This window comes from Bufo gargarizans, unplaced genomic scaffold, assembly GCF_014858855.1.
Source record: "Bufo gargarizans isolate SCDJY-AF-19 unplaced genomic scaffold, ASM1485885v1 original_scaffold_1647_pilon, whole genome shotgun sequence".
NCBI lineage: Eukaryota > Metazoa > Chordata > Amphibia > Anura > Bufonidae > Bufo > Bufo gargarizans.
Genome location: NW_025334453.1, coordinates 7,203 through 79,291, shown reverse-complemented (window position 1 = coordinate 79,291; position 72,089 = coordinate 7,203). Strand labels below are relative to the sequence as shown.

Genomic DNA, 72,089 nt, shown 5'->3' with positions numbered 1-72,089 from the left:
CAGGGAGAGTCAGGAATCAATCAGGGAGAGTCTGAAATCAATCAATCAGGGAGAGTCAGGAATCAATGAGGGAGAGTCAGGAATCAATCAGGGATATTCAGGAATCATTCAGCGAGAGTCAGGAATCAATCAGGGAGAGTCTGAAATCAATCAATCAGGGAGAGTCTGAAATCAATCAGGGAGAGTCTGAAATCAATCAATCAGGGAGAGTCACAAATCAATCAATCAGGGAGAGTCTGAAATCAATCAATCAGGAAGAGTCAAGAATCAATAAGGAAGAGTCAGAAATCAATCAATCAGGGAGAGTAAGAAATCAATCAGGGAGAGTCAGAAATCATCAGAGAGAGTCAGGAATCAATCAGGGAGAGTCAGGAATCAATCAGGGAGAGTCTGAAATCAATCAATCAGGGAGAGTCAGGAATCAATCAGGGATATTCAGTAATCAATCAGGGAGAGTCAGGAATCAATCAGGGATATTCAGGAATCAATCAGGCACAGTCAGAAATCAATTAATCTTGCATTCTTCTGCCAGGGAGAGTGAAGGGAAAGGCTAGAATTACAAAGAAGGAGAGTTGTGTGTAGATTAGGGACAGGCAGGGAAAGCTGTCAGCTATGGCGCCCTTTTGTTCACAGTGCATTTGTGACACAAAATGCATTTAGTAAAATTCGATGTCACAAAATACCATTATGTGCGACAAAATGACGGAAAATCATTTTGTGTCGCAAATTAAGTCTGTGTGACAAAACCATTTCTGTGTCACATTATGAATTATGTGTCAAAAATAACATTCTGTGCAACAAAAAGATTCTGTAAAGACAAAATGCATTCTGTGATTAGTACTCTCACTAGTGGGGTACCTCAGGGGACAGTACTGGAGGGGTCACCGTCACTAGTGGGCAGTGGTGGATTACGTTTGGGTCGGCAGCCCCGGGCCCAGCACCGACCCAAACGCCCACATACTGCGGTAGGGCACGGGAGCGCATAGCTCCCTGTCCCGTTGCCGATCACCGCCATAGGCTTCAGGTCTAGTAGGCCTGAGGCCTATGCGGTAGTGAAATCCCGGCGCAGGCGTGCGTGATGACGCAGCACTGTGACGTGTGCACGTCTGCCTCATCCCGCCTTCCTCTGCGAGCAAGTGCCTGGCCCTGGACATAGGTGAGCATTTAGCTTTTCATTTTTTTTATTTTTATTTATTTAATGTGCCTACTTTGGGGGACATGTGGGGGGGGCACACAGGAGGACATATTAGGGAAGAGACATTGAGTATTTGGGGGGAGAATGTGGGGCCAAATTATTATGGGAGGGAATAATATGTGGGGACAAATTACTATGTGGGGGCAAATTATTATGGGAGGAACTACTATGTAGGGGCAAATTACTATATGGGGCTGTGTGGGGCCAAATTATTATAGGAGGGACTACTATGTGGGGGCAAATTACTATGTGGGGGCAAATAATTATGGGAGGGACTACTATGTGGGGGCAAATTACTATATGGGGCAGTGTGGGGGCAAATTACTATGTGGGGGCGAATTATTATGGGAGGGACTACTATGTGGGGGCAAATTACTATATGGGGCAGTGTGGGGGCAAATTACTATGTGGGGGCAGTGTGGGATAATTGCTATGTGGGGGCAGTGTGGGGAAAATTCTATGTGGGGACAGTGTGGGGAAATTGCTATGTGGGGGCAGTGTGGGGAAATTGCTATGTGGGGACAGTGTGGGGAAATTGCGATGTGGGGACAGTGTGGGGAAATTGCTATGTGGGGGCAAATTACTATGTGGGGGAAATTGCTATGTGGGGGCAGTGTGGTGGAAATTACTATGTGGGGGCAGTGTGGGGCAAATTACTATGTAGGGGAAATTACTGTGTGGGGGCAAATTACTATGGGGGAATACTATATGGGGCAGTGTGGTTGGAATTACTATATGGGGGGCCTTTCTATTGGGGAGGCACTGTAGGGGCCATTCTATTATTTCTGGGGACACTTTACAGGGATTATTGCCTGGGGCACATTATAGGGTGGTATTATTACTCAGGGCACTCTAGGGGACATTATAGCTGCTGTGGACACTATAGGAACATTTGGGGTAATTTATCAGACTGGTGTACAGCAGAACTGGCTTAGTCGCCCATAGCAGCCAATCAGATTCAGCCTTTCATATTTGGCAGCTCTTTTGGAAATCCAGTTCTACTTTACACCAGTTTGATAAATGACTCCAATTATGTCTATTAGGGTCACAATTTTTTCAGCAGTATAGTACCTGGGGCATTGGGGGGCACCACGGGCACAGTATTGGGGGTGGCAGCAGGATGACACTGTGGGGACACCAGGATGGGGGGGTTGATGGAAAAATTTAGAAATCTAACGTGTCTGTGTTACAAACTCTGTAGAGACGATGACCTGCTGCTTAGCTTCAGGACCGAGGCTAGGTGTTCAGCCTCGTTCCCAGGGCGGCTTAGCTAGCTGGGAGGCTCCCTGCTCCTAGGTCTGCCTTGAGCGCCGAGCTGATCACTCGGTGCTCGACTTGTCTGTCTGTCGGTCATGTGACGCTGGCCACGTCACATGACCCTCAGACCCCACTATATATACAGGCGGCCTGCTGGCCACAGGTTGCCTGTTAATTCTAGGTTCCTGGCTATTTGTTGGACTACTGAATACTCACCTGATCCTGTTCCCTGACGAACAGGGCCAGGGGTGACGGTGGAGCGCAGTGGTCACTATCCTCCCCCCTGTGTGTAGTGTACGTGACCGTCACAGACGAGATGTGGCTGAAAGAATTTGCCATGGGTCAAATGGAGGAGAAGAGGAAAGAGAAGGTCTACATGACAGGAGATGTCACTGGATGTAAGAGGTATGTGGTGCTGTGTTCTCCTCCATGTCTTTTTTTATTATAATTATATGTATTTTTAATTTGGCGACCAAATTGTTCAGTTTAGGACCCAATTTGGGGTATTTTTTCCAGTCTGAAGATGTCATATGGCCTAGGAAGAGACTGTGGCGCTCATACAAAAAAACTAACTAAACCAAAATGGAGGGAGGGGCCCAAGTTGGCTAGACGGCCCTGAGCATATCATGCACCTAATCCACCCCTGCTAGTGGGGTACCTCAGGGGTCAGTACTGGAGGGGTCACTGTCACTAGTGGGGTACCTCAGGGGTCAGTACTGGAGGGGTCACTGTCACTAGTGGGGTACCTCAGGGGTCAGTACTGGAGGGGTCACTGTCACTAGTGGGGTACCTCAGGGGTCAGTATTGGGCCCTATTCTCTTCAATATATTCATGAATGATCTTGTAGAAGGCTTGCATAGTAAAGTATCAAATTTGCAGATGACACTAAACTGTGTAAAGTGATTAACACAGAAGAGGACAGTATACTGTATATATACTACAGAGGACAGTATACTGTATATATACTACAGAGGACAGTATACTGTATATACACTACAGAGGACAGTATATACACTACAGATGACATTATACTGTATATATACTACAGAGGACAGTATACTGTATATACACTACAGAGGACAGTATACTGTATATATACTACAGAGGACAGTATACTGTATATATACTACAGAGGACAGTATACTGTATATATACACTACAGAGGACAGTATACTGTATATATACTACAGAGGACATTATACTGTATATATACTACAGAGGACAGTATACTGTATATATACTACAGAGGACAGTATACTGTATATACACTACAGAGGACAATATACTGTGTATATACTACAGAAGACAGTATACTGTATATATACTACAGAGGACAGTATACTGTGTATATACTACAGAAGACAGTATACTGTGTATATACTACAGAGGACAGTATACTGTGTATATACTACAGAGGACAGTATACTGTATATATACTACAGAGGACAGTATACTGTATATATACACTACAGAGGACAGTATACTGCATATATATACTACAGAGGACAGTATACTGTATATACACTACAGAGGACAATATACTGTGTATATACTACAGAGGACAGTATACTGTGTATATACTACAGAGGACAGTATACTGTATATATACTACAGAGGACAGTATACTGTATATATACTACAGAGGACAGTATACTGTATATATACTACAGAAGACAGTATACTGTATATATACTACAGAGGACAGTATACTGTATATATACTACAGAGGACAGTATACTGTGTATATACTACAGAAGACAGTATACTGTGTATATACTACAGAGGACAGTATACTGTGTATATACTACAGAAGACAGTATACTGTATATATACTACAGAGGACAGTGTACTGTACATATATACTACAGAGGGCAATATACTGTGCATATATATATATATATATATATATATATATACACAGTACAGACCAAAAGTTTGGACACCTTCTCATTCAAATATTTTTCTTTATTTTCATGACTATGAAAATTGTAGATTCACACTGAAGGCATCAAAACTATGAATTATCACATGTGGAATTATATACATAACAAAAAAGTGTGAAACAACTGAAAATATGTCATATTCTAGGTTCTTCAAAGTGGCCACCTTTTTCTTTGATTACTGCTTTGCACACTCTTGGCATTCTCTTGATGAGCTCCAAGAGGTAGTCACCTGAAATGGTCTTCCAACAGTCTTGAAGGAGTTCCCAGAGATGCTTAGCACTTGTTGGCCCTTTTGCCTTCACTCTGCGGTCCAGCTCACCCCAAACCATCTCGATTGGGTTCAGGTCCGGTGACTGTGGAGGCCAGGTCATCTGGCGCAGCACCCTATCACTCTCCTTCATGGTCAAATAGCCCTTACACAGCCTGGAGGTGTGTTTGGGGTCATTGTCCTGTTGAAAAATAAATGATGGTCCAACTAAACGCAAACCGGATGGAATAGCCGCTGCAAGATGCTGTGGTAGTCATGCTGGTTCAGTATGCCTTCAAATTTTAATAAATCCCCAACAGTGTCACCAGCAAAGCACCCCCCACACCATCACACCTCCTCCTCCATGCTTCACGGTGGGAACCAGGCACGTAGAGTCCATCCGTTCACCTTTTCTGCGTTGCACAAAGACACGGTGGTTGGAACCAAAGATCTCAAATTTGGACTCATCAGACCAAAGCACAGATTTCCACTGGTCTAATGTCCATTCCTTGTGTTCTTTAGCCCAAACAAGTCTCTTCTGCTTGTTGCCTGTCCTTAGCAGTGGTTTCCTAGCAGATATTCTACCATGAAGGCCTGATTCACACAGTCTCCTCCTAACAGTTGTTCTAGAGATGTGTCTGCTGCTAGAACTCTGGGTGGCATTGACCTGGTCTCTAATCTGAGCTGCTGTTAACCTGTGATTTCTGAAGCTGGTGACTCGGATGAACTTATCCTCCGCAGCAGAGGTGACTCTCGGTTTTCCTTTCCTGGGGCGGTCCGCATGTGAGCCAGTTTCTTTGTAGCGCTTGATGGTTTTTGTGACTGCACTTGGGGACACTTTCAAAATTTTCCCAATTTTTCGGACTGACTGACCTTCATTCCCTAAAGTAATGATGGCCACTCGTTTTTCTTTACTTAGCTGCTTTTTTCTTGCCATAATACAAATTCTAACAGTCTATTCAGTAGGACTATCAGCTGTGCATCCACCTGACTTCTCCACAACGCAACTGATGGTCCCAACCCCATTTATAAGGCAAGAAATCCCACTTATTACACCTGACAGGGCACACCTGTGAAGTGAAGACCATTTCAGGTGACTACCTCTGGAAGCTCATCAAGAGAATGCCAAGAGTGTGCAAAGCAGTAATCAAAGCAAAAGGTGGCTACTTTGAAGAACCTAGAATATGACATATTTTCAGTTGTTTCACACTTTTTTGTTATGTATATAATTCCACATGTGATAATTCATAGTTTTGATGCCTTCAGTGTGAATCTACAATTGTCATAGTCATGAAAATATAGAAAACTCTTTGAATGAGAAGGTGTGTCCAAACTTTTGGTCTGTACTGTATATATACTACATAGGACAGTATACAGCTACAGAGGGATCTGGGTAGATTAGAGGCTTGGGCAGAGAAGTGGCAGATGAGGTTTAACACTGACAAATGTAAGATTATGCACATGGGAAGGAATAATGCAAGTCACCCGTACATACTAAATAGCATGGAAAAGGACCTAGGAATTTTAGTGAACAGCAAACTAAACCGTAGAAACCAGTGTCAGGCAGCTGCTGCCAAGACCAATAGGATAATGGGTTTCATCAAAAGGCGCTTAGATGGCGGTGATGAGAGCATAGTCCTACCACTTTGCACATCACTAGTCATCACTAGTCAAACCACACACGGAGGACTGTGTACAGTTCTTGGCTCCTGTAAACAAGGAATACATAGCAGAGCTGGAGAGGGTCCAGAGGAGGGCAACTAAAGTAATAACTGGAATGGGGCAACTACAGGACCCTGAAAGATTATCAAAATTAGGGTTATTCACTTTAGAAAAAAGACAACTAAGGGGAGATCTAATTACTATGTATAAATATATCAGGGGTCAGTACAGAGATCACTCCCATCATCTATTTATCCCCAGGACTGTGACTGTGACGAGGGGACATCCTCTGCGTCTGGAGGAAAGAAGGTTTGTACACAAACATAGAAGAGGATTCTTCACTGTAAGAGCAGTGAGACTATGGACTCTTTACTGTAAGAGCAGTGAGACTATGGACTCTATACTGTAAGAGCAGTGAGACTATGGACTCTATACTGTAAGACCAGTGAGACTATGGACTCTTTACTGTAAGAGCAGTGAGACTATGGACTCTATACTGTAAGAGCAGTGAGACTATGGACTCTATACTGTAAGAGCAGTGAGACTGTGGACTCTATACTGTAAGAGCAGTGAGACTATGGACTCTTTACTGTAAGAGCAGTGAGACTATGGGCTCTTTACTGTAAGAGCAGTGAGACTATGGACTCTATACTGTAAGAGCGGTGAGACTATGGACTCTTATACTGTAAGAGCAGTGAGACTATGGACTCTATACTGTAAGAGCAGTGAGACTATGGACTCTTATACTGTAAGAGCAGTGAGACTATGGACTCTATACTGTAAGAGCAGTGAGACTATGGACTCTATACTGTAAGAGCAGTGAGACTATGGACTCTTACTGTAAGAGCAGTGAGACTATGGACTCTTACTGTAAGAGCAGTGAGACTATGGACTCTATACTGTAAGAGCAGTGAGACTATGGACTCTATACTGTAAGAGCAGTGAGACTATGGACTCTGTACTGTAAGAGCAGTGAGACTATGGACTCTTTACTGTAAGAGCAGTGAGACTATGGACTCTATTACTGTAAGAGCAGTGAGACTATGGACTCTATACTGTAAGAGCAGTGAGACTATGGACTCTTTACTGTAAGAGCAGTGAGACTATGGACTCTTACTGTAAGAGCAGTGAGACTATGGACTCTATACTGTAAGAGCAGTGAGACTATGGACTCTATACTGTAAGAGCAGTGAGACTATGGACTCTATACTGTAAGAGCAGTGAGACTATGGACTCTATACTGTAAGAGCAGTGAGACTATGGACTCTATACTGTAAGAGCAGTGAGACTATGGACTCTATACTGTAAGAGCGGTGAGACTGTGGACTCTTTACTGTAAGAGCAGTGAGACTATGGACTCTATACTGTAAGAGCAGTGAGACTATGGACTCTATACTGTAAGAGCAGTGAGACTATGGACTCTATACTGTAAGAGCAGTGAGACTATGGACTCTATACTGTAAGAGCAGTGAGACTATGGACTCTTTACTGTAAGAGCAGTGAGAGTATGGACTCTTTACTGTAAGAGCAGTGAGCCTGTGGACTATTTACTGTAAGAGCAGTGAGACTGTGGACTCTGTACTGTAAGAGCAGTGAGACTATGGACTCTATACTGTAAGAGCAGTGAGATTATGGACTCTACTGTAAGAGCAGTCAGACTATGGACTCTTTACTGTAAGAGCACTGAGACTATGGACTCTACTGTAAGAGCAGTGAGACTATGGACTCTATACTGTAAGAGCAGTGAGACTGTGGACTCTGTACTGTAAGAGCAGTGAGACTATGGACTCTATACTGTAAGAGCAGTGAGACTATGGACTGTTTACTGTAAGAGCAGTGAGACTATGGGCTCTTTACTGTAAGAGCGGTGATACTATGGGCTCTTTACTGTAAGAGCGGTGAGACTGTGGACTCTATACTGTAAGAGCAGTGAGACTATGGACTCTATACTGTAAGAGCGGTGAGACTATGGACTCTATACTGTAAGAGCGGTGAAACTATGGACTCTATACTGTAAGAGCAGTGAGACTATAGACTCTATACTGTAAGAGCAGTGAGACTATGGACTCTATACTGTAAGAGCGGTGAGACAATGGACTCTTTACTGTAAGAGCAGTGAGACTATGGACTCTATACTGTAAGAGCAGTGAGACTATAGACTCTATACTGTAAGAGCAGTGAGACTATGGACTCTATACTGTAAGAGCAGTGAGACTATGGACTCTATACTGTAAGAGCAGTGAGACTATGGACTCTTTACTGTAAGAGCAGTGAGACTATGGACTCTATACTGTAAGAGCAGTGAGACTATGGACTCTTTACTGTAAGAGCAGTGAGACTATGGACTCTATACTGTAAGAGCAGTGAGACTATGGACTCTATACTGTAAGAGCAGTGAGACTATGGACTCTGTACTGTAAGAGCAGTGAGACTATGGACTCTATACTGTAAGAGCAGTGAGACTATGGACTCTATACTGTAAGAGCGGTGAGACTGTGGACTCTATACTGTAAGAGCAGTGAGACTATGGACTCTATACTGTAAGAGCGGTGAAACTATGGACTCTATACTGTAAGAGCAGTGAGACTATGGACTCTTTACGGTAAGAGCAGTGAGACTATGGACTCTTTACGGTAAGAGCAGTGAGACTATGGACTCTATACTGTAAGAGCGGTGAAACTATGGACTCTATACTGTAAGAGCAGTGAGACTATGGACTCTTTACGGTAAGAGCAGTGAGACTATGGACTCTTTACGGTAAGAGCAGTGAGACTATGGACTCTATACTGTAAGAGCAGTGAGACTATGGACTCTATACTGTAAGAGCAGTGAGACTATGGACTCTTTACTGTAAGAGCAGTGAGACTATGGACTCTGTACTGTGAGAGCAGTGAGACTATGGACTCTATACTGTAAGAGCAGTGAGACTATGGACTCTATACTGTAAGAGCAGTGAGACTATGGACTCTATACTGTAAGAGCAGTGAGACTATGGACTCTTTACTGTAAGAGCAGTGAGACTATGGACTCTTTACTGTAAGAGCAGTGAGACTATGGACTCTGTACTGTAAGAGCAATCTGTTTCCCTTTATTTCTGTCTCCACATGGTTCCAATCAATTTGTTGTTGATTAAAACCAGCATATTTATGATTACTACATCAACACACAGGGTAGCGCATAACATTATCTCGTGAGGCCCAAAAATGTCAGGGCTACGTAAGGGTTCCAAATAAAAGACCTAGAGCCAGAATATGGGTAGTAGCAGCACCATCTATCCGGCCAGAAGTTGTAGTAGTAGTGTTGTGGTAGGCTGCTGTTGTCCGTGGCTTTCGTTGAGGAAAAAGAATGATATTGTGAACTGGATGGCTCCCTCCTCCTCTTAATCAGAGCAGGATGATGCGGAGGTGACTTCTGAGTATGACACCGTGCTCTGGACCCAGAGGTCACTGCATTCCTCCTGCTCCTCCTCCTTGCAGCCCCAGAGGAGGCTTTCACTGGAGTCTTCTAAGTCTTCAATGCCCCTTCAAAACCCCACCATGCTTTATGGCAGAGTCACTGTTTGGGCTTCCCTGAGGAGGAGGTTCAGGAGGAGGCTGGTGACCCCATGCATAGCTATGTCGATGGTGGTGGTAATAGTGGCACCTATAGCCAAGGCATTGGCAGTGGGGTCAGTGGCAGTTGGAGAAAACACAGAGCTGGGGAGGGGGTCCCAGGAGCCCACCATGTTATCTCACAGTCTGATAAAAGCAGCAGGGACGTTGTAGACTCTGATGATGATTGTGTGCTGGACAGGACCTGGGAGCTGAGGAGGAAGCAACATCAGTGGAGAAGGGCGGTGGCAGCAGCAATAAAGAGAAAAGGCCACTTATATCTCAAAGAACAGCTAGGACCATGTCTGCTTCGGGATCTGGTGATGCTGCTGATGCTGTGGGTGGGTTAGTCCCAAAACGTTCCAGGGCTAAGCCCAGCTTGGCTGCCTGTAGCTCTGTGCAAGCAACTCCTGTATGACGCTTTCTCTCCACAAGATGGACACAAAAAACACAGCCGTGTGCAAGATCTGGTGGACTAAAAAAGGCTATGACAGTTCAAACACAAAGATAGGTACCACAGGTCTATTGCAGCATATGAAGCGGCATCACTGGATCCTTTAGGAAAATACTAAATTCCCAATCAGAACCAGTCTGTCCACCTTCTCCTAGTCCTCTTTGTGGCAGCCAACCCACATCCCCAAACAATACAGTATCTTTGTCATGATCATCACCTTCTTCTTCTCCTGCTAAGACACCTCAATGTCCTCGGCTCCATCGTGAACATCTATAACGGAGTCACTTCTTGCTATTCTCAGTGTGTGGCAAGCTACACTCCCTGGTGGACACCTCAAGCAGCTGTTATAGGCAGGGACAGTGCACGTCTTTCACTGCCAACTGGGTCAATGTGTTTCGTGGCACCAGCAAGGCAGCACCCCGACAATTGTGTCAGCCTATCCGCCTCCTCTGCTTCCTCCACCACCGCAGGGCACAGCGACCCTCGCACTACTCCTCCTTCCAAACACATAGTACACCAGCGAGCAGTTGTTAAAGTGCATCAAGCAGCAAACATCCCGCTTGATGTCACTCTGCCGACTTTAACTGGGCAAGGTGGTCAACGACAAGGGGGACAACATCCTGGCCGGACTAAAATTGGGGGAAATAACACTTGCTCCTTGAATGGCTTTTTGAATAAATGCACTGGCTTGCACAAGGTGCTGGCAATGTCTAGGAAACTGTCCCTCTTTTCAGCCATTCTCACGTGATGAGGAACACTCTACTGCACTTGCAACACCTGCTGCTATACCGCCTAATCCGCAACGTGCCAACACACTGGAATTGAACATTGCACATGCTGGAGCATCTGTATGAGCAGTGGAAGGCCGTGATGAATTTTGTCCTGCACCAGACCAACTCAGCAGGGAGTGTGTATCATTTCCAGGTCGGGCAGCTCACGCCGTTCATGCTCATCCCCCTCATATGTATTTCTGAAGAGATGTTGAGGTGCACAACCTACCGTAGGCCACTTGTGGCCCTTGATACCCTTGGCACCCCCAACCATCCGGTCACAGACATGCCTCTTTGTGTCTAGTGGTTGATCACATGTTCCATGTTCTCTGCACTATGTCAGCACTGTCCCATGTTCTCTGCACTCTGTCAGCACTGTCCCATGTTCTCTGCACTCTGTCAGCACTGTTCCATGTTCTCTGCACTCTGTCAGCACTGTTCCGTGTTCTCTGCACTCTGTCAGCACTGTTCCATGTTCTCTGCACTCTGTCAGCACTGTTCCATGTTCTCTGCACTCTGTCAGCACTGTTCCATGTTCTCTGCACTCTGTCAGCACTGTTCCATGTTCTCTGCACTCTGTCAGCACTGTTCCGTGTTCTCTGCACTCTGTCAGCACTGTTCCGTGTTCTCTGCACTCTGTCAGCACTGTTCCGTGTTCTCTGCACTCTGTCAGCACTGTTCCGTGTTCTCTGCACTCTGTCAGCACTGTTCCGTGTTCTCTGCACTCTGTCAGCACTGTTCCATGTTCTCTGCACTCTGTCAGCACTGTTCCATGTTCTCTGCACTCTGTCAGCACTGTTCCGTGTTCTCTGCACTCTGTCAGCACTGTTCCGTGTTCTCTGCACTCTGTCAGCACTGTTCCGTGTTCTCTGCACTCTGTCAGCACTGTTCCGTGTTCTCTGCACTCTGTCAGCACTGTTCCGTGTTCTCTGCACTCTGTCAGCACTGTTCCATGTTCTCTGCACTCTGTCAGCACTGTTCCATGTTCTCTGCACTCTGTCAGCACTGTTCCATGTTCTCTGCACTCTGTCAGCACTGTTCCATGTTCTCTGCACTCTGTCAGCACTGTTCCATGTTCTCTGCACTCTGTCAGCACTGTTCCATGTTCTCTGCACTCTGTCAGCACTGTTCAATGTTCTCTGCACTCTGTCAGCACTGTTCCATGTTCTCTGCACTCTGTCAGCACTGTTCCATGTTCTCTGCACTCTGTCAGCACTGTTCCATGTTCTCTGCACTATGTCAGCACTGTTCCATGTTATCTGTACTCTGTCAGCACTGTTCCATGTTCTCTGCACTCTGTCAGCACTGTTCCATGTTATCTGTACTCTGTCAGCACTGTTCCATGTTCTCTGCACTCTGTCAGCACTGTTCCATGTTCTCTGCACGCTGTCAGCACTTTTCCATCAGACAAGCCCTGCTCCCACAATTCAGTCTGCACTTCCCCAATCCAGGATGTGTGCACACCTTCTCCATCTCCTCTTCCTCCTCTTATCTGCTGATCAACCAAGCAGTCCATGAAACATGAGCAGCAATTAGTGACTATCCTCCACTGACAGGGGTGCTTATTTCTGCGAGTCTGTGACAGCCGCCTGGCCCCCAGGGCACCTCCATCAAGTGAATACAACTGCTGATTGCTGCTGACAGTGGAGTCCTCTCCTGCATCAATCTTCTGTTTTATTCAACTAGTGCACCCTGCAAAGAATGCAGTAGAAGCCACCGCTACCCCCGAGCAGAGAGACAGGCTGCGTGAGCCTGCTGCTGAGTTTTCGATGCCATCGAAGGTTTTCGGGCTCTAGAGCTTTGCCTGTGAGATTTCCCTGGTCTGATACTTCTTCTGGCATGGATACTTGGCTTCCAGGTCATTTACAGGGGGCTTCTGTCATACTTGTATGTTTATTCAGTAGTCATGGGGATATGGCTCGAGGAGCCTGGAATATGGGTCAGCAATGCCATCATGTAGTCTGCTAACCACATGGGTGCTGTGCCACAGAGGAGCACATACGATCTGTGTTTAGGATGCAGGATTGGGGTTGTGGAATGACTCTACAGTCTTCCTTCAAGTTTCAGATCTGCACAGTGAGTACCCCTTTAATGTTATGTGGTGGTAGAAAAGCTATACAGGACCCACTGGCACCTGCTAAGTAGATGAGATGGGAAGGTTGAAAGCCTGCAGCAGGTTCACCAAATGAAGCACCTTATGGCATCGTGTAAGCAATATGTTGAAGTCTAGCCCACAGGATAGCTCATCAGTGGAGGTCTGATCCCGGGATTCCTGCCGATCAGCTCTTTGAGAAGGCACAGGTGCTCACAGTGCCGATACATCCTTCTCTTAGCTACCGAAGCTCAGCACCATACAGAGCATAGCGGCTATGCTTGGTATCACAGCTCAGCCCCTTCTCTTCTATGGGGCCGAGCTGTGCCGAGCCAATGTGACTGATGAACGTGACATCACACGGCCTAGAAAAACTGGAGAAGGCCAAGGAGCCACTAGGGGCGCTATTGTCTTCTCAAACAGCTGATCATCAGGGATCCTGGGTATTGGAGCCCGACAAACAAATACTGATGACCTGTCCAGAGGATAAGCACTCAGAAAATGACTTTAAATGCTTCTCTAAGATCCTTGAGCTTCAAACTGTTTTCCTGGCATTTTTTACAAGTATTTTTAGTTGTATAATCCTACAGAGCAGGGATCAGCAATCTTCGGCGCTCCAGCTGCTGTGAAACTACAACTCCCAGCATTCACAATTACTTTGCTATTCTTGTAACTCCCATAGAAGTGAAAGGCGGATTCTGGGAGTTGTAGTTTCAGAACAGCTGGAGTGCCGGAGGTTTATTGATCCTGCTATAGAGAATAGTGTGAAAAATTCCAGAACACTGCAATACCTAAAGAACTCTGCAAAGCCATAAACGGCACAAAATGTAAAATAAGGTGTCAGATACTGACCTCTGGTTGCAGCGCAAATCCTCTAAAAAAGCATTAAAAAAACCTAAACGATTGTGGGAATTCAGCGTTAGTCGCTTCTCGTGGTGGCAAGTATGTAGGAAAGCTGCACGGCTTATATCTGACCTGCAGTGTCAGGATAACTCAAAAGCAGCAAGTAACGACCTCCGCACAGATGGTGGTGCCCCTGGCCGTGTGGAGCGGAGCTGAGGGAAGATGTGTGCTGCGTCATTATATACTTACATCAGTCCCAGGAGGTCTAGTCCCAGGAGGTCTAGTCCCAGGTCTCTGCGGTGTCCTCTGTTCTATTAATTATCAGATGGATAAACATAAAACACTAATAATTCACAGACCTCAGAGAAACACACGAAGAAAAGAGAAGCTAAACCTAAATAGGACTGGAGAACTGACCGAAGACGGAAGCTGAAGAGGTCACCAGACCGGAGGCCTCATTACACGACTGGTCGGCTACAACCTATAGTGAGATGGAACCAGCTGAGTTTTATTGGTTATCATAAAGAATAGAGTGCAAGGATTATGGGCAGGCCTGTCAACCAGGGCCCACCCAGGGTCCTGTGATCCTCCATATTCATCCTCTCTGCCCTGTTTCCTAGTGTACCGAAACATACTGTAATATAGAAATTGGCGGGCATCATTTTGTGTAATTGCTCCTAAACAAATAGCAAAACATCGGAAGTAGAATTCTTGGTGAAATTCATGACAAATTCAATTAATTTACAATTGATTCTCTTATCTCTAACAAAGAATACAAGGGGATTATTAGCAACTATTTTTTAGACATTGTGAGGGCCACAGAAAGATGTCTAAAAAATTTCCCTCTGTGAAGATGCTGGGTATTCTAGAAAATTATCAGATCTCACGTCCACTGCTCGAATCTCACGTCCACTGCTCGATTCTCACGTCCACTGATCAGACCTCACGTCCACTGCTCGATTCTCACGTCCAATGATCAGACCTCACAGTTACTGATACTCTACGTAGAATCCCTGTGATATTGTGAATACGATAAAGGAGGGAAGGACGGGGGGGGGGGAATTGTGATTACACTACTCACAAAAAGTTAGAGATATTTGGCTTTTGGGGGGAAATTAATGGAAAACTTAAAAAGTTCAGTCTCCAGTGGTATTATATCATAATCGACCCTAGGCGCCAACATTATAATGAGATGCGTGCACGATTGAAATGGGTTTTCTCTGCATCAGCTGGTGATTGTGAATCGAACAAAGGCTTTTTTAACAAGCATGAGTTAATGCAGTATATGTTGCTTTGCTCCTCAGCTCTCATCAGCATTCCTGGCAGCAATCCTCCTTCCACTGGACACGATCAGGGTCCTGGACACAATTAGCTCCACTTGGCTACAGCTCTGGTCACTGAAGGATGCTCCCACACCTGGATGTCGATGGATTATCTCCTCACACAGGTTCTCAGTGTCTCTCTCAGCCTCACTCTGAAATGACCGCTGAATCACTTCCTTCTCCACCCCTGAGAGTTTTCAACATCACATGAAATGCGGTCTGTTGCTGTGCTTAGGAAACAGTGGCATCTTGTGGCCAAACGGCAGTGTTCACACAATGAGAGCTATTTCCCATCTGACTAGTATAACCCCACAAAAATGTCAGTGACAATAACTTGTTATGTGGCTTTGAGCATCAATTACAGCTTGACAACAACATCTCCTTCTGTTCACAAGCCGCCTTATTGTCTGCTGAGGCATGGCATCCCACTCTTCTTGAAAGGTGGCCCTTGGGTCATTGAGGTTTTAGGGTACAGAGTTACGAGCCTCTACATGGCGACTAAGCTGATCCCATAGGTTTTCAATGGGAGTCAGGTCTGGAGAAAGTGCAGGCCACTCCATTTGAGGTCTGCCAGTCTCTAGCAGCAGTTCCCTAATGATCCTCAATGAGCTGGAGCATTGTCCTCCATGAAGAATAAATTAGGCCTGTGTTGTTCATGCATAGGCACAATGACTGGATTAATGATGTTCTTCAAGTAGTATGGGCTTGTCACTAGACCATTCACACAGTGTAAGGCAGTTCTGTATTGACTAGACACACCTGCCCACACTGTAACACCACCACCATCAAAAGCTCATCTGGTGACAACAGTGGCTCATGTACAGCTCTTTCCTTGACGTCTCCTACATTGCTGGCGGCCATCATTCCTTCTCAGCGTAAATTGACTTTTATCAGTAAACAGCACTGAGGCTCACGGGTCCCACGTCCAGCGCAGATGCTACCCAGCCCACGCAAGACGATGATGCCTGTGCCTGGTGGTGTGGTCAGGTACCCCTTTAGGTCATCTAGCATGCAGATCACACTGATGTAAACTGTTTTGAATGGTTTGACATGACCCTTGGGTGCCTCTCATCTCCCTTACATGTGCATGGAGTTATGTGGAATTAACCATCCAGTTCCGCAGGGCATTGTTCACAATGAAGCAGTCATCAGTCTGGGATGTGGCCAAATGACGTCCACTTCTCTGCCTTTCTGTGACTCTTCCAGTCTCTGTATCTCTAATACAACCTGCTGATGACTCTGCGAAACTCTAAGCTCAGGGGCCACTTCTGTCTGAGAACATCCTGCTTGAAACCTCGCAATAGTGAGGTACTGATGATCAATTGTTAGGTGTCGTCTTAGTCTCATGATGTCAAAATGTGAACAGCATGATGAGGAGGACTGTGTAATACCTATTCTCATTCATGGATCAAACACCTGTTATGAATCTTGCCATTAAGCTCCTTGTCAGAAAACAGCAAGTTGTGCAAAAAGCACTGAAACAGTTGGAAATGTACATTCAGAAGTTTAGAGAAGTTCACATTAAGTTCACCTGTAAAGGTTAAAGGGCATTTTAGGTTCATTCTGAAATTTCACCCACAAGCCAAATATCCCAAACTTTTTGTGAGTAGTGTATATTGCCCATTTAATACAGATAGGAAACTAGGAGGCATGTTGGAGAGTATAATGTGCCAAGTACAAATTAGAGATATCTTCCACTGAAGCAGCATTTAGAACCATCGGTGACCTAGAATGGCTTTAGCTAAACTAAAAAGCTTGATATTGAAAATGTATAGAGAAATGCCACAACTGTAATCAAGCTAAATTCATCACACAAGCTCATCTTCTCTCCAGACCTTACTGTACCCACATTTCACACCCATCAGGGGCCATCATCAAATATGGCCAACTCTAAAGCAATCCATGCAATGTCGCCTATGAAGGCCTACCTTGCAGCCAAATCAAGCCTTTTCTGGTGGACAGACCATCAGGCCTCTCAGCTCAGAGCAAGCAGAGATTTGATCATCTCCTGTCCATCAATATAATGAAATCTCCAAAACACTGATAACCTTTTGAGCAAATGGTCAGTGATTTTTAGACAAAAAAAACTTCTACTTAATCTACTCCAAGGAAATTACTGTCAACTAGAGATTAGATAATCAATTCTACAGATTCAGAATACATCCCAAATATAAAAAAAAAAAAGTTCAATTTCTAACTAACCTGACTTATTTTTAATTTGTTTTGGGCTAATCACAGAGAGTGACCTGCATGTGAAAAACACATACAATTCAGCTTTTTTCCTGAAAAGGCATAAACAAGTGAGTGTTTCCTATCTGTAGATTTTAAATCGGCTTCCTAACATTCCTAGGAGAATAGGTAAGTCAACCTCAGATCTACAAATAACTCTTTCAGAATAAAAGCCCTCCATCAGATCACCTCATACAGAATTGAGAAGGCCTGGGGGAGGGGGGTGGGGTCCTCTGACTAGGTACTATTTCTATTATGGAGACCAGTGACACATGACAGATTAGGCAATGCGCTTCGTGATTTCTGGAGAAAATATATGAATATTAACATGGCTTACATCAGCTGGCATCATAAAGAACTACCTTTCTTATATTGTCAGGAAAGCTAATTTGCATATCTTTGGGTTTCTGTGAAAGATATTCAGATTAGTTTCCCTGATAAAGAAAAAAAATATGAGGAAGGTAATTCTTTCTGATGCCAGCTGATGTCATCCATGCTAATTTGCTTACAATTTTCCTAGAAACCAAGAGGCCTTGCCTAATCTACAAAAGTCATCAACTCGTCTCCATAATAGAAATAGTACCCACACAGAGGTCCCTCCAATGGCCTCCAAAATAAAATGAAAAAAAAAAAAAATTATAATCAACTTCTGTCTGATAAAGGACTTTTGTCCTGAAAGAGCTATTTCCAAATGTTAGCTAGGCTTAGTTGCTATCCTAGTTGTTATAGGAATCCTGTATAATGATTGGCTATGCTGTAACTGCATGTGTGAAACACTGAACTGTCTATCATTTTTGGGGAAAAAATGAATTGCATGTGGTTTTCATGTGCATGTCTTTGTCTTCTAGGGCTCCTATTTATTTTCTGATTCTGTTCAGTAAAAAAGTATGTGTCCTTAAAAACCTTAGAGCGTTACATGCTAATCTTCAGGGCAGTTGGAGCATGTTCTATTTGGGTAGAATTAATTTGTACCTGAATCCAATTTTATTTAAATAACTTGGCAAATCGAACACAAAATTAAAGGCGTTATCCAACCCCTATAATGGCCCCCAAAATGTCAATGTTTTATGGAATCTTAAGGTGCAGACGAGAGTCATTTTGGAGTCCACGCTTGACATAACACTGATTGACTATATGGAGACAGTTGTCTATCTACTACAATGTGGCCGGATCTGCATCTATCTGGAGCTGCGTGGTCTTTATGACTATTAATTGGACCTTGTTGTGAATTGGACTCACTACGCCGGAGACCATCTGTGCTCATAGTAGGAATAGCAATCTGGGACTTACGTTTTTATTCTTTGGCATGTGCAAAAGTTTTAGGCAATTCAGCAAATTAAGAATGCTTTCAGAGATAGAAGTGTTAATAACTGAAATATATTCTTCAGCAGGACAACAACCCCAAACATCCAGCCGATGTCATTAAAAACTATCTTCAGCGTTGTGAAGAACAAGGAACTCTGGAAGTGATGATATGGCTGCCACACCATCATCCAGTCTGTCTGGGATTACATGAAGAGACAGAAGGATTTGAGCAAGCCTACATCTTTTCCCTGAAAGCTGAAAGTGCATTTCATAGGAAGCACCATGTATGATATCTCCTGGAGGTGAGACTGGCCCAAGTGATACAATGGAGAGGTAATGCACAACACAGTGCAGCAGTCTTAAGGTGAAGGAAAATAAGGTTTTCTAGTCCAATCGTTAGAATCGTGGCCATGGCTGATGAATGGTGAGGTACAGTACAAGTAATGTCATTTATCCTTAAAATTGGAAATTTAGAGGGGCAGGGAATATTGCTTGTCTAGGATGTAGCAGGTTCACTCATACATGGGCCATTATAAAGCTAAGAAGATCTGGATGGATGTTAATGTCCAAGTAGAAAATGGTCTAATTTTACAATACCAAATAATGCCTCAATTTGGCTGTTGGGGACAGAAAGGGCACAGACATGCTCTCATAGATAAAAATATATCGCTGAACTCTCTTTTCTTTCAAGAATTATGATTGATCAATGGTAGATGGTGCCTGCATCACCTGCAATAAAGCCATTGAGGAATATGTGAAGCCTGGTTACTGACAAATCTGTTCTTCTCTGGAAAGATTGGTCAGTGTGAACCATGCCTGGGTGTAGCCAATTCTCAGAAGACCTTATAAGACATGTTATAGAGACACATAAAGCTGGAATAGGCTACAAGACCTGGATGTTCAAAAATCCACAGAGGAAATATATGACTAAATGACTTTTGCTGCTCTCCTTAGAAGCAGGGATCTTGATCAGATCACTCTAAGAGCACGAGAGGTGAGAAAGAACCCAAAGTTAAAAGCAGAAGATGCACAGATACCTCTTCAAACTGAAAAAACTTCTGTTCATATGTCCACCTATAGAAAAACATTGGTGTCCATGAAAGGACACCATGAAGGAAGCTTCTGCTGTCCAAAAAAAGGGTTGACCGGTCCTATTGGTGGCTAAAGTCAGATTTTAGTTCATAGTCTGAATGACATACCTGGTAGTTCAACTAGGTTATACCACCCTAGGTTGTAAAGATATATTCCACCTTCCGGCCTTGTTGCACTCATCCCTTGGTCATGTACCTATATGTATGGGGTCTTTGGCCACAGAATAAAAAGTGTTTCAGAGGTATTGTTTGTCATGGTTGGAGACATTTCCTGCAATGATCATTTTGATAAGGTGATTCCTCCTCTAAAGAAGAAAAGGCAGATGCTTCCAAGGTTTCCATCCCAATATAGGCAGCAGATGTGAGAGATCTGTATGTCAGGAAGTCTGGAGGATTCCTAAATCTTGTTCTTGAACTCCTCTCTTAGGAATTTTTCATTCCCTTCACTTAAAAAAATAATACAATTTCCCATTTAGTTTGATTTCTCTGAAAGCCCGATTGCTGTCTGAAGTCTGATGGTGGCCTCCAGATTATCTGTAGGTCACTGTGGGGTTTACCATTAATACAATGAAGCCATTCATGAATAAGGCTGCGTGGACTATCCATCATCTTTTGAATCTGAATGCCTGAAGTTCTTCTGTGGATTGGACCGGGGCTCTAGGGTATGGTGAACTATAGGGGGATCGCCTTTTGTATTAACTTTTTGAAGATGGAAGAGAAGAAAAACACTGCTACGTAAGGACTGGAATTAACATCTACAGATATGGAATATTCACCACAACATGGACAAACCTGACCACAACGCAATATTAATTCCAATCTATCCAGTATATATTGCTATATATCAGAGTAGTAGTTCATCAGTTATGGAGTTGTTGTGCATGTCTGCCATGTCTCTCACAGACACAGCGATTAGAAATGCAAGCCATTATAGGGTTTAGTAGGAACATTGCAGGGATACTGGATGTTTAGGTAGGAAGATAGGTGTTATCAGTAGGGACAGGAGAGGGGCAGTAGGTGGACCATGTACCGTACAGACAGGTCTGGAGCTGGTTAGAAATTCATGTGTTGCTCTGCACAAATATAATTTAACCCATTCCCGACCCAGGACAAGAATGCTTGTCCTAATTGGCCAATACTTAACGCCTTAGGACAAACACTGTTACTGACAACCGGGTCCCTGCTGTATCCGCCAGCATCGGTGAAAACACAGATGTCGGCAGATTAACCCCATGTATGGCCTTGTCATTCTGACCACAGCATACAGGGGGTCTGCAGTGGCATTTACTTCCCCATCGGGTCCCCAAGCTGCAGTGACGGGGACTCGATGGTTGCTATGGCGGTCCCAATGCCTTGCACAAGCATCGGGGCCTCCAGCTACGGAGGCCTAGTAGATCCAGCTTCCAGGGGCTTCCAGGGCCTCCTAGGCAACTGTCAGGGTCCTACACTGTAAGACGCTGACGGTTCAGTGCAGCACAGTACGGCATCTATTGAAACAGGGATCAAACCCTGAAATCTTGCAGCCCCTTTATGGGACATAAGTAAAAAGTAAAAAAAAAGTGAAAAAATTTGTTTTTCTTAACATAAAAAAATAAGCCATATACAATAAAATAAAAATAGACATATTGGGTATTGACACATCCGTATCCATTAAAAAAAAAATTCAATTTTTAGTCTCATTGCCTAACAAAAAGTGTAATAGCGAGTGATCAAAAAGAACTATGCACCCCAAAATGGTACCAATGAAAATGTCAACTCATCCCAGAAAAAAATGAGCCCTCACACAAGACAATCGGGCAAAACATTTAAAAAAATATGGTTTTTAGAATATGGCAACACAAAAACAGGATTTTATTGTGTAATATAAAAAAAAAAAGACATAGGTATTGCCCATCCGTAACAATGCACATGATCTACCCCATCAGGTAAATGGCGTAAAAAAATAAAAACTGTGTCAAAATAGCCCGTTGTCATCACCTTGTCTTACAAAAAGCAGAATAGCAAATGATCAAAAAGTGATCCCGCAAAAAATGAGCCCCCACATAAGACAATTGGCAGAAAAATAATAAAGCTCTCAGAATACGACGACACAAACACATGATTTATTTTATTTTTTAAATGCTTTGTGTAAAAGTGGTAAGATGTAAAAAACTTTATAAAATTGGTATCTCTGTAATCGTACTGAGCGGCAGAATAAAGAGAATGTGATATTTTTTCAGCACAGTTTTCACCGCAATAACAAAACCACAAAAAGCAGAGACAGAATTGTCATCTTTTGTTTATCCTGCCTCCCAAAAAGCTAAATATAAAGTGATCAAAAAGTTGTCTGTGACCCAAAACAGAACCGACAATGATGACATTCCCAAAAATATAAGCTCTTACAGAGAAACAAAAATAGCAGCATGGCGCCAGTAAACGGATCCACCAAATTCTGCGCTGCAAAAGCCAAATGGCGACCTTTCCGTTCTGAACACTGCAGTGCACCACAGCAGGAACGTCCACATTTATGGCATTCCAGTGCCCGGAACCCGCCTAACATTTTACAGGGCACAGGACACCGGGCACTGAAATGTGATCTCTGTGGAAGACTTGCAGTGTCACGAGGGTATCGAGAACCACGCCAGACTCCGTTGTACCCGGGGTCAGGAGGTCGCAGCGGTTGGCTGCACGCTCTATTTAAGATAGGGCTGTTTTCCTTATGGTAGCTTTCTGGGTTTGCTTTACAAACCCTTTTGGCTCACTCAGGGATCCGTAGCTCCTTCTCCTCAGCTGTTCCTTGTCCAGCAATCCCAACCTCCTTATATTCTCCTCTCTCACTTCTCTGGTTGCCAGATATAGAGCTTCCTGCCTGGACTTCTATACTGACCCACTGGAGCTGTGTTGCTGTGTTCTCTGACTGTTGATTCAGAACGCTACCCTCCGGATCCCTGTTGGACCTTTGTGGACAGTTGATGTCGTCCACCTGGGTCTATGTGTTTGTCTGTGTTAGTCTGTCCTCTCCCTGGTGTTTCCCTCTTAGTGCAGTGGTGAGGACTAGCGATCCCACCGGCCCGTTCACTATCTAGGGCTCATTTCAGGGAAAGCCAGGGTTTAGGCACGTGATCGCCGCACGGGTGAGGAACCCGTCTAGGGACGTCAGGGCAGTCAGGTGCCAGCCGCAAGGTGAGTTAGGGGTCACCACCTTTCCCTCTCCCTTAGGCAGGGCTTTCCCTGTTTTCCTCCCTGTGCGTGACACTGGTCATTACATGCAGTTCTCAGCTTGCTCAGTCCGCTGTGTGCAAATTTCTGCAAACTATCTATGGATTAGAAATGCTCCCTCCACTTCAGTAAATACATGGAGTCACTGCTCGGGGGTGTACTTTCCCATAAGGGGGTCACTGCTCGGGGGTGTACTTTCTGATAAGGGGTCACTTCTCAGGGGTGAACTTTCCGATAAGGGGTCACTTCTTGGGGATGTACTTTGCGATAAGGGGTCACTTCTCAGGGGTGTACTTTCTGATAAGAGGTCACTTCTCAGGGGTGTACTTTCTCATAAGGGGGTCACTTCTCAGGGGTGTACTTTCTGATAAGAGGTCACTTCTCAGGGGTGTACTTTCTCATAAGGGGGTCACTTCTCGGGGGTGTACTTTCCGATAAGGGGTCACTTCTCGGGGGTGTACTTTCCGATAAGGGGTCACTTCTCGGCAGTACCAATTATTATTCCCCCCCAGAGCATCTACAGTTGTCAGCACAAGATGCGTAAATCATCACAATGCACCTCAAATGCGCATGGTGCTCTTCCAGTCCTGAGTGCTATGGCATGTCCAGGCAGAAGATTAGGGCCACTTGTAGGGTGTTTATAAGATTAGGGCCTCGTGCGGAGTGTTTATAAGATTAGGGCCACAATTAGGGCCACGTGTGGGGTGTTTATAGGATTAGGGCCTCATGCAGAGTGTTTATAAGATTAGGGCCTCGTGTGGAGTGTTTATAAGATTAGGGCCACGTGTGGAGTGTTTATAAGATTAGGGCCTCGCGTGGAGTGTTTATAAGATTAGGGCCACGTGTGGGGTGTTTATAAGATTAGGGCCATGTGTTGGGTGTTTATAAGATTAGGGCCTCGTGTGGAGTGTTTATAAGATTAGGGCCTCGCGTGGAGTGTTTATAAGATTAGGGCCATGTGTTGGGTGTTTATAACATTAGGGCCACGTGTGGGGAGTTTAGAAGATTAGGGCCACGTGTGGAGGGTTTAGAAGATTAGGGCCTCATGCAGAGTGTTTATAAGATTAGGGCCACGTGTGGGGTGTTTAGAAGATTAGGGCCTCATGCAGAGTGTTTATAAGATTAGGGCCACGTGTGGAGTGGTTATAAGATTAGGGCCTCGTGTGGAGTGCTTATAAGATTAGGGCCACATGCGGAGTGTTTATAAGATTAGGGCCTTGTGTGGAGTGCTTATAAGATTAGGGCCACGTGTGGGGTGTTTAGAAGATTAGGGCCACGTGTGGAGTGTTTATAAGATTAGGGCCTCGTGTGGAGTGCTTATAAGATTAGGGCTATGTGTGGGGTGTTTAGAAGATTAGGGCCACGTGTAGGGTGTTTATAAAAGCAGGAAGGCTGGCATAATAATATAAGCGTGTGCATTTTACATGCTTTACATGCTGGCACACACTGGGCACAACCCATTGGGCATTGAAATTGCAGATCTGTGTGAAAATAGCAATTTTCACTTTGCACCATCTGCTGTGAATTCATTTTGGCAGAACATCTGTGGGGTCAAAATGTCTACTACACCCCTTGGTACACCCTGCGAGGGGTGCTGTTTCCACAATGGGGTCACTTCTTGGGGGCTTCATTTTTTTATTTCACCTCAGCGCCTCTGGAGTTGTCGGCCAGCGCTGGATAAATCACCAATGTAGGTCGCAAATGCACATGGAGCTCTTTCTCTTCTGAGCCCTCACGTGTGCCCAAACAGCAGTGTATGACCACATATGGAGTTGTTGCCTCATTCAGGAAGAAATTGATAATAAATTGTGGGGTCCTTTTTTCTCCTGCAATTCATCAAAACGTCTAGAAGGTCAAACAGCCTCCTACATCCCTTGAAAAATTCATAGTGGGTGTAGTATCCAAAATGGAGTCACTTTTTTGTGGTTTCTACTGTACAGTTGTCTCAGAGTCTGTACAAAAGCGACAGTGCCTGGAAACCATTCCAGCAAAATCTGCCCGACAGAAGCATATTGCGTTTTCACTTCTGAGTCCTGCGGTGTGCCCATACGGCAGTTTATGAACATATATGGTGCGCTGCTGTAGTCAGTAGAAGTTGCGTACTAAATTGTGAGCCCATTTGTCTCCTGTTACCCCTTGCGAAAATGAAAAATGTAGCAACATTATTGGAAAAAAATTAAAATGTTAATTTTAATGTTAATTTTAATTCTATTAAACGTCTGGGGTTAAAGCAGTAAGTACACATTTCAATAAATTCCTTGAGGGGAATAGTTTTTAAAATGCAGAGGCAGCTTAGAGATAGTGTAGGTATATAATAGGGAGGCATTATAAACACTATAGGGAGAGTGCAGGGACAGCTTAGAGATAGTGTAGGGATATAATAGGGAGGCCTTATCCACACTTTAGGGAGAGAGCAGGGACAGCTTAGAGATAGTGTAGGGTTATAATAGGGAGGCTTTATCCACACTTTAGGGAGAGAGCAGGGACAGCTTAGAGATAGTGTAGGGATAAAATAGGGAGGCATTATCCACACTATAGTGAGAGAGCAGAGACAGCTTAGAGATAGTGTAGGGATATAATAGGGAGGCCTTATCCACACTTTAGGGAGAGTGCAGGGACAGCTTAGAGATAGTGTAGGGATATAATAGGGAGGCTTTATCCACACTATAGGGGGAGATCAGGGACAGCTTAGAGATAATGTAGGGATATAATAGGGAGGCCTTATCCACACTTTAGGGAGAGTGCAGGGACAGCTTAGAGATAGTGTAGGGATATAATAAGGATGCTTATCCACACTATAGAGAGAGTGCAGGGACAGCTTAGAGATAGTGTAGTGATATATTAGGGAGGCATTATAAACACTATAGGGAGAGTGCAGGGACAGCTTAGAGATAGTGTAGGGATATAATAGGGAGACTTTATCCACACTTTAGGGAGAGTGCGGGGAGAGCTTAGAGATAGTGTAGGTATATAAAGGGAGGCCTTATCCACACTATAGGGAGAGAGCAGGGACAGCTTAGAGATAGTGTAAGGATATAATACGGAGGCATTATCCACACTATGGGGAGAGTGCAGGGACAGCTTAGAGATAGTGTAGGGAGATAATAGGGAGGCTTTATCCACACTATAGGGAGAGAGCAGGGACAGCTTAGAGATAGTGTAGGGATATAATAGGGAGGCTTTATCCACACTATAGGGAGAGAGCAGGGACAGCTTAGAGATAGTGTAGGGGTATAATAGGGAGGCTGTATCCACACTATAGGGAGATAACAGGAACAGTTTAGAGATAGTGTAGAGATATAATAGGGAGGTATTATCCACACTATAGGGACAGAGCAGGGAAGTCTTAGCGATAGTGTAGGGATATAATAGAGAGGCATTATCCACACTATAGGGAGAGTGCAGGGACAGCTTAGAGATAGTGTAGGGATATAATAGGGAGGCATTATACACACTATAGGGGGAGTGCAGGGACAGCTTAGAGATAGTGTAGGAAGCTAATAAGGAGGCTATTATCTCTCTACATTGTGAATAATCTTTCCCTGAACTGGTTAATAATAATTTTTTGTGAATAAATTCTTTACTTTACACTGTCCCTAGAGCCTGTCACATCTCTCCCTGCACTAATTTTACTGGAAAATGGAGAAGACCGAGCAAGAGGAGACTTTTTATATACGGCTGTGACATCACAGGGGCTGGCTATCTGCTGTTTGGCTGTCTGCATGACATTGTGTGTGCACCCTCGTTCCCGAACTTCTTACCTTTACCTTGTAACATGGGCAGCAGCCATTTTAGAAAAAATATGATTCGTTACCATGATGCACAAGGAAATTCGACTTTGGTACGAATCACATTTTTCCTGAAATTCAGATTGAATTCCACTTCGTCTAGTTCGATTCGCTCATCTCTAGATAGGTCATTGTTATCAATTCCTGGATAACTCCTTTAAGAAATGTTGAATACGCAGGGGTAAAATATTTTTTTCGATTTAAGGAAAAAGAAAATGAATATATATAATCAAACTATGGGTGCCAAGTCACACCTCGTGTAAAACCCCACCGTATAAGCACATAAGCCTTTTATCCTTTTGAACTTTAGCCTGAAAGAATGAATAGAACAAAAAAAAAGAGAAAGAAGAGGAGGATGCACAATATTAGGTTGGCTTTCACACGTTTATGTGGATTTATTGGAGGGTGAAACTAAATTCATACAAAGCACATGATGTAATTCGTGTAGAACAGTAATCTCTACTCTGTGGCCCTCAGCTGGTCCAGTGATGCAGTCATCATCGGACTTGTCTTGTAGCCTGGGGACCACAGTTCTAGTTTCAGTAGCTGATTTCATTCATTGTATTGGGAATCTTGAAGATGACTTTCCTTAGCGCAGTCTTCATCTCTTTGTTCCTCAGACTATAGATAAGAGGATTAATGGCCGGTATGATAATACAATAGAAGAGAGATAGAAACCGGTCATTTTTATCAGACCCATAGGTGTCTATGCGAAGATAGGTTAACATAGTGGTGCCATAGAAAAGGATGACAGATGTCAGGTGTGCGCTGCATGTGGACAGAGCTTTGTGTCGTCCTTCTGAGGAGTGAATGAGAAGGATGGAGATCATGATGTTGACATATGAGCAGAGGATGAGCAAAAATGGGACTCCAGCTCCGCACATGCAGACAATGAAGACCGAGAGTTCATTAATGAATGTGTTGGTGCAAGCCAACTTGAGAAGCGGAGGAATATCACAGAAGTAGTGGGCGATGAGATTGGACCCACAATATGGCAAGCTAAATACAAAGCTTGTTTGTCCTAAAGACACAAAAGATCCAATGACCCAAGAACCTACACTCAACTGATAACACATTTGAGTGTTCATCACCGAGGTGTACCTTAATGGATGGCAAATGGCCATATACCGGTCAAAGGCCATAAACCCAAGAAAAACACATTCTGACACTCCAATGGTGAAAAATATAAACATCTGGATGGCACAGGCTGAAAATGAGATGGACAGATCCTTTGAGATAAAGACCTGCAAAAGTTTGGGAACTGTGACGGTAGTGAAACAAAGTTCATGGACAGATAAGTTCCTCAGAAAGAAATACATTGGCTTTTGGAGAATTGATTCCAAGGAGATGGTCAGTATGATGAGGCCATTACTGACCAATGTGAAAATGTAGGCACACAGGAAGAAGGTGAATATTCTACCTTCACATTTTTGTGGTTCTGTCGACTCGCGCTGCCACTTACACCCAATTCAATGGCATCATTCAAAATATTACTATCGGATCTGCTCTCAATATTATCGAGTATTTCTGAAAAAGCAAAGCATCTGAGCTGTAGGCTTTCTTTTTACCAAGATTATTAAATATGTATATTAAGGATGATGGAGTAGATTCTAAAGTAATCAGATTTGTTGCAAAGTTCACAAAAGTTCATCCTCCATACAAATCCCAAACTTTTTTGCTTTCAACAAATCTTGTAAAAACCGCCTAGTTTTTGTTAATTTTGGCATGGAAAAATATGAGGGAGGAGGAAGACAGAGAATCACATATGATACTGAGAAGATGGGGGGGGGGATGATTTGCTCAGGGGCTGACAGCCAGCCGGGATAAGCCAACCAGGGGGCACTAGGCAGGGAGAACTGAATCAGCAGAAGCACCATACTGTGTTCAGCTTCTGGTCTGGAGTGTGTGGCAGTGTGACAAAAAACAACAGACTATACAGAGTCACAAGGAGCTATTGTAGTGGGATAGACACACTATACGGATTTTAGGGAATGTGATCAGGTAAAGGGAAGGGCTGGTCACACTGTTCTTAAAGCTACAGCAACTCAGTCTACAAATTCTGCATTACAAAATTAACCCCCTTCCAAAAAAAATAAAAAATTATTTGTTAATGAACAGAGATTTTTTTTTTTTATCTCAAGTTCCTGTAGTTCATTACTGCCAGCACAGCACGCCGACAGCATTCTGCTGCAAACACTGAGCAATTATTTTTTCATTGTATTATGTCTGTTTTAAAAACATTGTATGATAGCACCCACCCCAATCCTGAAAATAAAAAAAATTAAAAATAAAATATTTAAACATATATTAAAAGGAACAGTCACAGGTATTCCAAATGTAAATCCAAAGACTCACAGATGACGTCTCCAATGATTTAAGTTGTTCACTTTCCATATGGTTCAGACCATCATGATAATTTCTCCTGAAGACTGCAGAGCATCATGCGCAGACGTCTTTAGTCACGGGTGGGCAGCCACAGCAGAAGACATCAATATTAATAAATGGTACACTGTAGATGAGGACTGTTATAGATTTTGCACATGAGATTAGGTTACACCTCTGCCTTCACTCATTGCTTCTGCAGTTCATCCCCACCCGCTACAGCAAAGAGCCCCCTATCCAGCTGCCCCTTTAACACCATCCTGCACCCTTTAACACTGCCATCCTGTAGCCTCCACCAATACTGTGTTCACTGGTGCACCATTTTCGCCCATTAGTTTTCTTTTAAACTGCTGAGAATGTGATAAAATAATAAAAGAAGTGATCCCTTACCGATCCCCCGCCACTTGCTTGGTGTCACTTCATTAAAATTCTTGTCACCTGCTGTAACCCCCACTGTCTTGTCACTGCCAAAGACTAGTCTCAGGGAACAGCCTGCCGTATCTCTTAGCATTCCAACATGGTCAGAAGCCTAAATGTCGCCATCTGGCCCCATTAACTATAATGGGGACTGTAGGAGATCCAGACGCAACTTGGCAAATATGCAGAGAAGAAAACCATTGTTCGCATAGTTACTAGGGCCAGATAGCGACATTTAAACTTCCGACAATGCTGGAATGCTGACAGATCCGGCAGGCTGTTTCCTGACGGATCCTAGGCACTAGTGTGAAACAAGCCAAACAAAACTATGCTAGAGGACGGACAGCAGTCTCTGTGACACAGTCCATCTCCCTGCCCTACATCAGAAGCGGCACCATGCTCAGACATAAGAGGCAGTTCTTTGAGCAGGTAACCCTGTCTGCAGATGCACGGTAGTAGGGTAGATCATTAGTGTATACAGAGGGTTAATTTACCATGTAAACAGTGAGATGCTCAGTTTCCCCGTGGATTACTGTTGGTCCTTTAAGTGTTTGCTGTTAAATAACCATCTTTTACCTTTTTCCCTTAGTTGCCCTCTCCTCCCTATCAAGCCTTGGAATATGACAAGGGAAAATAACCAGGCCAAATATTCACCCGTATACAGTTGCTTTGGTATGTATCAATTTGGAGTAGGATTCTGGCTTGTTGGTGCGAAGAGTTGGAAGATGGCACTAGCAAGATGATTCTTTTTCTCAGGAGACACCATTTTGCATATTGTCTCCACACAGGGTGGCATCTTTAAGGAGACCCAGTAACATGCTAAACAGTTGATTAAAAGGGAGAATTTTTCTAGGCTCCTTCAGAGAAGTGGCTTTCTTCTGAAAAGTACTACTTTCACATGTTGTATCTGCAGGCATTCTACCTCCATTAAGGCATCATTTTTGGATGCCCAATCCCAACAAGCCACCATTTTCTTTACATAAACACTAATTATGTTGAAACATCTGCCTCCAATAAGGGACAATTTTTAGACACTTTGAAATATGAAGAAGCAGAACAGATGTGTCGGCGCAGTGTGATATTAAACACGCTGTATGATACTGCCATCATACACGTGTTTACCCGTAGCTATGTATGTTAGCATCACCCAGACATCATTTACTATTGCTGTCATTTCGTAAATCATAAAAAAAATAAACAAAAAGAGATAAACCTGAGTCCTATGAGACTAGAGGGTGTCATATACAAATTTTCAGGGCAATTGGAGCAACTTCCAATCGTGACGAATCAATTCTGTTATTAACCAAACTTTTTGAACATTCTCCAAATTGGACACAAAACAGGATCTATCCCCTCTGAGTGGTAGGGTTCTATCTTCTCTGAGGGGCCAGGATCTATCTCCTTAGAGTGCTGGAGGTCTATCTCCTCTGAGTGGTCAGGATCTATCTCCTCAGAGTGGATGGAGGTAAGGGTCTACCTCCTCTGAGTGGTCAGGATCTATCTCCTCAGAGTGGTTGGAGGTAAGGGTCTACCTCCTCTGAGTGGTCAGGATCTATCTCCTCAGAGTGGTCGGAGATAAGGGTCTACCTCCTCTGAGTGGTCAGGATCAATCTCCTCAGAGTGGTTGGAAGTAAGGGTCTACCTCCTCTGAGTGGTCAGGATCTATCTCCTCAGAGTGGTCGGAGGTAGGGTTCTACCTCCGTTGAGTGGTGAGGATCTATCTCCTCAGAGTGGTTGGAGGTAAGGGTCTACCTCCTCTGAGTGGTTGGGATTTATCTCCTCAGAGTGGCTGGAGGTAAGGGTCTACCTCCTCTGAGTGGTCAGGATCTATCTCCTCAGAGTGGTCGGAGGTAGGGGTCTACCTCCTCAGAGTGGTCAGAATCTATCTCCTCAGAGTGGTCGGAGGGAAAGAATCTACCTCCTCTGAGTGGTCAGAGACCTACCCTCTTGGTGTGGTGAGGGTCTACTGCCTCTGAATGGACAGTGTCTATCTCCTCTCAGTGGTTGGGGTCTATCTTCACTGAGTGGTCAGGATCTATCTCCTGGGTATTTGTGTCCACTAATCTCCAGTATGGATGAGGCTTTTACTTGGTATTGGCACATGTACACATGCATTGCAGTACATTACTGTACAGAGAGTCCCGTATTAGTAAGAACCAGCACATATAATGTATCTATAAGTGAAGGCGCACTGATGTCACTGATGTATGTGAATCCTCTGAAGTCCATGATGCTGGGCTGCTGCTGCAGTTTTGTTTCTTTGTATAAAGACCTCAATACTGGCTTCTCTCTCTGTGGTTTACAATGTGGATTCTCCTTTGTGGATCAGATCTGCTGCGTGACTGTCCACCCCAGGAAGCTGTCCACTGTCAGTTAAACAGAAGGACCCATCTCTGACTGTGCTCCTAGAGATGGGTCAGTACTCATATTCTCCATAGGGTCCTAGAGGTCAGGATCCATCACCACATAAGAATAGATGCATACACCGCCTGCTCTGATCTCAGCAAGTAACACAGAGGAATCCAGAACCTGCTGACCACACCATGGACATCACAGTTGTCTAGAGACTTCCTCCTCAGCTCCGGTCACATCAGAGAAGCTGGACTAATAACATATAAGGAGCTATCCTGTAATGACCGAGAGACATCACTCACTTGTGCTCACTGAGCAGAGCCGCAGCCACCAGAACTCAGCTGCTTGTATAGTCCTGCACCTCCCCTGAGGACTATCCTCGTGAGCTGCACAAGAGCTGCTCTAATTAGTAATATCGAGGCTGATGATTGGAACATGTCAGGGGAACTTTGTAAAGTGATCTGTAACGTATCAGCATGTGCACTGTGTAGATACATATGGTGCATATATCGTGTATGTGTATACTGTGTCTCTTCAGGGATCTATGTCAGGGCCATGCATTATAATAGACAGATGGAGAGGTGTCACCATCGCTGCCCCGACACCAGTATCCGAGGTGAATAGTAACAGGCGACACTGAGCAGCCAGGAAATATTTATTCTATAAAAATAGAGATACAGTATTACACCGCAGCCAATGACTGTGACAAAAACTGCGAATCACAAAAATATCATCTAAACAGCTGCCAAATACATCCTGGAAAACTGGTGGCATCAGCTCTGAGGGCCCCTCAACAGGCATTCAGAGGCCTTCTGGTCCTTACGGTAACCGTTAGTCCTCATGATAAGCCTCTGGTCCTGAAGATTACTTCTAGACAAGACGTTTAGTGAGCAAAGTTATGAAAAATTTAATATGGCTGCTTCGCGGAATTTCACAAAGTCATTTTCTTTGTTATGACTAATTACTTTATCATGAAGCGCATTCCTTTGTATGCAGCAGACGCAATGACGGAGAACGACGATTGCTCCGCCCCCCATCATTAAACCTCTCAGATGCCGCGTTCATTGTTGATCGCAGCACCTGATGCTACTATTCTGTCTTTTCAGGGGTTAATCATTGTTAAGAAAAAACATACTCACCTTATCCATTTGCTCGCCGAGAGGCCGTCGTGTCCATCCTGATTGAAGACACCATGCAAAATCTTGCACAGTGACATGATGACGCCATGACTGAGGACGTCACTGTGCCTGGCTAGCGCTCTGGCGTGATGATGTCACTGTGCCTGGCTAGCGCTCTGGCGTGATGAGGTCACAAGTCAACTCTCGTGAGATTTTGCACTGTATTGTCAATCAAGATGGCCACAACAGCCTCTCTGCAAGCAAATGGATGGGGTGAGCATGTATTTTTTTTACTGCCATTTCAGGAAAAATAGATTGGTTACCACGAAACACAAGGAAATTTGGCTTCGCGGCAAACAACATTGTTTCTGAAATTAAGATCGAAGTCAATTAGTTTGACTTTGATTCGCTCAACACTACTGATGGTGATCTCTCGAAACAATTATGATTTCCTGGTAATGCGATGACCCCCTGGTAAAGGGGATGAGCTCCTGGTAAAGGTGATGAGCTCCTGGTAATGCGATGACCCCCTGGTAAAGGTGATGGCTCCAGGTACTGATCATGAGCTCCTGGTACTGATGATGAGCTCCTGGTAATGATGATGAGCTCCTGGTAATGATGATGAGCTCCTGGTAATGATGATGAGCTCCTGGTAATAATGATGAGCTCCTGGTAATGATGATGAGCTCCTGGTAATGATGATGAGCTCCAGGTACTGATGATGACCTCTAGTAATGATGATGAGCTCCTGGTACTGATGATGAGCTCCTGGTACTGATGATGAGCTCCTGGTACTGATGATGAGCTCCTGGTACTGATGATGAGCTCCTGGTAATGATGATGAGCTCCCGGTAATGATGATGACCCCTGGTAACAATAATGGTGAGTCCCTGGTAAAGATAACAGTGAGCCCCTGGTAACGCAGATGACCTCTGGTAATGATGATGAGTAATAATGATGATGATAATGAGCTCCTGGTGATGATGATGAGCCTCTGGTAATAACAATGAGCTCCTGATAATGATGATGAGTTCCTGGTGTGAGGATGAGCTTCTAGTTGTAATGATGGCTCTCTACATTTAGTGATTTTAGATTTGATAGATGGTGACTTCTTCAGAGAGTAACAGACAGCACGATAATCAACACGATGATCAACAAGACGATGAGACCAATAATACTTCCGAACACAATCTACAAGATAGAAAATATTCATGGTAGATTGTGTCCACTGAGTTACAACTCTTCACTGTTTTGGTTCTGGATATGAATATTTTTATATATTTCTACATTGAGGGTTTGCCACCACAGAAGGATTCCTTATGAATATGACTAAATTTAGAGGAAAACGTTCCGTTTTGACATTTCCTACACAATGTTTCACCAAGTTCCTTCTAAAGAACCTACAACCTGGTTGGTAACAGTATAAAGCTGGCAGGGGGCAATTTGTTGGTCCATAATCTTATGCTGGAAACATCTATGGATATGTCTCCTGAGCCAGGCACAGTATTCTACTGCACACTCATTGTGATCGGCTATCAGTATAAAACCATGCCCATGCTATCCAAAATCAACAGAATGGAATGAGACCAACCATACTCCTGTACTTGATGTTACATAAGGCCAGTGTCCCAGATGTTCTTACCTTGTCCTTTTTCCTGTTTTTTTGGTCCTTTAATACAAATAAACAAAAATCAGAGAACATTTTAAATTTTCTAACATTCCAGCCGCTTATTATTATTTTAAAGGTTTGAAGTGGCATAAAAAAGTTGTACTCCTCCCCACTGATGGACTACCACTCCCATTCGGAGGCTTATCAAGTCCTGATTAGAGTTGAGCGAACACCTGGATGTTCGGGTTCGAGAAGTTCGGCCGAACATCCCGGAAATGTTCGGGTTCGGGATCCGAACCCGATCCGAACTTCGTCCCGAACCCGAACCCCATTGAAGTCAATGGGGACCCGAACTTTTCGGCACTAAAAAGGCTGTAAAACAGCCCAGGAAAGAGCTAGAGGGCTGCAAAAGGCAGCAACATGTAGGTAAATCCCCTGCAAACAAATGTGGATAGGGAAATGAATTAAAATAAAAATTAAATAAATAAAAATTAACCAAAATCAATTGGAGAGAGGTTCCATAGCAGAGAATCTGGCTTCCCGTCACCCACCACTGGAACAGTCCATTCTCAGATATTTAGGCCCCGGCACCCAGGCAGAGGAGAGAGGTCCCGTAACAGAGAATCTGTCTTCATGTCAGCAGAGAATTAGTCTGCATGTCATAGCAGAGAATGAGGCTTCACGTCAGCCACCACTGCAACAGTCCATTGGCATATATTTAGGCCCAGCACACACACAGGCAGAGGAGAGAGGTCCCGTAACAGAGAATCTGGCTTCATGTCAGCAGAGAATCAGTCTGCATGTCATAGCAGAGAATCAGGCTTCACGTCAGCCACCACTGCAACAGTCCATTGTCATAAATTTAGGCCCAGCACCCAGGCAGAGGAGAGAGGTCCCGTAACAGAGAATCTGGCTTCATGTCAGCAGAGAATCAGTCTTCATATCATAGCAGAGAATCAGGCTTCACGTCACCCACCACTGTAAGAGTCAATTTTCATAAATTTAGGCCCAGAACCCAGGCAGAGGAGAAAGGTCCCGTAACAGACAATCTGGCTTCATGTCAGCAGAGAATCAGTCTTCATATCATAGCAGAGAATCAGGCTTCACGTCACCCACCACTGTAAGAGTCAATTTTCATAAATTTAGGCCCAGAACCCAGGCAGAGGAGAAAGGTCCCGTAACAGACAATCTGGCTTCATGTCAGCAGAGAATCAGTCTTCATATCATAGCAGAGAATCAGGCTTCACGTCACCCACCACTGTAAGAGTCAATTTTCATAAATTTAGGCCCAGAACCCAGGCAGAGGAGAAAGGTCCCGTAACAGACAATCTGGCTTCATGTCAGCAGAGAATCAGTCTTCATATCATAGCAGAGAATCAGGCTTCACGTCACCCACCACTGTAAGAGTCAATTTTCATAAATTTAGGCCCAGAACCCAGGCAGAGGAGAAAGGTCCCGTAACAGACAATCTGGCTTCATGTCAGCAGAGAATCAGTCTTCATATCATAGCAGAGAATCAGGCTTCACGTCACCCACCACTGTAAGAGTCAATTTTCATAAATTTAGGCCCAGAACCCAGGTAGAGGAGAAAGGTCCCGTAACAGACAATCTGGCTTCATGACAGCAGAGAATCAGTCTGCATGTCATAGCAGAGAATCAGGCTTCACGTCAGCCACCACTGCAACAGTCCATTGTCATAAATTTAGGCCCAGCACCCAGGCAGAGGAGAGAGGTCCCGTAACAGACAATCTGGCTTCATGACAGCAGAGAATTAGTCTGCATGTCATAGCAGAGAATCAGGCTTCATGTCAGCCACCACTGCAACAGTCCATTGGCATATATTTAGGCCTAGCACACAGGCAGAGGAGAGGTTCATTCAACTTTGGGTAGCATCGCAATATAATGGTAAAATGAAAATAAAAATAGGATTGAATGAGGAAGTGCCCTGGAGTCCAATAATATATGGTTATGGGGAGGTAGTTAATGTCTAATCTGGACAAGGGACGGACAGGTCCTGTGGGATCCATGCCTGGTTCATTTTTATGAACGTCAGCTTGTCCACATTGGCTGTAGACAGGCGGCTGCGTTTGTCTGTAATGACGCCCCCTGCCGTGCTGAATACACGTTCAGACAAAACGCTGGCTGCCGGGCAGGCCAGCACCTCCAAGGCATAAAAGGCTAGCTCTGGCCACGTGGACAATTTAGAGACCCAGAAGTTGAATGGGGCCGAACCATCAGTCAGTACGTGGAGGGGTGTGCACACGTACTGTTCCACCATGTTAGTGAAATGTTGCCTCCTGCTAACACGTTGCGTATCAGGTGGTGGTGCAGTTAGCTGTGGCGTGTTGACAAAAGTTTTCCACATCTCTGCCATGCTAACCCTGCCCTCAGAGGAGCTGGCCGTGACACAGCTGCCTTGGCGACCTCTTGCTCCTCCTCTGCCTTGGCCTTGGGCTTCCACTTGTTCCCCTGTGACATTTGGGAATGCTCTCAGTAGCGCGTCTACCAACGTGCGCTTGTACTCGCGCATCTTCCTATCACGCTCCAGTGCAGGAAGTAAGGTGGGCACATTGTCTTTGTAGCGTGGATCCAGCAGGGTGGCAACCCAGTAGTCCGCACAGGTTAAAATGTGGGCAACTCTGCTGTCGTTGCGCAGGCACTGCAGCATGTAGTCGCTCATGTGTGCCAGGCTGCCCAGGGGTAAGGACAAGCTGTCCTCTGTGGGAGGCGTATCGTCATCGTCCTGCCTTTCCCCCCAGCCACGCACCAGTGATGGACCCGAGCTGCGTTGGGTGCCACCCCGCTGTGACCATGCTTCATCCTCATCCTCCTCCACCTCCTCCTCATCCTCGTCCTCCTCGTCCTCCAGTAGTGGGCCCTGGCTGGCCACATTTGTACCTGGCCTCTGCTGTTGCAAAAAACCTCCCTCTGAGTCACTTCGAAGAGACTGGCCTGAAAGTGCTAAAAATGACCCCTCTTCCTCATCCTCCTCCTCCTCCTCCTGGGCCACCTCCTGTTCCATCATCGCCCTAAGTGTTTTCTCAAGGAGACATAGAAGTGGTATTGTAACGCTGATAACGGTGTCATCGCCACTGGCCATGTTGGTGGAGTACTCGAAACAGCGCAACAGGGCACACAGGTCTCGCATGGAGGCCCAGTCATTGGTGGTGAAGTGGTGCTGTTCTGTAGTGCGACTGACCCGTGCGTGCTGCAGCTGAAACTCCACTATGGCCTGCTGCTGCTCGCACAGTCTGTCCAGCATGTGCAAGGTGGAGTTCCACCTGGTGGGCACGTCGCATATGAGGCGGTGAGCGGGAAGGCCGAAGTTACGCTGTAGCGCAGACAGGCGAGCAGCGGCAGGATGTGAACGCCGGAAGCGCGAACAGACGGCCCGCACTTTATGCAGCAGCTCTGACATGTCGGGGTAGTTGTGAATGAACTTCTGCACCACCAAATTCAGCACATGCGCCAAGCAAGGGATGTGCGTCAAATTGGCTAGTCCCAGAGCTGCAACGAGATTTCGCCCATTATCACACACCACCAGGCCGGGCTTGAGGCTCACCGGCAGCAACCACTCGTCGGTCTGTTGTTCAATACCCCGCCACAACTCCTGTGCGGTGTGGGGCCTGTCCCCCAAACATATGAGTTTCAGAATGGCCTGCTGACGTTTACCCCGGGCTGTGCTGAAGTTGGTGGTGAAGGTGTGTGGCTGACTGGATGAGCAGGTGGAAGAAGAGGAGGAGGAAGCCGAGAAGGAGGAGGTGGCAACAGGAGGCAAAGAATGTTGCCCTGCGATCCTTGGCGGCGGCAGGACGTGCGCCAAACAGCTCTCCGCCTGGGGCCCAGCTGCCACTACATTTACCCAGTGTGCAGTTAGGGAGATATAGCGTCCCTGGCCGTGCTTACTGGTCCACGTATCTGTGGTTAGGTGGACCTTGCTACAGATGGCGTTGCGCAGTGCACACTTGATTTTATCGGATACTTGGTTGTGCAGGGAAGGCACGGCTCTCTTGGAGAAGTAGTGCCGGCTGGGAACAACATACTGTGGGACAGCAAGCGACATGAGCTGTTTGAAGCTGTCTGTGTCCACCAGCCTAAATGACAGCATTTCATAGGCCAGTAGTTTAGAAATGCTGGCATTCAGGGCCAGGGATCGAGGGTGGCTAGGTGGGAATTTACGCTTTCTATCAAATGTTTGTGAGATGGAGAGCTGAACGCTGGCGTGTGACATGGTTGAGACGCTTGGTGACGGAGGTGGTGGTGGTGGTGTTGGTGGTACATCCCCTGTTTGCTGGGCGGCAGGTGCCAACGTTCCTCCAGAGGCGGAGGAAGAGGCCGAGGCGGCAGCAGCAGAATAGGCCGAGGCGGCAGCAGCAGAAGAGGTAGCAGGGGGAGCCTGAGTGACTTCCTTGGTTTTAAGGTGTTTACTCCACTGCAGTTCATGCTTTGCATGCAGGTGCCTGGTCATGCAGGTTGTGCTCAGGTTCAGAACGTTAATGCCTCGCTTCAGGCTCTGATGGCACAGCGTGCAAACCACTCGGGTCTTGTCGTCAGCACATTGTTTGAAGAAGTGCCATGCCAGGGAACTCCTTGAAGCTGCCTTTGGGGTGCTCGGTCCCAGATGGCGGCGGTCAGTAGCAGGCGGAGTCTCTTGGCGGCGGGTGTTCTGCTTTTGCCCACTGCTCCCTCTTTTGCTACGCTGTTGGCTCGGTCTCACCACTGCCTCTTCCTCCGAACTGTGAAAGTCAGTGGCACGACCTTCATTCCATGTGGGGTCTAGGACCTCATCGTCCCCTGCATCGTCTTCCACCCAGTCTTGATCCCTGACCTCCTGTTCAGTCTGCACACTGCAGAAAGACGCAGCAGTTGGCACCTGTGTTTCGTCATCATCAGAGACATGCTGAGGTGGTATTCCCATGTCCTCATCATCAGGAAACATAAGTGGTTGTGCGTCAGTGCATTCTATGTCTTTCACCGCTGGGGAAGGGCTAGGTGGATGCCCTTGGGAAACCCTGCCAGCGGAGTCTTCAAACAGCATAAGAGACTGCTGCATAACTTGAGGCTGAGACAGTTTCCCTGGTATGCATGGGGGTGATGTGACAGACTGATGGGGTTGGTTTTCAGGCGCCATCTGTGCGCTTTCTGCAGAAGACTGGGTGGGAGATAATGTGAACGTGCTGGATCCACTGTCGGCCACCCAATTGACTAATGCCTGTACCTGCTCAGGCCTTACCATCCTTAGAACGGCATTGGGCCCCACCATATATCGCTGTAAATTCTGGCGGCTACTGGGACCTGAGGTAGTTGGTACACTAGGACGTGTGGATGTGGCAGAACGGCCACGTCCTCTCCCAGCACCAGAGGGTCCACTAACACCACCACGACCATGTCCACGTCCGCGTCCCTTACTAGATGTTTTTCTCATTGTTATGGTTCACCACAACAACAAATATATTATTTGGCCCAATGTATTGTATTCAAATTCAGCGGGATATAAATTTGAGGCCTAGTATTTAGGCGCTGGGTGACCGGTATGGATTTAGTGACAGAATTAGACTTGGAAATGCACAGAAGCGTGTGTGTGAAGTTATTCTGAATGACCCTATGTGCACCTTGAATATTATATACCCTTTTAGGGATAGATTTCAAATAGCTCTGATATAGCAGAAACCACTAAATTATGAAATTGCTAAATTGGGAATTGTACTTCAACCCAGAACAAAAAATGTGCTTTGACGGACACTAAATATCTTGCCCAGCAACAACAGTACAGCGGTGGGTAACGAGAGATTTAGAGGGATTTAAATTTGAGGCCTAGTATTTAGGCGCTGGGTCACCGGTATGGATTTAGTGACAGAATTAGACTTGGAAATGCACAGAAGCGTGTGTGTGAAGTTATTCTGAATGACCCTATGTGCACCTTCAATATTATATACCCTTTTAGGGATAGATTTCAAATAGCTCTGATATAGCAGAAACCACTAAATTATGAAATTGCTAAATTGGGAATTGTACTTCAACCCAGAACAAAAAATGTGCTTTGACGGACACTAAATATCTTGCCCAGCAACAACAGTACAGCGGTAACGAGAGATTTAGAGGGATATAAATTTGAGGCCTAGTATTTAGGCGCTGGGTGACCGGTATGGATTTAGTGACAGAATTAGACTTGGAAATACACAGTAGCGGGTGTGTGTGAAGTTATTCTGAATGACCCAATGTGCACCTTCAATATTATATACCCTTTTAGGGATAGATTTCAAATAGCTCTGATATAGCAGAAACCACTAAATTATGAAATTGCTAAATTGGGAATTGTACTTCAACCCAGAACAAAAAATGTGCTTTGACGGACACTAAATATCTTGCCCAGCAACAACAGTACAGCGGTAACGAGAGATTTAGAGGGATTTAAATTTGAGGCCTAGTATTTAGGCGCTGGGTGACAGGTATGGGTTTAGTGACAGAATTAGACTTGGAAATACACAGTAGCGGGTGTGTGTGAAGTTATTCTGAATGACCCAATGTGCACCTTCAATATTATATACCCTTTTTGGGATAGATTTCAAATAGCTCTGATATAGCAGGAACCACTAAATTATGAAATTGCTAAATTGGGAATTGTACTTCAACCCAGAACAAAAAATGTGCTTTGACGGACACTAAATATCTTGCCCAGCAACAACAGTACAGCGGTAACGAGAGATTTAGCGGGATATAAATTTGAGGCCTAGTATTTAGGCGCTGGGTCACCGGTATGGATTTAGTGACAGAATTAGACTTGGAAATGCACAGAAGCGTGTGTGTGAAGTTATTCTGAATGACCCTATGTGCACCTTCAATATTATATACCCTTTTAGGGATAGATTTCAAATAGCTCTGATATAGCAGAAACCACTAAATTATGAAATTGCTAAATTGGGAATTGTACTTCAACCCAGAACAAAAAATGTGCTTTGACGGACACTAAATATCTTGCCCAGCAACAACAGTACAGCGGTGGGTAACGAGAGATTTAGAGGGATTTAAATTTGAGGCCTAGTATTTAGGCGCTGGGTCACCGGTATGGATTTAGTGACAGAATTAGACTTGGAAATGCACAGAAGCGTGTGTGTGAAGTTATTCTGAATGACCCTATGTGCACCTTCAATATTATATACCCTTTTAGCGATAGATTTCAAATAGCTCTGATATAGCAGAAACCACTAAATTATGAAATTGCTAAATTGGGAATTGTACTTCAACCCAGAACAAAAAATGTGCTTTGACGGACACTAAATATCTTGCCCAGCAACAACAGTACAGCGGTGGGTAACGAGAGATTTAGAGGGATTTAAATTTGAGGCCTAGTATTTAGGCGCTGGGTCACCGGTATGGATTTAGTGACAGAATTAGACTTGGAAATGCACAGAAGCGTGTGTGTGAAGTTATTCTGAATGACCCAATGTGCACCTTCAATATTATATACCCTTTTAGGGATAGATTTCAAATAGCTCTGATATAGCAGAAACCACTAAATTATGAAATTGCTAAATTGGGAATTGTACTTCAACCCAGAACAAAAAATGTGCTTTGACGGACACTAAATATCTTGCCCAGCAACAACAGTACAGCGGTGGGTAACGAGAGATTTAGAGGGATTTAAATTTGAGGCCTAGTATTTAGGCGCTGGGTCACCGGTATGGATTTAGTGACAGAATTAGACTTGGAAATGCACAGAAGCGTGTGTGTGAAGTTATTCTGAATGACCCAATGTGCACCTTCAATATTATATACCCTTTTAGGGATAGATTTCAAATAGCTCTGATATAGCAGAAACCACTAAATTATGAAATTGCTAAATTGGGAATTGTACTTCAACCCAGAACAAAAAATGTGCTTTGACGGACACTAAATATCTTGCCCAGCAACAACAGTACAGCGGTAACGAGAGATTTAGAGGGATTTAAATTTGAGGCCTAGTATTTAGGCGCTGGGTGACAGGTATGGGTTTAGTGACAGAATTAGACTTGGAAATACACAGTAGCGGGTGTGTGTGAAGTTATTCTGAATGACCCAATGTGCACCTTCAATATTATATACCCTTTTTGGGATAGATTTCAAATAGCTCTGATATAGCAGGAACCACTAAATTATGAAATTGCTAAATTGGGAATTGTACTTCAACCCAGAACAAAAAATGTGCTTTGACGGACACTAAATATCTTGCCCAGCAACAACAGTACAGCGGTAACGAGAGATTTAGCGGGATATAAATTTGAGGCCTAGTATTTAGGCGCTGGGTCACCGGTATGGATTTAGTGACAGAATTAGACTTGGAAATGCACAGAAGCGTGTGTGTGAAGTTATTCTGAATGACCCTATGTGCACCTTCAATATTATATACCCTTTTAGGGATAGATTTCAAATAGCTCTGATATAGCAGAAACCACTAAATTATGAAATTGCTAAATTGGGAATTGTACTTCAACCCAGAACAAAAAATGTGCTTTGACGGACACTAAATATCTTGCCCAGCAACAACAGTACAGCGGTGGGTAACGAGAGATTTAGAGGGATTTAAATTTGAGGCCTAGTATTTAGGCGCTGGGTCACCGGTATGGATTTAGTGACAGAATTAGACTTGGAAATGCACAGAAGCGTGTGTGTGAAGTTATTCTGAATGACCCAATGTGCACCTTCAATATTATATACCCTTTTAGGGATAGATTTCAAATAGCTCTGATATAGCAGAAACCACTAAATTATGAAATTGCTAAATTGGGAATTGTACTTCAACCTAGAACAAAAAATGTGCTTTGACGGACACTAAATATCTTGCCCAGCAACAACAGTACAGCGGTGGGTAACGAGAGATTTAGAGGGATTTAAATTTGAGGCCTAGTATTTAGGCGCTGGGTCACCGGTATGGATTTAGTGACAGAATTAGACTTGGAAATGCACAGAAGCGTGTGTGTGAAGTTATTCTGAATGACCCAATGTGCACCTTCAATATTATATACCCTTTTAGGGATAGATTTCAAATAGCTCTGATATAGCAGAAACCACTAAATTATGAAATTGCTAAATTGGGAATTGTACTTCAACCCAGAACAAAAAATGTGCTTTGACGGACACTAAATATCTTGCCCAGCAACAACAGTACAGCGGTGGGTAACGAGAGATTTAGAGGGATTTAAATTTGAGGCCTAGTATTTAGGCGCTGGGTCACCGGTATGGATTTAGTGACAGAATTAGACTTGGAAATGCACAGAAGCGTGTGTGTGAAGTTATTCTGAATGACCCAATGTGCACCTTCAATATTATATACCCTTTTTGGGATAGATTTCAAATAGCTCTGATATAGCAGGAACCACTAAATTATGAAATTGCTAAATTGGGAATTGTATTTCAACCCAGAACAAGAAATGTGCTTGAACGGACACTAAATAACTCGCCCAGCTACAGCACTAGGGACAGATTTAGCTGGATATAAATTTGAGGCCTAGTATTTAGGCGCTGGGTGACCGGTATGGATTTAGTGACAGAATTAGACTGGGATATGGCCAAAAAATAAACAGACTATTGCTGGTTAAATGCACTTGGTGTGACAGCTTCACCCTGATGTAGGCTTTAGCCAAAAAACAACCACACCATTGAGGGTTAAATGCACTTGGTGACAGGCGCAGCTTGCCCCTGATTTTGTATATGGCCAAAAAATGAACAGACTATTGCTGGTTAAATGCACTTGGTGTGACAGCTTCACCCTGATGTAGGCTTTAGCCAAAAAACAACCACACCATTGAGGGTTAAATGCACTTGGTGACAGGCGCAGCTTGCCCCTGATTTTGTATATGGCCAAAAAATGAACAGACTATTGCTGGTTAAATGCACTTGGTGTGACAGCTTCACCCTGATGTAGGCTTTAGCCAAAAAACAACCACACCATTGAGGGTTAAATGCACTTGGTGACAGGCGCAGCTTGCCCCTGATTTTGTATATGGCCAAAAAATGAACAGACTATTGCTGGTTAAATGCACTTGGTGTGACAGCTTCACCCTGATGTAGGCTTTAGCCAAAAAACAACCACACCATTGAGGGTTAAATGCACTTGGTCGCAGCTTGTGCTGGCGCACCACAAGACACAAAATGGCCGCCGATCACCCCAGAAAAATGAGACTGACAAACGGTCTGTGCAGCCTAAAAACAGTGAGCAATTGAGGATCAGCAGCTCAATGATCCACAGCTGCAGATCGATCAGTTAATCAAGTCCTTTGGAGGAGTTAATCTGCCTAATCTCGCCCTACTGTCGCAGCCGCAACCTCTCCCTACGCTAATCAGAGCAGAGTGACGGGCGGCGCTATGTGACTCCAGCTTAAATAGAGGCGGGGTCACATGGTGCTCTGGCCAATCACAGCCATGCCAATAGTAGGCATGGCTGTGATGGCCTCTTGGGGCAAGTAGTATGACGCTTGTTGATTGGCTGCTTTGCAGCCTTTCAAAAAGCGCCAAGAAAGCGTCACAAAAGCGCCAAGAAAGCGACGAACACCGAACCCGAACCCGGACTTTTACGAAAATGTCCGGGTTCGGGTCCGTGTCACGGACACCCCAAAATTCGGTACGAACCCGAACTATACAGTTCGAGTTCGCTCATCCCTAGTCCTGATTCTTCCCAACACACAGGAAATGTCCGCTCAGCCAATCACCTGTCTGAGGTGGGTCACCATTGCAACCAATGATGGGCTGATCAGACATTTCCGGTGTGTCAGGAAGCATCAGGAAGAAGAGACCAACAGGGACCCACCAAGTATCAGGATAGGAGCGAAGATGGAGAAGAGTTATGATGTGTCTATATGCCTCTCTGAACATGTTCAAATTACACAATAAGTTCACTAAGCTTCAATTTTTTTAAAAAAAGTTTTAAAAATGCAGGCAACAATTGGCCAATTGGCCAGCAGAAGAGATGTTTCCTGATTCCCAAAAAGCAATAGAAAACATTCAAAATCCAGATTGTTACGTTCATTGTGATGGTAATACTAAACTTCAGTTTTACAGTTCAGATAAATCCGTTTGTCAATCATTTTCCAACTGATCCGCAACAAGTCTGGACTCTGGACCTTTCATTGTTCCACGCCCAATATCCAGAATCACTTTCTATTTCTATCGGGGAGGGGTAGGAGAACTGTTCAGCTCCCTATGCAGAATGCTCCATCACCCCATCACTTTTTACTCACCGTTAAGCTACCTGTAGGGCTTTTCTTCTTGTGGAGAAGTTTGTCCTAGAAGACATTGGAAGCATTTCATTATTATCCTTCAGTCCAGACACACTGACTGTATAAAGAAGAGTGGGCGCCCCTCGATACACTGCGATTCTGGACAGATAACATTGGTGGGTCTACCACAGTCCAATCTCTTTTCATAAATCTTCTACCAGTTCCCACACTAATTGCTTGCTAACAATGAGGTCCTTCAAGAACTAGGGTTAAAGTCAGTAACTACACAAGTAACCATACCATTAACTATACCAGTAGCTACACCAGTAACTGTACCAGAAACTACGCCAAAAACTACACCCGTAACTAGACCAGTAACTACACCAGGAACTATAGCAGTGACTTCAGCATTATTAGTAATATGTGAGCTGTGGAGAAGGTTACATGATAGATGGCCCACTCTTCTGACTTCATAGGCTACAAAGCACTAGACCTGAGAAGACATGTCATATGGAGATGAGGAGCTCCACCAATAATCTTCTCTACTGTCAGAAACCAGAAATCCAGGCAATTAATCCAAGAGAGGCAGATAAATCATTTTACTGTAGCTCGGATGACCTTGTGCAGTCATCGCTCACTCACTATAACTCTCATCATCAGGTTCAGATGTGGAGGGTTTGCTGCACATTTATGGTGGATTTATGGTGGATTTCACCCTCCACAATGTGATACCCAGACAAACCAACCATAGAACATAAACATTTTTATTTTGACTGCATCATAATCACTCTTACCTCTCCCATCCCATCTTTTTGTGTCACATCTGAAAAGAATGAAAGAAAGTGGATAACTGGGGTCCAGACAGAATTATCAGCTATTAACAGCTCATCAGCCTAAGCTCATGATGGTGGCACCTAATCTGCCTGGTCCTGCCCAGTGCTTTTCACAAGTGGAGGGATGTTGGTGTCTCTTTCTTACATCCAGTACTACATAATGGTGAGTACATTAGTCCACCTTGTATTCACCTGCTGCCGCCCAGGGACGATCTGTGGTGGCTCCTAGCCAGAAAATACCAGTGTATACAGATCACCCCTAGTGACACCAAGAGGCAACACAGACTCCAAACACCGGATCCGTCTTGCTCCGCATCCCAGGATGGAAAGCAAACTACAACATGCTGCGGTTTGCTTCCGGTATGGGAACGCAACTAAGCGAAATGGAATGACAATGAATGGGGACAAAACTGAAGCTTTTTTTCCGGTATTGAGCCCCTATGACGGATCTTTATACCGGAAAACTAAAACGCTAGTTTGAAAGTAGCCTAAGGGAGTGGGACTCTGCACTGTAGAAATGAGAACCAGAGCCTTAACATCAACATCATCACGAAAGGCTCCAAGTCATTTCTGCTGCCAGATTTATAGAAATAATTGTAATAATGGGTTCATATTAATCAGTCACATATAATATCTGCAATCACTTTGTGTTCCTCGCCTGTCATGTGACCATAACATAAAACCTATAGACATAGCAATGATAGCAATGTCTGGCTGTTACCTATACCGACGGGATGACTGGATGGAATTAGACTGGTGTGTAGACCTGAAAAAAGAGAAGAGCATACTCAGTAATTCTGTATCACTAATTTACAAGTCATCTGATTTGTGGGCCAGCCCTTGGTCTCACACATGAGGACACTCATTTACAAGTCATCTGATTTGTGGGCCAGCCCTTGGTCTCACACATGAGGACACTCATTTACAAGTCATCTGATTTGTGGGCCAGCCCTTGGTCTCACACATGAGGACACTCATTTACAAGTCATCTGATTTGTGGGCCAGCCCTTGTGCCACCCATGAGGACACTCATTTACAAGTCATCTGATTTGTGGGCCAGCCCCTGGTCCTACCCATGAGGACACTCATTTACAAGTTATCTGATTTGTGGGCCAGCCCTTGGTCCCACCCATGAGGACACTCATTTACAAGTTATCTGATTTGTGAGCCAGCCCTTGGTCCCACCCATGAGGACACTCATTTACAAGTTATCTGATTTGTGGGCCAGCCCCTGGTCCCACCCATGAGGACACTCATTTACAAGTTATCTGATTTGTGGGCCAGCCCCTGGTCCCACCCATGAGGATACTCATTTACAAGTTATCTGATTTGTGGGCCAGCCACCTGGTCCCACCTATAAGGATACTCATTTACATGTCATCTGATTTGTGGGCCAGCCCCTGGTCCCACCCATGAGGACACTCATTGACAAGCCATTTTATTTGTGGGGGAAACTCTGATCTGGTCTCAATACCGGGAAAAAACACATCAGTTGTGTCCCAATGCATTCTGAATGGAAAGCAATCCGTTCAGTATGCATCAAGATGTCTTCCTACGGAATTTGACCGGAGAAAATAGAGTAGCCTGCTGTGGTATTTTTTCTGGCCAAAATCCCAGAACACTACCGCACTTGCCGGATTCAGTATTAATTTCCATTAAAATGTATTATTGCCGGATCCGGTACCAAGTGTTCCGTAAATTGCCACATCGCCGGATCCTTTTTCCCCAGTCTGTGCATGCGCAGTTGTTTCTAGCTTTGAACAAAATAAATACTGGATCCGTTATTCCGGAATGATACCGTAACAACGGATCCAGTACTTCCATGAATAAGTCTACCGGATCCGGAAAAGAAAGATATTCGTTTGCATACGTATTTCTGGATCTGGCAGGCAGTTCCGGCAACGGAACTGCCTGCCGGATTCTTCTAACGCTAGTGTGAAAGTACCCTAAGGTCAAAAAGTTGATGCAACCCATGGACACCATGATTATAAAGTGTTCAACTGTCATAAAACCATTGCCTTTCCAACAAGAAGAGGCACTACGTTGGGGTAGAGACATCAATGCTGCAGATGTGACATTTGCTTCATTTACATCAGATTGCCGCTATTTTTGTTATCGTCAGTCTGACACTTTTATAACCATGACTCTACTACATACATATAATAACTCCCTATGTTCTCACCTGAGCGGGGGGGATGGGATGATTGGACGCTTTCATTATCTGATGAGGAAGAGATAGTTAATAACATCGGTTTACCACAAGGACAATCACTTTACCTCCTGCAGTAGACCTCATGCGACCATTGGGATCTGCCCACCTGACAGATGTCTTCAAGAATAGTCTGGCCTCACTCTTATTTTACAGGAGAACAAGAATTAGAAATGTCAGGAGAGCCGATGTCACGAGACGCTGGGGCGCTTGCTCTCCTCAGCGCCGCCGGCGTCCCGTTTCTGTGCAGGAGCAAAGACTCGCCCAGCGTCCTCGTCTCCTTGGTGATAGGGGGCAGGACGGACCAGCCACGCATGTCTCCCTTCGCGTGGCCAGTATCCCCAGTTTCCCCAGCAACCAGGCGGGGTCTGAGCACCGAGCTGGGCACTCGGTGCTCAGCTGTACTTTCTGCTGCGGGTCATGTGACGCTGGCCACATCACATGACCGCAGCTAGCTAGTATTTAACAGGCAGCCTGCTGGCCACAGGTTGCCTGTTAATTTAGGTTCCTGGCGATTTGTTTGATTCCTGTAAGCTTACCTGATCCTGTTCCCTGACGATCCTCTGCCTGCTCCTCCTGTACTGCGCATCCCTCCTGGTATTTTGACCTCGGCTTTCACCTGACTATTCTTTGCAGACTCCTGTTGTACTTCTCTACTCTCCTGGTATTTGACCCCGGCTTCTCCTGACCATTTATTGCTCATCCCTCTCTACTGCATTGTCCTCTTGGTTTTGACCCAGTCCGTTCACGATCTGTTATTTGTCTTGTTTGTCCTCCCAGCACATATTCTAAGTTAGGGACTGCCGTCCAGTTGTCCCCTGTCATCAGGACTCGTGAGGCAAGTAGGCAGGGCCAGGGGTGAGGGTGGAGCACAGTGGTCACTATCCTCCCCCCTGTGTGTGTGTGTGGACGTGTTACAGCTGATAGATCCTTTTTTAGTTTCAAAAACCATTTATTGGTTTATCAAATACTGAGCATAAGAGTCATTACATCGGCAAATGTTAAATCAAAGAACATAAAACAAAAATATTCTTGGAGTTACACGCAACAAACATCGCAGTAGGTTATGAGTCATTGGATAATACATACATAATTATATGTGGAGAGAGAGAAAGGGCGTCATTCACATAAGCCAGTCTGAAGTCACAAAGAGTTAGAGAGAAATGCTGTATCGGATGTTTGAAGAATGAGGGGAAGCTATCCAAGGTTCCCATACCCTTTCAAAGGCGGCATACGTGTCGGTACGAATGGCTGAGAGCTTTTCACATAATAATATTCTATTGACCCTATCCAGGACAGCCTGAAAGGATAAGGAATTTGAACGCCATTTAAAAGCTATGTGGATCTTGGCTGCCATGAGTATGAATTGGGCCAGCTTGAATTTGGCAAAGGGCAATCTATGGGGTTTATCCCCTAGCAGACAGAAGGTAACTGTCATTGGATAAGGGTATCCCAAAACCGATGAGACTAAATTTGTCACCTTGCTCCAAAACCTCCCAGCCATTTGGCATGACCACCACATATGTATCATAGACCCTATCTCACCGCACCCTCTAAAGCATATCGGGGATACCTCTGGGTATATACTATGTAAGCGGGCTGGAACCATATAAATCCTATGGAGCACCTTTACCGAGGACTCGGCCAAAGTGACTTGCCAAGAGCCCTTCGTAAGGGTTGTAGAACGCTCCGACCACTTGGAGGGTGAAAATTCTCGGCTTAAGTCCTCTTCCCAAGCCCTCATGTACGGCATCTTATAGCCAACTGGAACTGCATTAAGTGCTGCATACATTCTAGACAATAACCCCTGTCTGTACAGAGAAAAATTGATTGAACGCTCAAATGGCGATAATTCTATGGGGCGGTCCGACGGCATAATTGTTCTGAAAAAGGAGAAAATTTGGTGCATGGTATAGTGCTCTCTAGTGGGAGGAGAGAACTTCTCTATAAAATCCGTAGAAGAGATCAGTCTACCTCTATTCAAAAATTTGAGTAGGGAACATAGGTTATTGTTCACCCACCAATCCAGTACGTGCGACTGAGTACCTGGTAGGAAAGCAGGATTCCCCAACAGATTTTCCAATGGCGAGGGTCTGCCCTGCAGTGTAGACTTAAATCGGACCGACCTCCAAAGTAGGATAGAGTAGTATGACAGTATTGAGTTAGTATGCAGAACCTGAGGAATGGGAGAGGTTGACCAAATTAAAGCCCTCCAGGTGTAGGGTTTAAAGTTGTCGAGCTCCATCCCGATCCAGATAGGGTGTTCTCGCGGGTCAAGAAGGGTCAAGAACATCTGGGCCAATCTCGCTGCCCTATAATACTTCACAAAATCGGGTACTGACAAGCCTCCCTGGGTTCTATGTCTACACATCGTCGCTCTAGATATACGCTGCCGTTTATTTGCCCAGATAAACTTCATCACATCTCTCTGTATGGATTCCAGGTCCTTGATAGGGACTGGAACTGGCAAGGTTCTAAACAAATATAGTAACCTAGGTAGGACTACCATCTTGATTATGTTTATTCTACCTATCCAAGATATTTGCATGGTTTGCCATGCCAGTAAGTCCTGTCGTATTTTACGATATATGGGCAGGTAATTGGTCTTATAAACTAGGCTCAAACTACCTGGTATCTGGGTCCCTAGGTAAGTAAAGTGCTGGGGTCTATATTGAAAGGGGAAATTATGCATTATTGCTAGCCTAGTAGAGTCCGGGGTATTGCATAAAAGTAACTCGGACTTGGCATGGTTAATAGATAGTCCTGATGCTTTAGTAAAGGATTCCAACAGTTTCATGAGGGAAGGAAAAGTAATTAAGGGGTTAGTAATAGTGAGTAGCAGGTCGTCTGCAAACAGACTAAGTTTATATTCTGACCCCCCTGTCATGAATCCCTTTATATCTGGGTGTGATCTAATATGAGTAGCCAGGGGTTCTATGGCAAGGGCGAATAAAGCTGGGGAAAGGGGGCACCCCTGTCTCGTACCTCTGTTGATGCGTATGGGGGAGGGGCTAGTTGTGGGAAGTTTAAGGTAGGCCTCCGGAGTAGAGTAGATAGCCTGTATAGCAGCCAAAAAGTGACCATTGATACCCATTCTAGAGAGGACCTCATACAGATAGGACCAGGCTACAGTATCAAAGGCCTTCTCAATATCAAGTGCTAGGAGAGCTAAAGGGGTTTTGTGCTTGCCAGATGAGTGGATAATATTCAAGATTTTCCTGATATTGTCAGGGGCCTCCCTTCCTGGTATAAACCCAACTTGATCTTTGTGCACAAGGGATGGTAGAAATCTCTTGAGTCTATTTGCTAATATAGAGGTGAAGATTTTATTATCAATATTTAGGAGGGAAATCGGTCTGTAATTGGATGGGAGTAGCGGGTCCCTATTGGGCTTGGGGATAACTGTAATGGACGCTTTAAGAAATTCCTCAGGAGGAATAGACCCCTGCAATAGTTGGTTACAATAATTCGTTACATGGGGGGTAAGGTGGTGACTAAATTTTTTATAATATAATGCAGAATACCCGTCAGGCCCAGGGGCCTTGCCTAATTTCAGGGAATTAATGGTATAGGTCACTTCGTCCGCCGTGATCGGGCTATTTAGTTCCGTTTGAGCTTCTGTTGTTAATGAGGGAAGTCGAATAGATGATAGGAAACTGTCAGTTTGAATACTAGTGTCACTTTCCGGGGCAGAGTAAAGGGATTTATAATAATTATGGAAGATCGTATAGATGGTGTCAGGATTGGAAGTGACCTGCCCAGGCCTGGTACGTATCTGGTAGACCTGATTGATCCTCTGTTTAGACTTGAGCTGACTGGCTAATAGTTTGTCCGGCTTATTCGCATATTTATAATAATAGGAGTTGGTCCACCTAAGAGCTTTTTCAGCATTGTTCGAGAGTACCATATTCAGTTGTTGTTTAGCATCTTTAATTGCTTTGAGTAGGTATAATGTAGGGGATCTTTGGTGCGCCCAGAATAACCTTTTCAACTTGGCCTCTAACCCTATTTGAGCATGAGACCTCTCTTTCTTTCTCTTGGAGGCAACTCTAATTAACCTTCCCCTCATAAAGGCTTTGTGGGTCAGCCAAAGTGTCATAGGGTTAACTTCAGGGGTATTGTTGTCAATAAAGAAGCCCTCAAGATCCTCCTGTAGTTGGGTGAATACGGTGGGATTAGTAAGGATGGATTCATTTAATCTCCAGTGAAAGGAGGCTGTCGTTTGACCGGGTATCAAAAAATCGGAAATAACTAGATCATGATCTGACCATGATGATACCACGTGCCTAGAATAAGACATGTATGGTAAAATAGAGGTGGATGCTAATATCATGTCAATTCGAGTGTAGAGTCGATGGGCAGGTGAGTAGTATGTGTACCCCCTCTGTGGGCCATTGTGCTCCCTCCACGTGTCCGCCAAGGACAATGAGTGCAGCACCTGATCTATCAGTTTCACTTTTGATGCCGGGCGAGGAGCAGCGGGGGGGACAGAACGGTCCAAGACCGGATGTAGTGTAAAATTGAAATCCCCACACCACAATAACTTCTGAAATGTAAGGGTTTCAATCACCTTGCTTACAGATTCGAAAAAGTGAATAGGGTCATCTGTGGGTGCATATGAATTAACAATACAATAGGATTCATCTTGATGGGTTCCCACCAAAATCACATACCTCCCATTGGGGTCAATACAAGTCTGCGTTACAGTGAAAGAGAATGAATTTCTAAGTAAAGTGATAACTCCCCTGCATTTTGATGTAAAAGAAGAGGAGTGGAAGTTAGAATATTGTGGGTGGAAGTGTTTTGGGTGTGATGTTGTAGTAAAGTGCGTCTCTTGAAGACAGATGACGTCAGGCGTATGTTTAAGGTAGGTTGCAAAGGCCGCTTTCCTTTTCATGGGGGAATTAAACCCCCTTACATTGTGTGATATTAGTTTACACATAATAGTATTGTAAGTAGCAAAACTCTGTAGAGATATGTCCCGACATCACCTACCCCCCGAGACACCTCCACCCTAGCCCTGTCTTTCACACTAGGACTCACAGTGACATTAATGACCGCATAATCCAAGAAAAAAACATAAGAACTGTAAAACAGTATAACATCCTGAGGGAACAGGAAAGGTAAAGTGGAACCAAAAGGTTCCATCCTTGAAATTGAACAAGGTGGGATATATGAAAAAGGAGTCAGCCCATAACTGGCCGGCATCACCTTCTCATAACGTCCCATAATCAGGGGTAGCATGAAAGTCCGCAGTATCGAGACCCTTTAGTAACAAAACTGGCCCGACTAGGTATTGAAAGGACACGGAACTTAAGTCCCCATCTGCGGTTAATGCAAGTAATCCTGACTGGTACCACACTCTGGACGCGCTGGGATGAAAAGTCAGGTATTCCGCTGTCTGGTGGATCCATTCGGGGCGGATGGGACTTTTGTCCAAACTCTGGCTGGTCTCTGTGGTTTCGGCGAAGAAGAAGGTAAGTCTTGATGATCGCATGGGATCCCGGCCCGCCTTAGTGCTTCTAGACCCTCCGCCACAGTATGGATCGTATGTGAACGTGAGTTCAGCTGAAAGGACAAATTGAAGGGAAACCCCCACCGGTATCTGACATTACTTTTCTGCAGAGCCTGCGTAACCGGCCTCATTTCCCTACGCCTGCGGAGAGTGGATGGCGCTAGATCAGCATAGAGATGGACAGACGGAGGTAGACCAGGAAGGTCAGGATTGTCCCTTGCTGCTGCTAAAACTTTGTCTCTTGCGTCAGGGTGGTGGAACTTAAGGATCACATCCCTAGGGAGATCTGGATTCCGCGGCTTCCCCAGCGATCTATGGACGCGGTCCATTTTCAGAAAGTGCGGTTCTGACTGGGGGAGTAGGGCGGTGAACAGCTCAGACAGAGTGGATTGTAGGTCATTAAAAGACTCAGGCAGACCTCTAACTCTAAGGTTGCCCCTCCGGGACCTGTTTTCGAGGTCTTCTATCTTAAGCTCCAGTTCCGTTAGCTGAGCGTCATGAGAGTCAATGTCCTCCCGATCACGGCCTAGTGTGTCAGACAAGTCGTCTGTTCTCGCCTCCAGGTCTGAGACTCTGTTGCCCAGATCCTGGATTTGGCGTGTAAAGTCCGAGACCGCTTGGGATAGTTCAGCCTTGAACAGGGCCGCAATGTTCTTGTATAAGTCCCCCTGACCAACCTGTCGATCTGATGTTTCTGGTGGAGGGTCGCCTCCCTCCGATGAAGCCGGGCTGGCGGGAGTGTTTGGCGCGTCCGCCATGACAGTCTGCCTGGTCATTCTGAAGATCTCTGGCAAAGTCTGCGACGGGACCGGAGTACCCGGTATTTTAGATTTCCCTTTGGTGCGGGTCATCTTCGGGGACCCCTGCATCGGGTTTCAGGGTAGTTGGAGCCCGGTAATAGGCGCTTTGGGTAGGGTTTTCTCGAAGTGCGGAGCGGAGCTCACTGAAGCATGTCCTCCTCGTGAGCCGCGCGCATGCGCCCCCTCGATAGATCCTTTTTTAAGCAGGAGCAGATTCATGTCCACAGGATATAAAGTGGCTCTGACCGAATAAACGGGAGTCACATCGTGTCAGGTCAATACACTGAACCAATGTATCTAAACATAAATCTAATATACAGTGTATCTAAGTAGTAATGTAATGTACAGTGTATCTAAATACACTGACGATCGTTGACCTGAATGTATGACTCAGAGAAGGGAGATATGTGGCCCAGGATCTTCAGGATAATGTGATGTGACTCTGCAATATTGTGTTGATGCAAAACAAACCTCAATTGGACCCTCAGAGCTGTCTTCGGGGGAATCTAACAGAGCAATTATTTTATCACTTGATATCGTTAAAGAATCAACTCTCCATTTTTTGAGCAAAGCTGAAATCTAAACCGTTCATGAAAATGATAACACAAAGCTGAGCGTAGATGTTAAGAAGCTATATATTCCGTCAGATTTATATTTGGCCTTCTGGTTGTATCACCGACATCTTATGTAAGACAGGGACTGGGAAGGTGGTAGGTGGTATATATATTCCACCTAGGATTCTCACTTATACGTGGTGAGGGGCTCCATGAAGTAGGAGAACGACACACATTCATTCTTCTCTATGTTTAAAGCACTGTTGTGGTTTCAGGGCTATTTTACACAAGTGTATCCCTTGCGGGAATCGCGCTCCATGTGAGAGAGGGATTGTGCTATCTGGACTTAGGAAGCGCACGGTATTATGCTTGGTAACGCTGTGTGCCTTGTGTGACTATTATGTATCTGAATCATACTGACATAAAGTTGTCACTATGATCCTGTAGAAGTAAGCTCAGGCAGAGGCAGGCAGCGTTATCAATCATAATACCGTGCGCTTCTGTAGTCCAGACCACACAATCCCTCTCTAACACTGGGCGTGATTCCCGCAAGGGACACACTCGTGTGAAAGAGCCCTTACTCCAGGTCCCATCTTCTTTTGCATTAGTCTTATTAGCTAGTGCAGCTGTACAAAGACCTACATAAAATCCTGTCTACAGTGCGGAAGCTCTGTCTGGACAGAGCATGGAAATCATGGAAATCAGAGAAGGAGCATACACTGCTTAGCTGGTCCTCGGACAAAGCCCCACACTTACCGTAAGACTTAAAGCTGACTGAAGGATTCACCTCTGAGTTGCCAGGTCCTGAAACAGAAAAGACTTGTGAGGACCAATGTTTCAGTCTATGGGTGTGTGTAGGCCTCTGTCAGCCAGTCCACTGGTCAACATGACATCTTGTAGGGTTTTACCTTTCCTCGCACTGCCATACGAGGACACAGAGGAAGACTCGTCATAGTCATCAAAACCTTGGAAAGAGAAAATGAAATCCTTGCTGTTATTGACAGAGATCTTTCTCCTGATTGGTATACCCTGCTAATGCTTTCCTGGTAAAGGCTCCATTAGTAAGAAGCCCCTCACTCAGAGAGTATAACACTGCTCCTGTCCCATATCTGTCAATGACATCTCTGATCTGGACTCTTGAAGTACATAATACAGACCGCCCCACTTTGTGCAGGAAGGTGATATTTACTGCTATGTTACTTCTATAAGATAACAGATTGATGAAGAACCTTGAGATATAAATGATTGCAGCTCATCATCCAACAGAACAATGTTTCAGACAGATACAGAGCACACTGTGGGGCTGGGTCCTTCAGAACTGTTTTAAATGAACATAGGAAGGATCCCTAAGTGCCTACCTGGGGCATAAAACCAAGGAATGAAAACACCAACAGGGCCCCAACTTACAGCTGGCTCACACCTACCAACTGCCATCATGGGACCTCCTTTCCTCCCCTTTCCCTTGCACTAAGGATCAGAGGATGGTGTGAGTACTTATCCCTCCTTTGTGATTGGTAGGTATCTAATGTTTACAGAAAGAGGGACACCCACACAAAACTCATCGCCCACCAGAGGAGACTTCACATTACTTCCATCTGTGGTATCTATGCCTTTGTTGGTATCATTGCAAATTAAGACATCGAAGTTAAATTTTTTGTAAAAGGACATAACTTATGAGAATGTGGACACTTATTCCTCCTTGGTCACGTCTAATACCTGCATCATTGTGTGGAGCCTTCTCTATAATGCGTCTTAAAACTTGCAATTTGCCAGAGATGGAGTCATAGTCGTCCTGCATCTGTGAAGAGATCGGTGATTGACTAAACCTCGGGTTGTCACCATTCAGATTGGACGACTCCTTCTCCCTCTCGCTGATGACAATTAGGTCAGAGGCGTATGTGTCCAGATGTTGTTCTTCGAATATCCTTCTCCTGGTAGCGTAACTGCTGTCATCCACATCATCCACCAACACAATCACATTTTCCTTCCCTAAGAAGGAGACAATGTGGACAGTTATTACCGAAAATGAAGGTTCTCAATAATAATATCTGATATATTGCACCTTGTTTTATATGAAGGTGAAGATGATGAGTAGTGTTGAGCAAAGCAAAGCATTCGAAGCTGAATTCGTTCTGAAGTTTAGGAAAACTTGTAACTAATTTTTATTTTCTTATGCTTTGTAATAACTAATCAGGTTTTCCTAAAATGGCTGCAAGTCTTACAAAGTGTAACAGAGACAAGCCCTGGAATGCAAGAGCACCCATAATGCTGTGCAGCTAGCCAGTCCAAATATAGCCATCCCCTGTGATGTCACAGCTCTATAAAACCCTCATCCCGCATGGTCTCATTGTCCTATAAGCTGAGCATAAAGAGAGACATGGCAAGTGCTCATGTGCTAGGGACAGTGTTGCTGAAAACAATAAAAGAATATTGGAGAGGGAGAGTGCAGGGAGAGTGCAGGGAGAATGCAGAAAGACTGCAGGGAGACTGCAGGGAGAGTGCATAAAGACTGCAGGGAGAGTGCCGAAAGACTGTAGGGAGAGTGCAGAAAGACTCCAGGGAGACTGCAGGGAGACTCCAGGGAGAGTGCAGAAAGACTCCAGGGAGAGTGCAGGAAGACTCCAGGGAGAGTGCAGGAAGACTCCAGGGAGAGTGCAGGAAGACTCCAGGGAGAGTGCAGGAAGACTCCAGGGAGAGTGCAGGAAGACTCCAGGGAGAGTGCAGGAAGACTGCAGGGAGACTCCAGGGAGAGTGCAGGGAGAGTGCAGGGAGACTGCAGGGAGAGTGCAGAAAGACTCCAGTGAGATTTATTCTGCATTATTTTATTTTTTTATTCCTACATCAACCGTAAACTAATATATGTAGTTCAATACCAGTAAGATGGAAGCCATTATTCTTCCACTGCCAACATGCCAATCAATACCATCCAGTCTTCACTCATTGGGGGGGGGCAGGTCTTAAAGGGGTTATCCAAACCCTATGATGCCTGGTTAATTCACCTCTCGTTACTCCTCTGCCTCTCCCTTCTGCCAATCCCTTCACTGGCTCCACATTGTCCAGTGAATTCGGTTTAAAATACTAACAACTACAAGTCATCCACAACCTGTCCCCTCCTTATATCTCTGACCTGCTTTCTCGATACATCCCCACACGTAATCTCAGATCCTCACAGGACCTCCTCCTCTGTTCTCTCATATGTTTTTTACATAATTGATTACAAGATTTCTCCTGTGCCTCACCCCTACTCTGGAACTCACTACCCCAACGCATCAGACTCTCCCCCAACATCCAAACCTTCACACCCCAATACATCATACATAGTGCTTGTATAAAGTATTTACACCCAAACACATCAGACTTTCCCACAACATCCAAATCTTCAAGAGTAACCTGAAAACCACCTTTTTAGGAAAGCCTACCCCCTGCAATGAGCACACCCTCACCTACTGTGTTCTGCCCTTCCCTTATAGATTGTAAGCTCTTGCGGGCAGGGTCCTCTACCCCTCTGTACCTATCTGTTAATACTGTAGTTTCTTGTTTATAGTATTTTTATATTTGTGTAACACCATCTGAATATACACTGCCATGGAATTAATGGCGCTTTAAAATTTATAACAATAATAATGTGTAATGTCCCGGAGCGCCATTACCACTTGTGCACCCCACTACTACCTCTAATGTTCTAATATCATGTCATCTGTGTATTAATTGCAGGTCTTTTATAATGTGCATTTCCAATGTTTGAAACTGTTATGTTCAATTGAAGTGTACCTGGTTCACCAGTAGGTGGCAGCAAGTATGGCAGAGCTATAGTTGTGCAGAATGTAACCTTATTTTTTTTCATTCTAAACCCCCATCTGTGGTGTGGTGGGAGTGTCCCACTTGCTGCAGGAAGGGTTGAGTTCTAGTTAGAGTCAGTTTTAGCTTACTCCCTACTAAGGGAGGTTGTGCAGGAGCACGTACCTGCTGTATGTGCCCTGTCTAAGCCAGCTAGAGCACCTTCAGCTATGTTGGATATGGAGGCCACAGCTGGAAGCCTCAGAAGCCAGGAAGAAAGTTCCCTGTTACTACTTAAGAGACAGACAACAGATAGAAGTTGTAGCATCCAGAGGAAGCTAAGTTATACAGTTACCCTGTTAGTACAGCAGAGTCAGAGAGCAATCTATGTAGCAGTGTTGAGTTTGTTTGCCTGCCAGATTTAATGCTAAAGCCTGCTGGAACTAAGACAAAATCTGTAACCCGTTTGGAGAACCGTTTATGCAAAGTAAAGCTGCTAATGAAATTCATACAAGGTCTAGACTCAATTTATTCTTTTGCACCTAATGGTGCTGGCGTCACAAACACCATGGACCCTGACGCCAAGGTACCTTAAACTTACACCACCATGAGCACCTCAACCACCATCTGGCGGGAGTTCCTGGACGATTGAGTGTGCCCCAAAGGAACTGGTGCTGCCCTTCCCAACACTGCACGCCGGCACAGGGAGCACAGCTAACCATGAGTAAAAAACTACTACAACCCCCATCGGTCCACCGTCCTTTACGTGTTGTTCCTACCACCCGGGTGCTGAAAATGCCCCCTCTAATGCCCGGGCCCGTCACACAGGTTTCACTTACCTTGCTCCCAAGCACTTGCGTCATGTTCTGATGCTTGCACAAGTGGTGGCCATGTGGGCATCAGAAGTGACGCGGGTGCCGGGGAGCAAGGTACAACCTGTGTGAGGGGCCCGCGCATTATAGGGGGCATTATAGGGTTTTTGATGACCCCTTCAATGATGACCATCCTCATCTATTGCTGGCTTTACTATTTTCAAATCATCTATCTTGGTGACCATGTCATAGAAAAGTCAGAAAGATGCTGAGAGAAGAGCAACTGGAAGTTCATGATTACATATTCTCATCGATATAAGATGATGTGGAAAAGGAAGAAAAGAAGATGGCAGAAGGGGGGCTCTCACCTGTAGGGCAGGGGAGCACTGGGGTTGGAGAAGTGGATATGCCAGAGCTGATTAATACTGTGAAATAACCTGCAGGAGATTGCAGGAAAGAACCCCGGAAAATGGTTCCACCTCCTCCCCACGTCATAGTCTACCTTCTAGAAATGCCCCGTCCTTCTTCCTGTCGGCGGCCAGAAAACTCGCGCAGGCGCAGTACTGCCTGCGGCCTGCGCGATCATCAACGTCCTGAGGGCAACAGCGCTCAGTTCACATCACTAGGCTCGGCACATGCCCAGTGAGACTTTTGAGGCTGTTGTCCCTCAGGAGCTTGATGATTGCACAGGCCGCAGGCGGTACTGTGCCTGCACGAGTTTTCTGGCCGCCGACAGGAAGAAGGATGGGGCATTTCTAGAAGGTAGACTATGACGTGGGGAGGGGGTGGAAGCGTTTGCCGGGGCTGTGGGAGGTTATTTGAGGATCAGGAGGCGTTCTTGGGCACTGCAGGGGGGGGCGTCACTGGGCACCGGAGAAGGAAAAAAACGCCCCTCTGGGCACCTTGGAGCCTCATTACCCTATCATAAAAAGCACTTTTATATCAAAAGGACAAAACGAAATAAAGTAAAAAGAAGACTGCTGGAAATAAGGTACTTTAGTGAACATAGCGATGGTGACAGCTTAAAATGGTAAAAGCAGGTGACAGATTCCCTTTAATAAATGAAAGGCAGCTGTGGACTAATTGGCCGCGCGTTTCTACACTGAAACATTGCCGCAAATCGCCCGCAGCTTGGCCGCTCTGTGTGGCCGCATCCTAAGGCAGAGTGGCCTGGGTATACCTGGTTTATACCGATTTGTGATTAATTAATTCTGAACAAATCAAATTTCTTGGTGAACTTCGCTGAAGTTGCCGAATTGACTTTTTCTAAACTTTGCTCATCTCAAAAGATGAGGATAAAGAAGATGTTTTTGGATTATTCTGTATAAATGCCAGCTCCATATTGTAGCTACCAAATTTTTTTATGAAAATAAAGGGGACATTGAAGAGAATGTAGCACCCCATTCTCTGGAGACCTCCAGAAGAGAAATCAGAAGAGATGGTCCATAGACAATACCAAGAAAAGGTCCACCAGTCCTCACTGCTCATCCAGTAACAGATCAGTCATTCATTTTCCACCTAAACTGGTCCTCGGGTGATGTTTGATATCATTCTTGCAAAAGTTTGACAAAAAACATTTTCTCCAAATTAGAAATGTGAAATCTTGGTTAATCTCACATTTCTCACCCTAACCTTAGGATTTGCCATGAAATAAACATTTTCTAGCATCTTTCTCTAGACCTTGCATTGTTCCGCTGTTATGCTCTGCTATTAAATCTCCCAGGCCACAAAACAAAATCTACCACAGCACAGGGGCCCCTCTCACCGTATGTTTTTCATCTTACAAGGACATGGGTATGATTAATACCTCTAAAAGCTACTCCATTGCAGCCAATGCTTAAATGGGGGGTTATTTCCTGAGCATTATGAGCCACCAGGAAGCTTTGCTATGGGAGCAGGGAGGTCATTATTATTTTTTTTTCCAAAATGCTTATTATCAGCTGGAAAACCTCTTTAAACATATGTCCTTCAGCTTGTTTTTTTTTAAACAAGTAACATCAGACTTGATGGGGGAAAGTGCAGGAAAGAAAGTAATACAGTGGTCCCTCAGGACACAATATTTTCAACAAACAATGGTCTTTTCTGACCCATCATAAGTTGAAACAAGACTCAACATACGATGCGTCAAGCTCAGATCCAACCAATCAAGGCCACTTCTCTGGTAAAGTAGCTGGATTAGTTTCTAGGTAGCATCTATTCCTGACTGTTATATGGAAGGACTTGACTTATCTCCTTTAGTTATCTGCTGATATTAAATCTTCATTTTCTCTTATCTTGGATAACATTTTCGGGCTTTGGAACCGATTACTCAAGTTACAATGGTTTCAACTTACAATGGTCGTTCTGGAACCAATTAATATTGTAACGTGAGGGACCACTGTAGAATGGAAAACAAAAATGGGATGGAGAGATAGAGGATGGTGAGGTTGAGTGATGTGACCCTGGCTGTCGCCTGTATATAGAGGATATTTTTTCCCTTACCCAAATCTCTGGACAGATCCTCCAGCTCCTGATCATAGAGAGAATCTGTTACATTTGCAATATTCAGACGTCCCCTCTTCTTGGTGTGGTACAAAATGGCGAAAGTGCTCTGAGACAGACCATTGACGAAGCTCCTGGCATTGTTGGATATATACACGGGAATGACTTCCTTCACAATGTTCTGAAACATGGTCTGGAGCACAATAATCAACCACTCGTAGTTGGCATCTCCATCTCTTGAGAAGATCCCGACTGTGTGTCTTTGTCCTTTTATAGTCATTTTATATTCTGGTTAGTTCCTGTGAAGATATCCTGTTAATAATTTCATATCTAGCAGGGGTCAAGTGTACATCATGATAATGGGATCATTGCGGCTCACTTTTTGTGATGAGGACGAGAAGAAGAAATCATGTTAGTTTCTGATATTTGATTGATTTGTTGAGCTCTGGTCATTCCTGATCATTAACACATCCAACAGATTTCAGGGTAGTTCTCTCAGCCATTCATTGTACGCACATTATTGATGTCACTTCTGATATTTTATCATGTTATCAAGGTGCCGGAGATCTCTGGAGGATGACATTTTCCCCAGAAGCTTAGTTTGCATGACCTGTGTCACAAACCAAACCATCAGTCACAAAAGATTAAAATACTATATAGGTAGCAACTCATGTCAGTGCTACTGTATGTGGACTGTCCTTTGCCAAAATTGGGTACAAGGTTCTCCCTCTATAAACATTACATTATTAGTGCAGCTGAAGAAGCCTGAAGGTCTTCTGTCCAACTAGGGATAAGGAGGTTAACAAGGGTCAGGCTCTTCTGCAGTGAAGGAATGCTGGGAGGAGAACACCATTTTGATTTTCACTGTGGGGTCTTCCTTCTGTAAGCAGACTGGGATTGTATGAGATTACAATATCCTGCTTATTTATAAGACTATCACAGTCTAGAGGAGACCATCACCCTACAGAAAAAAGACCACAATATAGAGGACAATATCACCCTGCAGACAAGATCATCAGTCCATACAGTACACCATCACCCTATAGACGAGACCATCACCCTACAGAAAAAACATTGCACTATAGGGGATATCATCACCCTACAGACAAGAACATCACTTTATAGAGGAGACCATTCCCATACAGAAAAGACTATCACTCTATAAGTGAGACCATCGCCCTACAGATAAGACTTACTGTATATAGGAGACCATCACCCTTCAGACAAGAACATCACTTTATAGAGGAGACCAATGAAGAAGAAGAAAATCCCTTTATTGTCCCTCAGTGGGGACATTTTGGCATAACAGCAGCAATCACATTCACAACAGGAGCAAAAAATAAGAGCAATTAGAAATTAAAGAGTAAAATACAAGAAAAACATAACACAGAATTTACTTTAAAAATTCACTACTGGGTTTCTGGGAACAGTGGTGGTTATAAATCCTAACCGCTGCTGGGAGGAAGGACCTCCGATAACGTTCCTATGCACAGAAAAGACTATCACTCTATAAGAGAGACCATCGCCCTACAGATAAGACTATTACTGTATATAGGAGACCATCACCCTTCAGACAAGACCATCACTGTATAGATGAAACACCACCCTACAGAAAGAAACATCACACCATAATGGACAATATAATTTTACAGACAAGACCATCACTCCATACAGTATGTCATCACTCTATAGAAGAGACCACCACCCTACAGAAAGAAAAATCACACCATAATGGACAATATCATTTTACAGACAAGACCATCACTCCATACAGTATGTCATCACCCTATAGAAGAGACCACCACCCTACAGAAAGAAACATCACACCATAATGGACAATAACATTTTACAGACAAGACCATCACTCCATACAGTATGTCATCACCCTATAGAAGAGACCACCACCCTACAGAAAGAAACATCACACCATAATGGACAATAACATTTTACAGACAAGACCATCACTCCATACAGTATGTCATCACCCTATAGATGAGACCATCACCCTACAGAAAGAAACATCACACCATAATGGACAATATTTTACAAACAAGACCATCACTCCATACAGTATGTCATCACCCTATAGATGAGACCACCACCCTACAGAAATAAACATTACACCATAATGGACAATATCATTTTACAGACAAGACCATCACTCCATACAGTATGTCATCACCCTATAGATGAGACCACCACCCTACAGAAAGAAACATCACACCATAATGGACAATATTTTACAAACAAGACCATCACTCCATACAGTATGTCATCACCCTATAGATGAGACCACCACCCTACAGAAATAAACATTACACCATAATGGACAATATCATTTTACAGACAAGACCATCACTCCATACAGTATGTCATCACCCTATAGATGAGACCACCACCCTACAGAAAGAAACATTACACCATAACGGACAATATCAATTTACAGACAAGACCATCACTCCATACAGTATGTCATCACCCTATGGAAGAGACCATCACCCTACAGAAAGAAACATCACACCATAATGGACAATATCATTTTACAGACAAGACCATCACTCCATACAGTATGTCATCACCCTACAGAAGAGACCACCACCCTACAGAAAGAAACATCACACCATAATGGACAATATCATTTTACAGACAAGACCATCACTCCATACAGTATGTCATCACCCTACAGAAGAGACCACCACCCTACAGAAAGAAACATCACACCATAATGGACAATATCATTTTACAGACAAGGAGACCATCACCCTAGAGATACAACCCTTTTTGTTATAGAAATGGACGTCCATGGAGCAGACCACTGCTTCACTGCGGTTCTATAGAAAACACACGGCCATTCCGGTAAAACCCCTACACTTTTAAGGTTCTGTCACTGCTAAGTCATTCTACATACAGGCAACCATTCTATAGAGGAGACCACCCTCCCATGACAGCTGTTCCATCACCCTACAGGTAAGACTATTGCTCTACAGGTGAAACAATGTATCTATGGTTAACAAAAACATTCTAAACTATCAGGATTTCCACCCAGGAGCCCCCGGAGACCCTAGCCCATTCCTAGGCAGCTCCTTTACCTGCACACCTTGGATCCTGCGCTCTGCAGAGAGACTTCGGAGCTCTGATCTTTGATCTCTTCACACACGCCCCAGCCATACCAGGAAGGTAGTGGAGAAAGAGCAGTAATCGTGCTTCAGGGTGTGGTGTCTGGAGATTGCATCCAGAAGAGGGTTACGGTTTCTGTTGCACTTCCCTGTGCACTATGCAAATGTGTTCACCTACTTTACCAGGAATGTAGTGATAAAGATAAATCCATGTAAATCCCCCTTCGAGACTTACAGGTGAAAAGACCAGACACATTCATGAACTTAAAGGGCAGCTCCACAGCTTGAGGCCTCATGCACACGAGCGTATGTACGGCCCGAATAGAACAGTCCTATCCTTTTCCATAATGCGGACAATAATAGGACATGTTCTATTTTTTTGCAGAACGGAAACAGAGACATACGGAAATGGAAAGCACACGGAGTACCGTCCGTTTGGTTTGTTTTTGCAGACCCATTGAAATGAATGTACGGTCCGCAAAAAAACGGAACAGACACGGAATAAAAATGCGTTTGTGTGCATGAGGCCTTAATCTGTAAATTCATAAGGTACTGTAGCTTGCCACCATTTTGCTTCCAGTCAGTATGAGAAGACTCAGATCATAGTGGAGTCATGCACAGAATATCAATAGTGATGAGCGGCATAGGCAATATTCGAATTTGCGATATTTTGTGAATTTCTGACTGAATATTCGCCATAAATTAGCAAATTCGAGAATTCGTGATCTCCAGTCATAGTTTACTTGATTGCAAAAACGTAAAAAAAAAATGTAATATATTCACGATTAGAATATTCAACACTATTCGCGAATACGAATATATAGCACTATATTCAAAATATTCGCAAATTCTCAAAGTGGCGATATTTGTGATGAAAATGTGCGATTCGAGTATTTGCGCTCAACACTAAATATCAACAGAGTTATAATTTTCTGACCACATTGTGTCCAGGGCTGGCAGAAAACTGATCCATGAATGTCTACAGTGATTCATGTGCAGCGGGTACGCAGGAGAAACACGTAAGGCTACTGTGGGCCGATGGGGGTAGTAGTTGTTCTCACGGTTAGCAGAGCCTCCCTGGGCCGGCAGTGCAGTGATGAGGAGGACAGCACTAAATCCTCCGGGGCACGCTCCGCTACAGGGATCACCAGCCGGATGGAAGTTGAGGTGCCCTTGATGGTATAGGTGCTTAAGGTGCTCAAGCATCGTAAGGTGCAAATGTTGAGTGTAGTAGTAGTAATGAAGAGTCAGTTGTTGTAAAACAGTTGAACATCTACCATATTTTTTGCCCCATAAGACGCACCTAGGTTTTAGAGGAGGACAATAAGAAAATATATTTTTCATTAGCCCTCAGGTCAGACCAGCAGTCAGGACCCCAATGTTAATCAGACCTCAGCTCACAGCCCTATCAGACCCCCAATGTTAATAAGACCCCAGGAGGACCTCAGATCAGACCCCAATGTGAATGACCCCCAAACAGACCTCAGATAAGAGCCCCATTGCCTCTTAGCAGCCCCCATATGTGCCCCATGCCTATAAGCAGCCCCCATGCCTCCTAGCAGCCCCATATGTGTCCCCATGCCTCTTAGCAGCCTCCATATGTGCCCCCATGTCTCTTAGCAGCCTCCATATGTGCCCCCATGCCTCTTAGCAGCCTCCATATGTGCCCCCATGCCTCTTAGCAGCCTCCATATGTGCCACATGCCTCTTAGCAGCCCCCATATGTGCCCCATGCCTCTTAGCAGCCCCCATATGTGCCCCATGCCTCTCAGCAGCCCCCATATGTGCCCCATGCCTCTTAGCAGCCTCCATATGTGCCCATGCCTCTTAGCAGCCTCCATATGTGCCCCCATGCCTCTTAGCAGCCCCCATATGTGCCCCCATGCCTCTTAGCAGCCTCCATATGTGCCCCATGCCTCTTAGCAGCCCCCATATGTGCCCCATGCCTCTTAGCAGCCTCGATATGTGCCCATGCCTCTTAGCAGCCCCCATATGTGTCCATGCCTCTTAGCAGCCTCCATGCCTCTTAGCAGCCCCCATATGTACCCCATGCCTCTTAGCAGCCCCCATGCCTCCTAGCAGCCCCATATGTGTCCCCATGCCTCTTAGCAGCCTCCATATGTGCCCCCATGTCTCTTAGCAGCCTTCATGTGCCCCCATGCCTCTTAGCAGCCTCCATATGTGCCCCCATGCCTCTTAGCAGCCTCCATATGTGCCCCATGCCTCTTAGCAGCCCCCATATGTGCCCCATGCCTCTTAGCAGCCTCCATATGTGCCCCATGCCTCTTAGCAGCCCCCATATGTGCCCCATGCCTCTTAGCAGCCCCCATATGTGCCCCCATGCCTCTTAGCAGCCCCCATATGTGCCCCCATGCTTATGTGCAGCCACCATATGAGCCCCCATGCTTATGTGCAGCCACCATATGAGCCCCCATGCATCTGTGCAGCCACCATATGAGCCCCATGTCTCTGTGCAGCCACCATATGAGCCCCCATGCCTATGCGCAGCCACCATATGTGCCCTCATGCCTATGTGCAGCCACCATATGAGCCCCATGCCTAAGTGCAGCCACCATATAAGTCCCCATGCCTCTGTGCAGCCACCATATAAGCCCCCATGCCTCTGTGCATCCACTATATGAGCCCCCATGCCTATGTGCAGCCACCATATGTGCCCCCATGCCTATGTGCAGCCACCATATGAGCCCCCATGCCTCTGTGCAGCCCCCATATGTGCCCCCATGCCTCTTAGCAGCCTCCATATGTGCCTCATGCCTATAAGCAGCCCCCATATGTGCCCCCATGCCTCTTAGCAGCACCCATATGTGCCCCCATGCCTCTTAGCAGCCCCCATATGTGCCCCCATGCCTATGTGCAGCCACCATATAAGTCCCCATGCCTATGTACAGTCATTATATGTGCCCCCATGCATCTGTGCAGCCACTATATGTGCCCCCATGCCTCTATGCAGCCAATATATTTGCCCTCATGCCTATGTGCAGGCACCATATGTGCCCCCATGCCTCTTAGTAGCCACCATATGTGCCCCATGCCACAGAAAACTTAAAATAAAAAAATCACTTACCTCTCCGGCTCCGAGCGCCGCCACTGCTCACCTACATCGCGATCCTCCTTCTCCAGCTGTCGGCTGTGCTGTGAAGGCCCGAGCGCACTCACACTGTGCGCAGCCCTGCACAGCCGACAGCTGAAGACCAGGAAGGGGTGAGTGCAGAGACTTCACCTGCTTCCCGGTCCTCCGGTACTAATGAGCGCTTCCATAATGGAAGCGCTTCGTTAGTATTCCCCCCATAAGACACTTTTGGGGGGGGGAATGCATCTTAAGGGGCAACAAAATACGGTACTTGAATAAATAGTCCATCAATAAAGTGCATTCATATGGCACCAGTAATGATTCAGATGTTAAGGTGATTGTAATCCTTCTGTCAGGTTTAGGCAATGGTCAGTTGAGGAGTTCTCTGGTACTTTAGCTTCACAGGTGAAGAATAATTAGATTTACGTTAAGTCCACTTTCCATAGCACTCTGGTACTAAATATGCTGTTTTCTACTTATCTTGAGCTTTCCAATAAGGGCGTTCTCCCTCGCGGTAGGCAAACTCTCTGCTACATTATTTGCAGGATGCTCTCCTGAATAGAGATGAGCGAACTTCTGTTTTAAGTTCGGCGTCTAAAGTTCGGGTTAGGATTAGCGGAGAATCCCGATCTGGAACCGGATATGGATTCCGACTTCCGTTGTGGTCCGTGGTAGCGGAATCAATAATCGGCCATTATTGATTCCGCTACCACGGACCACAACGGAAGTCGGAATCCATATCCGGTTCCAGATCGGGATTCTCCGCTAATCCTAACCCGAACTTTAGACGCCGAACTTAAAACAGAAGTTCGCTCATCTCTACTCCTGAAGTATTCAGATTCATTATATCCCGGAAGGCTTCTAGTGAAATAAGGACAATTCTGCGCACTAATTATCCAGACGTGTCCTGGCACTTAGAAAGTTACTCTCAAGCACTGGTGCTGATGAGGTCTATAAGCTAGACTCAGCTGTAGCCCTCACTAGGCTTGCTTCATATTTAGACATAGACTCACTGTCTGGTGCTTGGCTGCTGTAGATAAATGTTAGATGTACTCCCTTAGCCTGGCCATGACCAAGGGGTAGAACTAGCAGACTACATGGTGGACGATGCCTGTTCCTCTCCTCCATACACACTGTACTAACTTCACTTCCTGTCTACTCTGCTCTCTCTCCCTCTACTGTTCCAACCCCCCCCCAAGCTATATAAATGAGTGGTGACAGCACCACCTAGGGGCGAACGGGCGAAATGACATTGCAATCCTGATAATAGGAAATACCATACAATGCAAATACATAGGCAGTAGTTTAAAGTGTCCCATTTATACACATATGTGGGACACTGCACATGAATATCTACAATGATCCATGAATGTCTTCAGTGATCCATAATTATCTACAGTGATCCATGAATGTCTACAGTGATCCATAATTATCTACAGTGATCCATGAATGTCTACAGTGATCCATGAATGTCTACAGTGATCCATGAATGTCTACAGTGATCCGTAATTATCTACAGTGATCGATGAATATCTACAATGATACATGAACGTCAACAGTGATCCATGAATATCTACAGCAGGGGTCAGCAACCTCTGGCACTCCAGGTGTTGTGAAACTACATATCCCATCATGCACACTTGCTTGGCTGTTCTTTAAACTCCCACACAAGTGGAAGTAGCATGCTGGGAGTTGTAGTTTCACAACAGCTGAAGTGCCGAAGGTTGCTGATTCCTGATCTACAGTGATCCATAAATATCTACAGTGATCCATGAATATCTACAGTGATCCATGAAGTGATCCATGAATATCCACTCTGATCCATGAATGTGTACAGTGACTAGGGCTGAAACAATAACTCAACTGAATCGAGTAATTCAACACAAAAAAAATTTGCATTGAGGATTCGTTTGTGTCATGTGACCATGGAGTGAGAGTGAAGCTCTTGCTATTACTCACCGCTCCGTGGTCACCCGCCTGCCTGCGCGCTGCACTGGATCCTGACACATCGTCAGGCCATAGTGCACGTAAGACGGACTTAAAAACCCCGACCGCAGGTCCAGCTAAGCCACGCCCCAACCAAGTTAGGACATGCCCCCCCACCCCCACTCCGCAGCCTATGGGGATTAAAAAAAAGAAGGTAAAAGTCAACTTCTGTCACCTTGGCCACAAGGATAGATATGCATTTCAGGGAACGTTCTATGGAGGTTGCATGCAGCAGAAGACCACCTCGTTTGGCTCCATCCTTCCAGAGGCCGGTTCTTCCTCTAGTGTCCACCCCATCTGAAAAGCCCATGCAAATACAGCGCATTCAATTGTCTGACCAGGAACGTTTACGCCGCAAAGCAGAGAATCTTTGTCTGTATTGTGGACAGGGGCAGATTAAGTGCATGATAGACCCGGGGCTGTCTACACAAGTCGCCCCCCCTCATTTTAGTTTTTGTTTTTTTTCTGTATGAAGAGGCTGCGGTGCTTCGTAAGCGTCGGTCTCTTCCTTGGCCGTATGACATTGTTCACACACTCTCGGTGAAGCTCTGTCTCATCTGAGTGATTGGGGCTGATCTGTAATACTAAGCGCAGGGCTATCACATGGACAGTGCTGTGCTTGGTAAGAAGCAAAGAGGCTGCGGCGCTCACTGGGACATCGCGGTCTCCTCAAACAGCAGATTGATGGGGAAGTACAGAATTCATAGATGTTACCTGCAGTCCTATGCAACACCCCACATAACACAGTGAACTATTGTGTTATGTGGGGTGTTACATAGGACTGCCGGGAACATCTACTACATTATCTGCACACAGAAAGCTATCACTGTTATCTGGGCTGTTACATAGGACTGCAGGT

General features: G+C 45.0%; 2 protein-coding genes across 6 annotated transcripts; both read right to left on the bottom strand.

Moving 5' to 3' along the window:
• Positions 1-27,525: 27,525 nt before the first annotated feature.
• On the bottom strand, positions 27,526-33,285 carry LOC122923486 (olfactory receptor 10AG1-like). The gene is made up of 2 exons (XM_044274305.1): positions 33,277-33,285; positions 27,526-28,443 (listed from the first exon to the last, which is right to left on the bottom strand). Exons 1-2 carry the CDS (start codon positions 33,283-33,285, stop codon positions 27,526-27,528), a joined length of 927 nt encoding a protein of 308 aa, XP_044130240.1.
• On the bottom strand, positions 32,806-71,215 carry LOC122923488. Of its 5 annotated transcripts, XM_044274309.1 has the most exons (12): positions 66,127-66,247; positions 63,417-63,647; positions 63,038-63,336; positions 57,684-57,956; positions 56,876-56,932; positions 56,724-56,771; positions 49,072-49,110; positions 47,611-47,655; positions 46,851-46,879; positions 46,078-46,122; positions 34,898-34,924; positions 32,806-34,446 (listed from the first exon to the last, which is right to left on the bottom strand). In XM_044274309.1, exons 3-12 carry the CDS (start codon positions 63,315-63,317, stop codon positions 34,369-34,371), a joined length of 921 nt encoding a protein of 306 aa, XP_044130244.1. In that variant the 5' UTR covers positions 63,318-63,336; positions 63,417-63,647; positions 66,127-66,247; the 3' UTR covers positions 32,806-34,368. The 5 variants fall into 5 exon arrangements, with proteins under 5 accessions (XP_044130244.1, XP_044130246.1, XP_044130243.1 ...); XM_044274311.1 differs by lacking the exons at positions 63,417-63,647; positions 66,127-66,247 and adding an exon at positions 71,204-71,215; XM_044274308.1 differs by lacking the exon at positions 63,417-63,647 and having other exon boundaries at positions 66,127-66,197.
• Positions 71,216-72,089: the final 874 nt, after the last annotated feature.

What these genes read in the sequence shown, in the direction of transcription:
- LOC122923488 (XM_044274311.1), bottom strand. Translation starts at nt 63,317, where the DNA reads ATGACTATAAAAGGACAAAGACACACAGTCGGGATCTTCTCAAGAGAT. An exon ending in GGATCTGTCCAGAGATTTGG is followed by an intron (nt 57,957 to 63,037) that starts GTAAGGGAAAAA and finishes TCTCCTTCTTAG; the next exon opens with GGAAGGAAAATGTGATTGTG. An exon ending in ATCCCATCCCCCCCGCTCAG is followed by an intron (nt 47,656 to 49,071) that starts GTGAGAACATAG and finishes CTCTTTTTTCAG; the next exon opens with GTCTACACACCAGTCTAATT.